The 72,089-nt window shown below is 36.0% G+C and overlaps 3 protein-coding genes across 4 annotated transcripts; 1 reads left to right on the top strand and 2 right to left on the bottom strand.

Moving 5' to 3' along the window:
- Window positions 1–11,526: 11,526 nt before the first annotated feature.
- Window positions 11,527–36,221, bottom strand: LOC144956928 (histone-arginine methyltransferase CARMER-like). Of its 2 annotated transcripts, XM_078887763.1 has the most exons (14): window positions 35,816–36,221; window positions 33,512–33,634; window positions 31,607–31,707; window positions 28,547–28,651; window positions 26,392–26,502; window positions 25,898–26,075; window positions 25,282–25,372; window positions 23,454–23,535; window positions 23,181–23,356; window positions 22,287–22,424; window positions 19,184–19,365; window positions 16,559–16,714; window positions 15,712–15,836; window positions 11,527–14,611 (listed from the first exon to the last, which is right to left on the bottom strand). In XM_078887763.1, the coding sequence occupies exons 1-14, from the start codon at window positions 35,946–35,948 to the stop codon at window positions 14,498–14,500; spliced, it is 1,815 nt and encodes a 604-aa protein (XP_078743889.1). In that variant the 5' UTR covers window positions 35,949–36,221; the 3' UTR covers window positions 11,527–14,497. The 2 variants fall into 2 exon arrangements, with proteins under 2 accessions (XP_078743889.1, XP_078743896.1); XM_078887770.1 differs by lacking the exon at window positions 15,712–15,836 and having other exon boundaries at window positions 35,816–36,204.
- A 197-nt stretch (window positions 36,222–36,418) lies between these two features.
- Window positions 36,419–55,277, top strand: LOC144956943 (exosome complex component RRP40-like). Its single transcript, XM_078887783.1, has 4 exons — window positions 36,419–36,638; window positions 46,093–46,242; window positions 49,366–49,517; window positions 54,325–55,277. Exons 1-4 carry the CDS (start codon window positions 36,441–36,443, stop codon window positions 54,539–54,541), a joined length of 717 nt encoding a protein of 238 aa, XP_078743909.1. The 5' UTR covers window positions 36,419–36,440; the 3' UTR covers window positions 54,542–55,277.
- Window positions 55,278–66,737: 11,460 nt separating this feature from the next.
- On the bottom strand, window positions 66,738–71,968 carry LOC144956921 (iron-sulfur cluster assembly 1 homolog, mitochondrial-like). Its single transcript, XM_078887754.1, has 4 exons — window positions 71,876–71,968; window positions 69,759–69,812; window positions 69,203–69,308; window positions 66,738–68,092 (listed from the first exon to the last, which is right to left on the bottom strand). The coding sequence occupies exons 1-4, from the start codon at window positions 71,954–71,956 to the stop codon at window positions 67,944–67,946; spliced, it is 390 nt and encodes a 129-aa protein (XP_078743880.1). The 5' UTR covers window positions 71,957–71,968; the 3' UTR covers window positions 66,738–67,943.
- Window positions 71,969–72,089: the final 121 nt, after the last annotated feature.

Here is a 72,089-nt window from a genome sequence, read left to right as displayed (position 1 = left end):
GTGTGTGAGTGTGTGCGTGTGCTATATTACTTATAATTTTAAAAAAATAATAATAATAATATTAATAATAATGGTAAGACGCTTGTTGAGCGCTTTCCATGAAACCAAACATCTCAAAGTACTTTACAGATAATGAATTACGTTATGAACATATGTATAGTCAAAATGAAATATTGAAACAAAATACAAATTGCTTGAATAATAGTATACAAACATTACAAACATTATAATATATTTATTATCTCACTTCTACAGATACAAGGGTTGATCAAACATAAATTGCCTTGATATTGAAGGAATATTTCTATTATCACGAAATATTACATACGGTACTTATATTTTTCTGCATAGTGACCGGCTAAAATAGTTCACTTCTCCCACCTCCCCTTGACCTTGAAAAGTAGATGTTAGGTTTGACCTTAAACCAACTCTTAAAACTTCAATTTCTTCATCAAAATGCCCTCCTTTGAAGCTTTTTCTTTGATGTAAGGAATATTTTAAAAGTCCAAATTGTAGGAAGGGTGAAATATGATTTCAAACCTACAATCATCTGATACGGCTGTAGACACTTTGGCATGACGAGAAGGTGCTTTGGCCTGTAACTGTAAAAGCAAATCTCCTTTTAGAGGTTTCCCCTGGATGTTTTGTAGCCGACTCATTTTTCAATCTATTCAAGTGTTGTTAGTTCCCAATGCATTGTTCTGTTCTGTGGAAGATAGTACTTTGCATATACCAAAATATTGTGCACTTGACCTTTACCACAGGGCCGTTCATCTTGCATTTTGGGGGAAGCGGGGGGGGGGGGGGGGGGGGGGGGGGGGGGGGGGTTGGTTCATCGTGGGATTTCCATTGCTTTGAGTGGCATTTCATCTCTGGTAAACTAATTCTGTTGAGGAAACCAAACAAAAAGGGACCATTAGAAAATCTAAGACCAATTGATCTTCTTTCAACACTTAGAAAACTGTTCAGCGCAATAACATTCAACAGAATAAGATCAAAGGTGGAGAAATAACTGTCACCGACACAGAGCGGATTCAGAAAAGATAGGAGTACCAGTGACATTGTATGAGCTCATAAGTGGTTGAAAGCCAGAACTGAAAAATACAAAAAAAAAGAGTTCACGTTTATATTGGGCCTTGACATAAGCTCTGCCTTTCATACAATCTGCAGAACAAAGCTTTTGAAGGTACTAAACTTATTTCTCGAAAAAGATCATATCCGACTAATAAGATCACTGCTGGAAAACACTACACTTACATTTACATCTGGTGTGGAAACAGTTTCACTATTAACATTGCTGGGAACTCCCTAAGGAGTCTGAGCCCAATCCTTTTAATCATATATTTGGAACCAGCACTTAAAGAATTAAGACAAAAACTCCAGATTCCTCAAATCTTTACCCGCGAACTGATCTGCGCAGTCAATGTTGATATCATGTTTGGTACAGCAGACCTGGCAAAACAGCACATACCAATAATATCAAATACTCTGCAATCTTGAAATCTAAAGGTCAACGAATCCAAAACAGAAATTATCAATGGTTAACACGAAACAGGCGGAATGGAAAAGTGTAAGAAAACACTGAAACTTGATTAATAAGAATGAAAACATCAAACAGAGAAAAATGCTAGCTCAAACTGCATTCAGAGAACTACACGACATTTGGAACAGGACGAACATCATTAATGAAAATAAAGAATATGCATTTACGAAGCGGTAGTGCTGACAATCCTTACGTGCAACTGTGGTTTGTGGGGTCTTATAAAAAAGAATTTGGACACCCTGAACTCCCTACATTGCAAACAATATCGAGGTACATTTGCTGAACAAAATCAGTAATGAGGATGTATATGACAGATGCAGAGTACTACCAGTCAGTACGCAAATAAAGAAATAAAGATGGAAACTGTTTGGATATGTGCTCCGACGAGATGAAAATATTCCAGCACAAACCTCAATGGATGATTACTTCAAACAAGGAACCAAATACAGAGGGCATACACCAACTTCGCTTCCAACAACATTGAATCAATATCTCAAAAAATATAAAATATATTTAGAAACAGCAACCGAAGAACTGATTTAAATAAAACAAGTAAACATCCAATTGCCTCAGCACTTTAACACACATGATGACATTCAAAAGCTAAGAACACTTGCACTGGACAGAGATTTATGGAAACAAATTACTAACTGGATACTAGAAATAGACTGACACACTCGAAGTAACACACACACAGCGCAGCCATATTCATTCATCATCTCTAGATCATACTGACAGAGCCATGTTTCATCTACTGTAATTAATGTTTAAAATCCTTTATTCACAAATGCTAGGATAATTTACCAACAGTGCTTTCCTTCCTCTTTTATTTTTATTTGCTCTTGCTTCCCTCCGAAAACGCTGCATTTCTGATTTGTGTGCTTTGGTGTACAGTAACGTAAAAAGTGGGCATCAGAAGTTTTAAATTTGTTTCATGTAATGAGAATTTTTTTATAACCCTTTCCCGAAAATGTCATGTGAATCAAACTGATCTTTCATAGCCAGGGCAATTCATAATTGTTCGAACCTCATATATTTAAAGATATACAAATTCTTTAATTATTTATTCTGTCATCTTTAGCTAAATATTGACAACACCATTTTACATTTCTCCAGTCATTAAACAAGAAGCCAAATGCATAATTTCAAATATTGATGATCCTCACACCACACAATATTTTCTCTTCTCTATGTGATCCACTGCCTCAAAACGATATTGTGTCGGTACTGAAAATTGAATCAATAGTTTAAAATATCAGATATGGGTTCAGTTTATATATTTTATTGAGGAGAATGAATACATTAATTTAAAGTGCTTAAAACCAAGAAATCGTATTCATTCATGGTCAGATTAAGTTTAATTTGACATTGTAACATCTGGATCATCCCGGCATAAAACTGTTTTGAAATGACAAAATTACAATTAGTTTCCAAAATCCAGTCAAATTGTAAATATGTTCCATCTTCTTTCCTTTATGCCACTCGAGGGAGAAATGCCCAATAGTTACTTTATTTGATTTATCTTTTGTTTGTTTCGCTGACAAAGGGTATTTGCTCGAAATGTTCTCATTCAATGGAAAATACTTTTATTATAAATATTTTATATTGACATAATTTTTGATGTGCTTAGAGTGTTGGATGGTAATTTAAAAAGTTCTAGGAAATATTACAATCACAATAAAGTTAGCCATTAATGACAACATTGCAATATCACTGTTTTCATGGTGCACATTAATTTACAGTGGAGTCCACTTAAGATAAACTCCTTGGGAGCAGAAAATAAAGTTTATCTTAAGCGAGATTTATCGTAAACATTTTCATAAGTTTGTATTATGATAAAAATAGAGAGTAGATTAAATTGTATATTTACCCAAAGCATGTTTAAATACTCAAGTGACAAATTAAGGTACTTATGTAAGATAAAGATTTGAAGTATGTATGAAACAGTGGCAGGCAAGTCAAGAAAGATGAATACAGGGGAAAAAATCAGCCGCCTTAACTGAGGATCGAATCTCAGACCTCTATGGCATAATGGTAGCACGTCTGACCGCTAATCAAGTCTCATGTTTGATCCCCAATCAAGGCAGGCTATTTTAGGGTGTTTTTTTTTTTTTATTAAAGTAGTTTCTTTCTTGTTTGTTTGACACTGTTTCCTACACACTTTTCAGATCTTTGTGTAAAAGCTGTAAAACAGTACACATGAGGTATTTATTTCACCAGCAGTGATGGAGCAGTGTGTATGACTGTGATGGCAACTGAGGGGATCGGGGTTGGGGCATAGAGGTGGGGAAAGAATGCAATTTTAACTTAAACAAAGCCAATTTGTGTTATTTTGACTAAGACTTTGATTAGTTGGTTTGTATAAGGAAAAAAACGGGATCAGATGAAAAGTTTATTTTAAACGAAATTTTATCTAAAGCGAGTTTATCTAATCTGACTCCACTGTAGTAATGTATCACAATAAATGGTTGAATTCTTTAGTCACAATTTTATTTTCATATCTTTACCTGAAGTTTCGAGATAAGCTAAAAATGTGATATTCGTAAATTTTGTTTGTTTTGAGGGTCCTTCTAATATACTCATAACTATGCATATTTATAACAAGCCTTTTAAAATTAATAGCTCAACGCAACTCACAATTATTTTTTTTATCCATTGTTTTAAGAACCAGAAATTTAATCCACACAAGACTGATTGCCTATTAAACGTCCTTTTTAGTACAGTTGTGGTGTTGTTTGTGTTTTTTTTTTCTTTTTAAAGTGTAGCCACGGGTGAGATAAAAATAAAGTGACAGGATTAGTTTCACAGCAGGATTATCCCAATTGGTATCTTGGGTAGAAATAGTCCATAATAATATAGTCTTTTACACAAGAAACTAGACAGTTTGACTCCATTAATAGTTCGATACTGGTTGGGACAAACACAATGATATATATCCACATTTGGAAACTAGACAAACTTCTTTTAGGTGTATAATTTATTTCATTTGAGATAACTTGAAAAGTTGCGGATGCTTAAAACCTATCATTACAAAATCAATTTTGCAAACCGCCTCCCCCCCCCCCCCCCCCCCCCCCCCCCCCCCCCCCCCCCCCCCCCCCCCCTTAGAATTGATCAATGCCACAATTATTTGCCTCACTGATGATGTCAGTTGATCGATTGTTTCTGCTAATATATAATTCCAAAATGTATTTAGTCTTTCGAACATTTCATCGGATTTTGCAGTGTTCTTGTTCATTTTCTTTTTCTTTTCATAAAATCCCACATATATGTATGTTAAAAATTCGTGTCGGGTGAAACAGCTGACCATGGGTTCATCGCCCCTACACTTGAATCATTTGGGAAAGCAGATATTTGTTGAGGTCTATGTGCCGAGCATTGTCGTGTTGATATCACCACTTGATTATTCTGGTTCAAGAATATCACTGATGTGTAGGTCTGAGTTGAGTCTTTGGTTGTTAATGTTAAGTGTTACCCAAGTTTTTCTACCACCATTTGTTCCCTACCTCCCATAGTGGGCAGGGAGATACTTGCTGTGTCTTCTATCATCTTGTATGTTTTCCAATTGCTTTCTGTCTTTGTCTTAGAATGAGATTACTAAGTTTTGTCCTGACACTGGCTGGAGTCCTTGGCTGGGAGGGAAACAATTGAATGTATAGCTATAGTTTAGGGAGATGATATTTTTTTTCCTGATATAATATTTTTTCCCTTGTAAATCATCTCTGTTATGTACAATTTTTTTTTTAAACATATGATTTGTAAACATTTGAGTGTATTCCTCTTAGTGGGAACTTGTGCTGGTGTCTGGGTGAGAATTTTTGGTGATCTCAAACTAAGTACACTGATAGTGTGCTCTAAGAATCTACATCTGTTCCCTATCTGAACCATTCCCCTTTGTCTTACTATTTCCTCGAGTCCTTTTAATTGTACATCTAGAATAGGACCTAAATGTGTTGCAAGCGCCGTAAAACCTTAAAAACAAAAACAATAACAATCTACCAACAATTATCACTTCCCACATTATTATCCATATCCTCGATTTGTTATGTCAATGATGGTTTCGTCATAAAACGTTCACCTTGGCGTCGGTAGCATGAAATACGTTTGTCTCTGGAGTCAGCTTTTTAAAAAAGCGATTCGTATGTAGATAAAACGTGGTCTCAAATATTCTGATCTCAGTCCTGGTGTTTACATGCTATCTCAGTAGAGCAACTTTGCGCAAAGGGATCAGCTTTGGTCGAATTACAGGTTTGTGCATTTTCAAACCAAGCGGCAACTGTTGGTGGCAATGCTTATGCAAAATAAATATCTGAAAAAATGTTGGTGCACATTTACAACATGTAGCTTTGATATTGACCTGTTTGGCAGTCCGCTTCTGCTCCTCATTTGTGTCAATAAAGCATGTGGTATATCAACAGAAAGAAAAAAATGGCTGCTTCTTTAAGATATACTATGTACCAATGTTTTCTCTCATGTGAAATAATAGCAAATACAAACTGTCTAGTTTCTTTTGTAAATTACTATATAGATGGTAGATGCTAGGGAGAGTTAGGCTCCTGGTCTGATGGCAGCAGGGATCTCGCCACTGTACAGACTGATATTATTTATTATTTGCCACATAACTCATTAAATTTAAATTTAATAATAACAAATTCAAATAAGTTTACAGCTCAATAACACTAAAAATAGATTTTCGTTCTCTCGTTGTCTCCAAATAGACACAAACTATCTAGTTGTTTTACTACATAAAACAATGCAATGTTGCTTTGGAGCAAAGTCCAAACGCAATTAGGTTTTCAGTGCGTGTAGCTTCTTATGGAGTGAGAAAGTGGATGGCCACCCTTTGGGTGTAAGGGGAATAGGTAACAAACACAAACAAGGGAAAAATGTAAAAATTATAATTTAAAATAAATGACTATTAAAATAAGTATAAAGGTACATAATATCTTATTACATTGCTGCCCAGTGGGAAAGAAAAGGAAAACTTCTCGAAATTTCGGTAAAAAGGAGGAAATTTAGAGAAATAAAAAATGTGACATATCTGCCTTGTGTATTTGTTTGTTTTTAAGGGTTATTCGGCGCTTACAACACATTAAGGTCATATCAGCGCTTAAAAAGGAAGAAAATGGGGTAGTAAAAAGTTCTAGAATTACAATTAAAGCACCCAAGAAAAGGTAAGACAAAGGGGAATTGGTTCAAATAAGAAACATATGTAGATTCCAAGAGGACACTAACAAAGTACTTAGTTTGATATCACCTAAAAGTCTCGTCCAGACACAAGCACAGGTCCCCACTAAGAGGAATAAATTCAAATGTTTACAAATCATATATAATACGTAAACAAAACATAATATAGTGCATAACAGAGAGATGATATACAAGGAAAAAAATATCATCTCTCAAAATTAACTATACATTTGACTGCTTCCCTCTCAGCCAGGGCCTGGACAAAACCAAGTAATCTCATTCCTCGACAAAGACAGAAAGCAAGTTGGAAAACATATAGGGGGATAGAAACTACATCAAGTACCTCCCTGTCCCGCTATGGGAGGTCAGGAACCCCATCCAGACATATCTGCCTTTATTCAAAATGGATCATATTTCTCATAACAAGTCTCTTAGGTCAGCAGTCAGTAATAATATAATATAAAATAATATAATACAACAGCCTTCCACTTCCAGCTATGCTATTGAAGGACGCAGTATAGAAAAAAATTTTTTTGAGACATTAAAGGTTGATGGTACAAGTCACCATCAATATCCAAAAGATGAGGAGCCAGTTTACCAGTATATCGGAATAGCAAGGAAAATCAAAATAGCAAAATCCACTTTACGAATTGGCGGACACATCTGGCAACTATGCTACTATTATCACTTCACTCCATATTTTATTGAATTTATTTAATTATTCATTTATTTACATGCTTTTAAGCATGTATGTGGGGGATGCTTGCTCTCACCATTCCTATTCATCCTTGCCATTGATTGGCTAATGAAGGAAACCTCCAAAGGGCGAAGAAATGGGATACAGTGGACCCCCTGGACAGGGATAATCTGGATTTTGCAGATGATCTGGCTCGTCTCACACCCAGGACCAGATGCAAGCAAAAAACACAATTATAAACAGCCTCTCAGAATCCACTGGTTTGAGAATTCACCCTGCAAAGTCAAAGGTCTTAAGGATAGGTATGCGTCAAAGGGAGCAGATGTGTCAGAGTAAAAGACCAGGAACTTGAAAATATACGTACTTTCTGTTATCTTGGGACAAAGATTGACAATGATGGAGGCACGGAAGCAGAGGTGAAAGCACGGATAGGAAAGACAGGGGCTGAATTCACATCTTTGAATTTGAACAGAGTTTGGAGAATTAAAGATAAGTCCCTTCAACTAAAGCTAAGACTTTTCAGCTCAAACCCTGGTCGTCTGTGTCACTTGTGACATCTGGTGCTGTTCTGTCTGGCCCGTCATAAAAACGGGACCGTCACCAAATTTAACGAGACTGAACACAGGTGTCAAAATATGACATAAGACATAATGGTGATTTTGTGGGTTTGAGGAAAATGTTTGACACGGCATATTTCTGAGAAATTCTCAAAATAACTGTTTATTTATCCAAACAAATTTGAAAAAGGAGGAAATGTGATGGGGATGGGCGGAGGCAAACTACCATTTAGGCGGAAATCCGCCTTTAGGCAGAAGATTCTCAGCCCTGGTATTAGGGGAATTCCGATTTTCATAAACAGGTGCTTGCGTAAGCTACTCAGAATAAAGTGGATGGACAGGATTAAGACCAGAGAAGTATGGAAAAGAACACAGCAGATACCAGTGGGAGAGGAAATAGGAAGAAGACAGAGGTGGATTGGACACACCCTTAGAAAGAATGACTCCACTATAATAAGGAAAGTTTGGACTGGAACCCCCAGGGCAGAAGATCAAGGGGAAAGCCACGGGGAACGTGGAGAAGAGTTAAAGAAGCTGATATACAGAGAAGTGATAAGACACGGAATGAGATTTTAAAACGTTAGCTCAAAATAGTGAGGGATGGAAACGGTTTGTCTGTGGCCTATAACCCTGACCCAGGGTGAAAATGATGATGACGTAGTGGGGTATCCAGTTGAGGTTGTCGATGATCGCAGTGATCTGGACTGACAATAGATGTTTTCCGGAAGATGTTCCAATAATTCGTCTTGAAGACACTTGTTTTTGTTTTTCAGGGTTTTATGGCACTCGAGACTCAGGTCTTAACACGCCAGTAAAAAGAAAGAAAATGGGATAGCAAAAAATTATAGAATAAAAGTAAAGGCACCCAAGAGGAAGTAAGATAAAGGGGACTGGTTCAAATAGCTAACAGTAGATTCCAAATGTTCTATTTCAGACACCAACACAGGATTCCACTAAGAGGAATACAGTCAAGTATTTAAATATATTCAAAACAGAAAATTTAACAGTACATAACAGAGAGATGATTTACAAGGGAAAAAAAATATGATCTCCCAAAACTAATAATTGTTTCCCCTCTCAGCCAAGGGCAAGAGAAAACCTGGCAATCCCATCCCAAGACAGAGTCAGAAAGCAACTCAGAAAACAGATATAAGGGGATAGTAGGTGACCTCCTGTCCACCATGGAAGGTCACTGAAAACACTTGAAAATTGTCATTTTGTTTGTTTTTAAGGGTTTTACAGTGGTTACGACACATTTAAGTCATTTCAGAGCCGGTAAAAAGGAAATGGGATAGTTAAAAGTTATAAATTAACAATTGAAAGCACACGACAGAAAGTAAGACAAAGGGGACTGGTTCATATATAGAACAGATGTAGGTTCCAAGAGCGCACTATCAATGTGTAGTTTGAGATCACCTTAAAGTCTCATTCAGATGTAAGCACAGGTCCCCACTAAGAGGAATACACTCAAATGGTTACAAACCATTATATATTTAAAACAAAAATATGCAACAGTACACAACAGAGATGATTGACAAGGAAAAAAAACAACAGAACAATTGACTGTTCCCTCCCAGTCAAGGACTAGGGTAGAGTCGGGGAAATTCGCCACTTCTCACACCCTCTCTTTAAATGCAAATAACCCATCTTACCTATTATTGGACGAGTCCAAGTGTCACATCATCACTTTGATGCTCTTTTCATCTATTGTTTTTAATCTACCAATCAGCATTTAGTACATTAATATCATGACACAATCGTGTCATTTAACGTCATAGCGTGTCTGTCGTTTTGTGCGCCTGATTCGTCCGAAATCCAACACCCGCCATTCCAAATTCCTACTTTCACTCGTTGTCATTTTAAGCGTTTTTTCAGCTTAGATCCTTACTCTACAACCTGTTATTTTGATATTGTATGATTTAAACATTAGTTTTGATGTTCCCATCATTTGCAATAGTTAAAAATATTCTTTTATTTTTTAATTGAGGGTCCCAATGATATCACTGCTTTCGGGGAAATTCGCCACTAGTATCGGGGAAATTCGCCGTTCTAATTGGGGACATTTGTCGCTCTGTTTTGTCGAAATATTATTAATTAAATGTTTAAAGGGGGCCTTGATGATATTTTGACCGATAATTATTTAATAGATTGGTGATGCAGTGTCTAGGTAGCGTTCATAGTGCATAAAATTTACATAATGAGGATAGTAATGATTATTAGTAATTTAACTGGACGTAATGAACTTTTTACTATAATGAAGCAGTTTTTTTTATATATTTGTAGAATAAATGGTGAGAACTTCAAAGAAAACCCAAAATGGAAGCAAAAGATTAAGAGAAAAATAGGATAGGATGGTTCAGCAAAACACAAGAAAAGATATTTTGTCATGTTTTCGCCTTCTATCATAGTATCATATCGTCATTTATAAAACTTGCCGTTGGTCATTGAATATTTTTAGTTTTTTGCCATTGTAAATAAATAAAATATAGTAATTACTACAAATTAAATCAAATATAAACATGAGAAAACAAAATAATATCTAAAAAGTACAAAAAATTCACGATAAAAATGTGTTAAAATCGAGCGGCGAAATTCCCCGACAGTGGTGGCGAATTTCCCCGAACTATGGCGAATTTCCCCGACGAGCATAACAACTTTTAAATGCGAAAATAAAGTATTACGAATTGAAATACTGGAACAAGTTTAATAAAATCTCATCACTGATTGGCTGATTGTCTTAATGACCAGTTTCTATTTTAAGAAAATTGACATCTTGAGACTGAAATAAGCGAAAGAAGTGGAGCGACCGCAGGGTGGCGAAGTTCCCGACTCTACCTAGGAGAAAACTAAGTAATCCAATTCCACAGAAATTAACTCGGAAAACAGATATAGGGAATAGAAGACACAGCGTGACCTCCTGCCCACCATGGGAGATCAAAGACCCCAACAGGAAAATTGTCATTACTGTTTTATAATGGATACATTCCACTACAGGGAGCCAATGGAGCTGAATAAGCAGCGGTTTTGCTTCTTCACATTTCTATTTCTTTAGGATGAAATGTGCTGCATTGTTCTGAATACATTGGAGAAATTTAATATATCCTGCTGATGTTCCGAAATGCAGAGAATTACAGTAGTACCAGTATAATTTCGAAAAGACAACACGTTAATAGTTTTTGGTATGCTTCCTTTGTTATCAAATGAAGAATATTGCTTATACTTTATACGTAGCTCCAACATCCAGTTCTTTTTAGGAATATGACCAAAAATAGTCAGAGCACCCCCCCCCCCCCTCAAGGAACTAAAGAAGATGGCCTATGCTTCATGAGGAGCCCATGCGCTTTAAGTCTTCAAGAAAGTGTGACAAAGGACTCCAAAAGCAGACCAAAAGCCATGTCTCCTGTTTTCTAAAGATATTTGTCCTGCCCAAAAGTCACAAAAAGCTGCTCCCTCCCTGCAAGACCCCATGCCAAATCACATGGTCTCATTAAAGACAAACACGAGGAAAAAATATCCAACAAAAAAAACAAGCAAACAAAATATCACAGGACATTTTAACAAAAGTTTATTCTCAACTAAGAATGACATTCACATGACGGAGGTGGATAATTAGGGTGGCAAGACTACTACAGGAGTTTAACAGGTAGAAGGCCATAGTTTGCCACAGTACTTCAAATACAACAGGCTGATACAGCCCATTAAAAAAAAAAAACATTGCAAATATTCATATAATCTTCTTACAGTGGCAAAATTCCAAGAAATTCCAAGAAATTCCAAGAATACCTGGACACTTTTCACCCCTGTCTGACAAATAAATTGTCACAAGTATATCAACAACAAAAACAACATGATCATATTTATATTTTCGTAAAATTCATAACATGCGATAAAATTAACACCAACAGTAAACAAAATGAGGCACATAAATGACACTTCACGCCTCTAACTTGTTATTCTCCTACTTAGAGCCATGTCTCAATCTTTATCAGTGTAAAAAAACAAAAAACAAAACAAAAACAAATGTTTTGTCAAATCAAATGACTAAAAATCATTGGCAGAATTGCAAAACAGCAAAACAAAAACAAAAATAAAATCGGTCACAGCAAAAATACAAATGATTTCCATCTCTTACAATAACACCAAAAGGTCGTTAAGTATTCCCTGAAAAGATTTTACAATAAAGACATTTTGTTTGTTTGTTTTTAAGGGTTTTACGGCACTACTCTTGGCACAAATCTATAGAGGGTCCATAGAGCACCAGTAAAAAGGAAGGAAAAGAGGTGATAGGTATATAAAATATTCATTGAAACTTACAAGGTTTAAGGACCAAAAAAAAGTAATTGTCCAAACAAGGAAACAAGGTGTAGATAAAACATAAAAGGGATAGTTAGAATCATAAATATCCTCCCGCACCATGGAGCAGGTACCCCCACAAAAAAAGGAGATACATCAAAGGAAAATCATAAGATGTAAAGAAAAAAAGACAGTGAAACAGAGAGATGAGAGGAAAAAAATAATCAAGAAACTAGATAGAATTGATATTATTCAGAAGGAGATCTGGCTAGGACAGAGACAAAGACAGAGTAGATCAGAGAGACAAAGACAGAAAGCAAGATGGAAAAAAGAAAGAGGGGAATAGAGAGAGAGAGTGAGAAAGACTCGACGAAGTATGGGGAGAGAGTCAGGAACCCCGGACACAGAGACACAGAGAGGAGAGAGAGAGAGAGAGGAGAGAGAGAGGAGGAGGAGAGAGAGAAGAGAGAGAGAGAGAGAGAGAGAGAGAGAGAGAGAGAGAGAGAGAGAGAGATTTGCAATCATTTCCAAAACAAAAGTAACAAAGCATTAAGAATCTCAAAATAATGTTTTGACCCCTTTCCAACCATGGTAGATAAGTCTATTATTCCAACCAGTTAATGAATGACAAAAACGTCAGTTCATAAACCATACTGTTAGTAAAAAACTACTTCATAACTAAAACTATAACGCCGCGGTTATCATACATGTTATAATTTGAATAAAAAATCGACAGGAAAAAAGAAAAGAAAATAAGAATCAATAAAACAAACAAAAAAACCCGATTCCACCATTTTCCCTGTAAGCATCAATATTTACATAAGACAAAAGCTTATGGCCTCACCTTGGAGGGTGTTTTTTTAATAAAAGAGAAAAGATTAAATTGCACATCCCATACCATCTTTCCTGCAGGAAGACACAAGATAAAGCAAGAGTGACCTCTGCAACCCACCATGGAAGTTCAAAAGACCTTGCCCCAATGTTCTATCTCATTCACTTGTTAAAAGTGAAACTGGCTTAGAAAAACATTTCTAAGATCTCAAACTTAATACATTGTGCAACAATTTATGATCACAAAAATGCTGTGACCAAGAGGATGTTATATTTTAAGGAGTAGATTTTAACAGTAAATACCTATGCGCCTAAATAATTTGGATATTGTGTCATAACTTATCTCTAGGTTTCCATGTCGACAAAAAACAAAATAAAAACAAACTAGAGTAAATACATAGTAGCATCATGCAAGCTCTCCAGTACCCATGACACAGAGCCATGTTCATAAATCATATGAATTTCATTGTCATGCATATTGGACAGAGCCCTGAACTATCCTTTCAGATCTGTACTACTGGACAATCATTGATTGACCCTCGTAACATTAAGTATAAAACTTACAAGATATACAAAATTTATAAAAGGAACAAATTATCATAGGTGGAATTTATTTCCATAGAGAAAATAATGACTAAGAAGGAGCCTCTGATTAAATGTTTCAAATATTACATCATTATATCAATAAAGATGAAACCCTTGACCATTTAGTGTACATAACCTCTACCCATGATACAAATTAATGAATTTTGGACACTAAAAATGGAGAGTGTGATTTTCATGAAAATCTAAATCTTCCTTATAAAAGAACAGAAATGAAATTCATGATTTTCCCTTGTCACATACCAGCTAATTTTGTCCTAATCACACTCTTGACAGCAGTTTACGTTATTTTTTATGCTATTAATCCCACTGTAATATGCAGATGGTTTTGAGACCAAAATGATAATATAATTCTGAATAACACCCAATAAGAATGAATCTCAAACCGAAAGCTTGGGTGATTTAGAACTTAGTCATTAAGTCTATTTGGAGAACCATGTAAATGATTCAGTTTTTATTAATATTCTTGATATTGCCAAATAATCAAAGAACTATGAGACTGGCACAAAAATCATGGTTATATGATGTAAATGATGTGATAATCAAGTAATTATTTAAATTCAATGCTTCAAAAAGTTTTCGAGAAATGAAGAAAAAGAAAAGCTCTTTGCTTGTCGGTCACACTTAAAAAGAAAGTAAAAGTAAACAAATTTCCACCTATGATAACAATACACAAGCATGATATAATAATGGAAAATAAATGCACAATGAAAGAGTAACAATCTCTGAAAATGTATATTGTAGGATGGGAACAAGCGATGAATGAATGATATGGTGAAATGGCAGCTACGCAGAATCCGATTTGGGTGACTGAACAACCAAATTTCCAGGTGTGACATAATCTCCAATCATGAACTGATTACTTACAGGATAATGAGTCGTCCCACCAGAGATCACACTCTGTAGATTAAAAAAAATATTTAAAAAAATAAGAATATTATAATACAAATATGTGACCCGCCATCACAAAACAGTATCATGTTGGATGAATCGAACCCCTAATAGTAAATTTATAATCAAAACAATAAGCATTGTAAGAAATTGCACTTATTCGCCATAAAGAACAGAATATAACCTCTAGTTTCACATTTGAGGTTATAGATTCATTTTATATCATCTAGTTCATCCTGTCATAATACTACTTTGATATGGCAAGTCACTTGTTTTGCAAAAAAGCAAACGTGATCGATGCATTTCATTTATCTCAGATAATGACATTAGGTATATGATGAGAAAAAGAAAATCTAAAAATAATTCAAACCAAACAACTAAAAAACCAATGGACACCCTTGAAATTCTAAAACACCTTAAAACTGTTGGCTGAATGTGAACCATGCCCATAATTTTTTAAATATCTTATTAACATGGACAACAACATATAAAATACTAAAAATCTTTAAAGGTAGTATTCTCTTTCAGATCAAGGACCTAAATATTCATCATAAATAATAGTGAAAAAGATTTATAATGCAGCAATAAACATTCACTTTTTCCTATTATTCTATGTGTGTACTTAATTGTGAGTATGACAATCCAAATTCCTATGGCCCCATTGTTATAATGGAAGTACTCTCAAACCAATGCAAAATATTAGGCAATATAACAATATTGAAAAACAAAAAACATAAAAGGCTCAGAATTGCCTTCAGTTATTAGACATGGAAATATGTGCATGTAGATTAGCGTCATAAAAAGCATGTGATAAAAATTAGAGTCATCTAAAAACAAAGTTGGATGAATATTGAAACCAGGCAAGCTGTCTCAGTCCTTAAGGATTTAAAAGGCTCATAAGGCATAGATCAATGTAAATGTATCTAAGATAAACCACTGAACTAGCTTTGAAATCACTGAAAATCACGAGGGAGGACTGCGGCAGAGCAAAACCACATGCTTGCACCATAAAAGCAAAGAAAAACCTGAGCAATAATCGCGTTCAAAAAAAAAAAAAAAAAAAGCAGTATCCTATTGAAGTACATAAACTTTTAAACAGATATTACTACCTGCTGGGATGTGAAACTGATGGGACTAATTCCAGCTCCAATAGACGTGCGATGTGCGTTGGCATTAGATATGAGGGATCCTACACTAGGGATACTGCCTGGATTTATTGGTGCTGCTGCTTGTGCTGCAACACAATAAAAATAAATTTAAGTTGAGTGGAAGGTTGATTGGTAGCAACAGTAAAATCCTTTGGTCTTAAAACAAAAATCTTCTGACCAAAAACGAATTTCTTGATTAACTGTTTCAAAGCCCAGACCTGCCTACTTCTATGAAAAATGCGTAGAATTACGAAATTTTGGTTCCAATTCAAGAATTTCATTAGCATCTCAAAGCCATTAAAACTGAAGTAAATTGTTGATCTATAAAGATAACTATACTGACTACAATTTTTATCTCTTAAAAACTACAAATTTTTTAATAGGCAGGTCTGCAAAGCCCGAGAATAAAAAGCAATACAAAAAGCACTTCGTATTGGAGTACAGAGAAATCCTCCAAAAAGACGAACTTTACAAGATACAAAAAAAAAACAAAAGCTGAGAAACAAGTTGTATTGATAGCAGTGGTCAAGAAGTATATGTTGGCATTAAAAAATCACGCTTTCAACATTTCAGTGAATTCAACAATGACCTGAACCTAGATAAAGATCTGCAATAGGGAAATAAAAACTCTTGTCTTCTCAAAAATAAACAATTTTCAAGATTGTGAACAAAAATCCACATGAGTAATGATTTTTTCCACAGCATTCGTTATGGAATTACAAACTGAATATAAAAAATATAATGCCTTAACCAAAAACCCCATAATTTTCAGGATTCAGGTTTGAGTAAGTAAACCCGTCAAACTTACACACAGTAATCAAGTTTCCTCCCTGAACAGCCTGTGGAGACTGGCCTTGAGCCTGACCTTGTTGTTGCTGCTGCTGCTGCTGCTGGACAATCATGGGTCCTACATCAACAATCCCATTCACAAATCCGTTCACATAGGCTTGTTGCTGTTGACTTGCTGCAAGAAATATACCATCCACAAAATGTTACTACTACACCATGCAGTTTCAATTCAGCTAGATGCTTTTGTCCCTAATTTTATTGTAAGAACAGGAAGAACAAACTGATACTTAAGCAAAGTAATGCAGAAAAACTTCATTTAACAAAATACTCTTAATTGGTAAGTTAAATGCAAATGCTGGAAAATCTTGAAAAAAGATAAAAACCAAAAACAAACAATGAAGACGTATTCAATAAAGATCCAATTCAATCAAGAAAGACAAATGATACTATCCTATATATTTTTAAAATCCAAATTTTAAGGTAAAAATTGGTATTGACCTAAATTTTTCCAATAAAAAAAATATATGAAGAAGTGTAGGGAATAAAAAGTGCTGTGAACTATTTTTTTGAAGCATGTTGACCGTAGCAAACTATATCACACAATATTTCTTAAACCCTATCCCAATTGAATCCCAATGACCAAAGTCATAATATCCCCATCCCAAGATCAAAGTCACACGTCGCTTTTGCACACATTACTGCATCTTTGCTAACACTCCCTAGCTTCCCTCACCATGTCTAAAAAGTACACAAATATTGCTACACCTGAGGAGTAATCATTCCAGCAATGGTGGTGGTAGCAGAAAAGATGATGTGGTAGTTATAGAAGTGGAGGTAGAGATGTTGTAGTAGTATGGTGGTAGGAATAATATTTGTTGGTTTTAAGGGTTTAACAGGGCTTGCAACACTAGGTTATATCAGCGCAGTTAAAAGGAAGAAAATGGGATAGACAAATTCTAGAATTACAATTAAAACAGCCAAGAAAAAGTAAGACAAAGGAGAACTCGGAACAAATAGGGATCAGATGAAGATTCCAAGAGCATACCATTAATGTACTAAGTTTGAGATCACTTAAAAGTCCCATTCGGACACCAGGACAGGACCCAACTAAGAATACACTCAAAAGTTTACAATACACATTCAAAATAACAAATATATCAATGCATAACAGAGAGGTGATTTACAACGACAAAAAATCATCTCCCAAAACAAAAACTATACATTTGACTGTTTCCCTCCCAGCCAAGGACAGGACAAAACCAAGAAATCTCATTCCAAGACAAAGACAGAAAGCAAATCGAAAAACAAATATAAGGGGATAGAAGACACAGTAAGTGCCACCCTGCCCACTATGGGAGGCCAGGAACCGACCCAGTAGGGATAATGAGGTGGTTGTCAAGATTTCAGAGCCAAAACGATGATTCCCACTAACCCTAACTAGAAATAAAAGTCTTCTGTCTATTGACATTAGTCTGGCAGGGTGTCTAGCAAAATTTCAGCCAAAATTTACAACCTTGAAACAAAATTTACGACCTAGGAAATTAAAATATTTTCGTCTGAAATCAATGGTTAGGATCAACTTTCTATAAAAACCCATTTCCAATAATTTTAATATCATTTTTTCATGAGTTATTATGTGAATGTGTGTATAAGTCAGTGATGATACTCACAAAAAGTCAAAAAGGAGGAAAAGTCTCGGAAAAACGGAAAACTCACCTAGAACATTCTTGCACCACAGGAAAGTAGGCAGGATGACTTCTTTTGAGTACAATTTTAAAACGCCCGCAGTCCAGTAAAAGGAGGAAATTTTATATATATATATTTTTTTTTAAAGGAGGTATTTTTAAAGATTTATTATATAAAAAAAAAGTAAAAGGAGGAAATGAAGGAAATATCCGCGGATCGAGGATCTGAGGAGGAAAACCGAGGAAAGGAAAGAAAACCGCGGATTTCCGCGGAAAAGTATCATCACTGATAAGTGATTATAAGACAGAGTGCATGGAAGGAGTAAATAAAATATTTAGAAATACTTTTTCTTTCTAAAATGTCACTTTGAATGATATGCCAGATTCAACATGTCATATAAAAAGTAGTAGTAATAGTAGTAATAATATTAGTAGCAGTAGTGGAAGTAGTAGTAGCAGCAGCAGCAGTAGTAGTAGTAGTAGTAGTAGTAGTAGTAGTAGTAGTAGTAGTAGTAGTAGTAGTAGTAGTAGTAGTAGTAGTAGTAGTAGTAGTAGTAGTAGTAGTAGTAGTAGTAGTAGTGGTAGTAATAGTAATAGTAAAACAGTAAGTAATTGTGTGCTGCCAGATTTAATTCTTCAACAAACTCTTAATTTAAATTAATTGACTCTTCAATTTACGACTTTTTTACGACCAAGAGGTCAAATTTATGACTTTACGACCCTGTTGGACACCCTGTCAGATCACACCATTACCATTATTATTGCTTTAATTATAAAGTCTGAAATTTATGATTGCCGCAACAAAGTCAATTTTTCTAATCAAATTTTATTTATTTGACCTAAACACCCATTATCCAATCTATGTACAACCCAACCAATAACAGACAATCTGACTTGCCTGGACACCTTGAGTATAGCTGGATCTAGATAAATGAAATTAAATCCAAAACCAGGCTTACCATCCCCTGATGCTAGCAGACTATTCCAATAAGTGTCAGTGGCAGAATTTTGGTTTGTTCCTGGAGGAGCTGCTGGCGCTGCACCTGTATAGCGGAAGAATGGATTCTTCAGGTCCAGTGTGTTGACAGACTTGTTTGTTGTGCCCGGAATGTTCAGTTCAATGTCCACATCATAGCTTTGTCTGAAAAAGAATAAAAGATATGAAATATTGACAGACAGCAAAATCCAGCACGAACACAAACATAATAGAATTTTCTTCCTGAGCTGAATCCTTACTCACAAAGCTGTTGTTTCTACAAGAAACTTGAGCTTCACATTACAAATCTAATATAAACTCATTAACTTTACTTAATACAGTATTTAGGTGGTTTTTTAATGTTGGATGGGAGGAGAGGGGAGGGGGAGAATTCTTGACGACAAGAAAAAAATGGTGGTAACGTTTTCAGAAAGGCATGCTTTTATTAGTAGGAAGATCTACCAAACCACAAAAAGGGCATGATTTCTGGGTCATGGTATCAATTATTTGTTGACTAGTAGCTGTTCACAATTAAGACAAAATGGACAAAAATGAATAGTAGTAATTATTAAACACAAGGAACAATCAGGACATGCCAGCAATCACATCATGAATAAATTAAAGTTTAAAACTTAACTGATAACCCAATCTCTTGACCGCTCACCTCTATCTCATCACTCCTCTTCACTGGATTTGCAACTTGATAGGATTCTCTCTTCCATCTCCCTTTAACATTAAAGCTGTTTTATCTCTATATAATTTACTTTTCTCAACACACATCAGTGATGATACTCACAAAAAGTCAAAAAGTCGGAAAAGTCGGAAAAACGGAAAACTCACCAAGAACATTCTTGCACCACAGGAAAGTAGGCAGGATGACTTCTTTTGAGTACAATTTTAAAACGCCCAGAGTCCAGTAAAGGAGGAAATTTTTATATATATATATATATTTTTTTTTTTTAAAAAGGAGGTATTTTTTAAAGATTTATTATATTAATAGACCTGCATGCGAGTCCTGACCAAATTGTCTGAACTTTTTCACACATATCGCATTACCGGATCTTTTATTTTGTAACTCAGTACTTAGTCATATACATTTTCTTTTGGATTGTCCTACCGAATATATTTATTTTAAAATGTTAAAAAGTACCAAACATTTATAGGGACAAGGGACAGCATGGAGGTAGAGTGGTAGTTTGATATTTTTTCAAAAATAAAAATTAATAATTATTTTTTACATAGACAGATAGGCCTTTAAAAAACATTTAATAAGATACCTTACTTTTGGATCTAGGATAAACGGTTCCAAAGTTATGATGATTTTACTACTCTAAATTTAGTCTTACAAAAAGCTCAAAATTGATTGAGAATTCCCCCACTGGGAAGCCTCTCGATAAGGTGACTACTGATTAAAACGGGATCTTAGCATAGAGAAAAGAGGGTTGGTCACTTGTGGTCAACATTAAAATACTGCACTGCCTTCAATCTTTATGAAATTTGATATAGACACAGACAAATGATTTATCTAGATGCCTTCTCTTTTATTTTTTTTGCTATCTCAATTTTGAAAAAGATTTCAAAAGTTTTAAAATGATGTTATTTTTATCAAATTATAATTTTTGATACAATATGTCAACATTGATTTCTATCACTATCACATCAAAAGAAATCTTGATCTAGCCCTTTAAAATGATACCAGAGCCGTTCATATACTGTGAAAAATAATGCAACAGTGATTATAATTATATGAAATTGTGTTATACAAATAAAGTTGCGCTTCACTTGTCCAATGGCTAATCGGCACCTGTCTACCTACAGACTGGGCTAGGGCGAGGATTGAGTGAGTTAAGAAATCTTGTGAAGCTTGGAGAGAGGACGAGTCTCTGTCTCAGCAGTGAAAACAGCCGTCAACGACTGAGGTGTTTTTCTTTTTTCTCTCTTGTGTTACTCACTTTGACTTTGACTGTCTGTGAGAATGCCTCTTTATGAATGATTTTCCTTTGCCACCGTAATCGGACCCCCACAGTAGTTTTTAACCTGGAATAATTGATCTTATCTCTAACTCTAAAGAGCAATAACCATCCCAATCATTAGACTTTAATCCACTGGCAAAAAAAAAAAATACAAAATGCAGCACCCGGCTGGGCTGGCTTTCTCACGTACGCCAAAAGAAAATCATCGCCAATTCCATTTGAATAGATTTCGAACACCATTCTCAACTGACTTCAGATCCGACGAACGGTCAAAGAATTGTTCGGGCATGATAACAAAAAATAATGTAAAAGAGTAATAGATCAAAATATACAATGACAAATCCCGAAAGTTTATTGATAGAGCGAATAAAATTGAAATGTAGCAACGTTCAATTGAACAAACAAAAGTTACTTGAATGGAATACCGAAAGTATGAAAACGAAAGTTAACGAACTGCGCATGCTCGATTATATCGACACACTACTCGTTTTTCAGATAATGAAGAGTTGCGGTCGAATCGAAGACTAGCGGAGTTTCCCGATAATTGCCGAACGAGCGTAACGAGGGCTTGAAAGTGCCGACAATATTGTCGGCAACCCGACGCCCATTCGTCGGCACTTGACTGCTCGCCGCCGGTCGAGTTGGGGCTCGCCGACACTCCGACAATTGACGTCACTCGCAATCAGATTACTTTAGCAATAAAATAAAAATAAGTGATCCGGGAGATCGCAACTACCGTGATTGTCGGAAAACCGACAATTGTCGGCACACATGCAGGTCTAAATATTTAAAAAAAAGTAAAAGGAGGAAATGAAGGAAATATCCGCGGATCGAGGATCTGAGGAGGAAAACCGAGGAAAGGAAAGAAAACCGCGGATTTCCGCGGATCCGCGGAAAAGTATAATCACTGACACATATCAAGGCTCTGTTTTTTATTTCACACTCAGTTGTCATGCTTAAGAAACATTTATGTGCAGAACTAACTAATTAAGGTGCTAATTTTTTTTTGGACGAAATTCTATAAAACTAAATATTACAAATGAAGAAACCAAACACTGAGAACAAAAAGGGTAAAAGTAAAAAGAATAAAGAATCAAATCCAAAAGCACCAACCGTGTGTTGCATGTGAGAACAACCTTTCCAGTCAAGGTCTGTCCTTGTTTCACGTGAACTGGGGTCTGGACCAGACATCTGACCTGATACCAATGGGTAAGAGGCTCTGTGGGTGAAGTGCTAAGCCATACTGAGTAGCTGAAATATTTTTTGGTAAAAAAAAGAAGAAGAAACCAGAATAATCTAAATATTCCTGAATTAGTCTTCACTGTTGCTAACATCAAAACACAATTTAAAACAACCAAACAAACAAACGAAGACTAATATGACCTTGTGCCAGAGCTAGACCCCAAAAACAATTTTCTTTCTCCCCTTGATAACAAACCAAAATTCTAGATTTACAATTAAAAGCAGCCAGAAAAAAAAGGAGAGTGGTTCAGATGGGCATTAGAGGTAGATTTCAAGAGTAAACTATTAATGAGCTAAGTTTGAGATCACATAAAAGCCACATCTAGACATAAGCATAGGATCTCACAAAGAGGATTACAATACACTCAAATATTTATGAAATATTACATTTAAAACTAAAAACTATAACAGTATAGTAGACAACAGAGAGCTGATTCACAAGGGAAAAAAATTCTCCAATAACTAATACTATACATTCGCTGGTTTCACCTCAGCCAAGGAATTAAGCCAGAGCCAGGATAAACTCAAGAAATCTTATTCCAAGATAAAGACAGAAAACAACCTAGAAAAGGAAAAAAATACAGCAAGATTGACTTCTCCATCCATCATAGCAGTTCAAAAGACCCCAACCTCAGATGCTCAATGGAAGAAAAATAACAAATAACTACGGTGAAACAAATTGAGGATGATGAAACTACGCTCAATAAGTTCTAACAATTCTCTTATTTACCAAATTATATATCAATGAGATAAAAGGCAACTTACTCTGATCCCAGGAATCCACAATCAAACCAGAACGCCAACCCATGGATTATTCCAGATTGCATGACAGTGAAGGACAGAGGGATATCAATTGCATGGAGATCTGATTCTTCTGCTGATTGAAAGTCTATGACGTGTTTGTTTGATCTTGCCAAACAGATTCTGATGTCAAATGTGTCCTGTGAAGTTTGGAAAAAACAAAGTAATAAAAAAATAAAATAAAAACAAACTGCTTTAGGAGACAATGGAAGAGATAAACAAAGTTTGACAACTTACAACAATTGGTTGTTTGAAGTATTCGAGGACAGCAGCATTTCGCAAGGATGTCAAACTCACTCCATGAAATGACTCTTGATACCTGAAGACAATAATTAATAATTGTTAAGGAAGCAATCAGATTTTAAAACCATTTTTCTCATATCTTGGCTTCAGGCAACGTTAACAGTACACCTCGTTTACAACAAAGCCTACAGGATTGGAAGTCAAAGTTGGTTATAACCAAGGTTTCATTGAATCACTGAGGTATCACTTGAAATTCGTATACAAGTACTTAAAGTTGGTATAAATAAATGGATAACCCCCTTGCAACATTGCCGTCGACACACCCCTGCCCCTCACTCTAGAACTGGGCTAATGATTTCAAGATTAATGAGCTACCCCACACATACATGACTGATTGTCAGAGTAATGTGCAAACAGCCTACAAGACAATGCAGGTCTGTTGTAAAGTTCACTGAGTTCAAAAAGCGAAGCAAAGATTTATTTTAAGCCAGTTGTGCCTTCACAATTTTGTTTACTTTGTTGTAGCTAAGGTGTGTGGCAATGAACTACATTGAATGAGAGTTGGCTTTATCAGTGATAATTAGGAAAAAAACAATGGGTATTTAAAAAGTTTTCACTTAATCCAAGATCGCAGTACCCAAGGTACACTGTATTTGTGGCTTGAACTCACTATTTGCTTGTTATAACACAAGATGACATATATCTTAACACTTGCTCCATCCATGATAATGTACTAAAATTTAAATCAAAACAAAATAAAAAGTGACTCAGCCTTATTTGCTCATTATCCTCCTCTAACAGATCACTGGCAACAGAATTTTAAAAAACTTGTTTATCATGGTCATCACCGTATCAAGACAGTTGATACTTCAATGTTACCAGTTTAAGTCATACCACTTGCATTATATTTCTGATCCTTGGTTATCGGCAATGCACAAAGCACTTTGTCAAAAAGAAGGAAAATGTCTCAGTCTCTCGATAAAACACAAGCAAAATGTAAAAATAACACAAATTATCGTAGTCATGTATCATGTAATAATACTACTACTTGTGTACATCCATTCTTAACATTGGACATAAATTTACTTTTTGTAAACACTTAATGAATTGTCGTTTCCACAAAACAAATTTAAAAGGTCTACAATAATATTCAAATTGCTCACTGCATCAAGAGATGACAATAGGATAAACTTTTGACCAAAAACAAAAGGCTAGATAGTGTTTTTTAAAAACTTTATAAAACAGGCTACAGTATCTTTGTTACTGGAACCTAGTGCAGACTTGCCAACCATGTCCGACTAAAAAAAATATTTTTCTGGCTATTTTCTATGAAATTTTATCCTGTTTTAGCTTATTTTGAGAAATCCCTAAAATCCCAAAATTCCGTGGAAGATTATCATCACTGGTTTATTTGCTCTTACAGCATCCAATAAACTCCAAGTCACATGTACAAGGCAGTCACCCAAATCCAAAATGTATCTATGACACTAACTAATACTTTTTTATGACCACGGATGTAAATTTACGAACAAGCGGACATCCTTTTATTTTATTTGTCACCTATTTGTAATACCAGCAATGAAAAAAGTCTTTAATGGTAAAATAGAGCTTTACAGCTGTTTTCCACCCCCTAAAACTTTAAATAGCAGAAAGTGATCTTTAAAACCCTGTGACAAGAATTTAGGGGATCATAAATTACAAGATTACACATTCCAACCCATTAGGATTTTTATAAGACCAAAGAAAACAACAAGAGGTGGTAACACCTTCAGTCACCTTATCTCAACCCATAATCTCCATAATCATTGTAAGACAAGCTCACCAAAAATTAGCTTTCTGATACTGTTCCATGTAAAGTGCTTCGTCAGAAAAAGGAGCAATATGCAAGTCTCCTTGTGTAGGATACATACGACCTGGAAAATGACAGAAAAAAAACAATTAGGATCACAGAGAAGTAATCTAATCACAACTTTAACAGACTAAGCAGCACTAGCCTATCCAAAATTCCAAACCTAACCTTGCTGAAATGGTAACCCTCTTTAAAATGTTCATCATTTTAAATTATCAAAAGATTCAGATTGACCTTCCTCTAACAATAAAATAGAATGGGAATATCATTATGTGCACTTATATTTTTACCAACCCTAATCATTAAAACAAAACATCTAGAATTGTAATCAACCCCAACAGAAATAAACTATAAATAAAAAGACTAATATTTCATAAATAAAAACTACCAGTGCTAAACTGTCAAGGAACTTACTCAGGAAAAAAAAAGGCAAAACACACACACACACACACACACACGCACAAACAACAAAATAATAAGCATTGAGGAATCTTTGAAAACCTTTAGTTTAAAACGCAAAGAAATCCCAGGAAAAAAAAATTAATAACTCTCTCCCTTCTTCAAATTCCAAAGTCAGCACTCCACTTACCTTCAGGTTTCAACCATTTCTTTGCATGTAAATAAGACTCCAACATTCTTTCATTTAACAACATGTATCCCATGGGTTCTGAGATGATGGTATCCACCTTCTCTGGCACACTGACCTCTTCCACCTTTCCTGGGATAACTATAATTCTATCTGCAAGGTTGTTCTGTTGCACCAAGGTCTAAGTTTAAATGAATAATAACAATAATAAATTCAATAATAATATTAGACAAAACTAGAAATCATTTCTAGGTTTATCTCGATTAAAATCTTTTAATCAAAATTTGAATTCCTTGAAAAACAAAAGATAGGAAAAGGAAGAAAAATGAAAATGAAAATAAATGTGAAAAAAAAGATAGGACAAAACTTTAAATAAACAAATAAATAATTTTAAATGAGGTTATGGTTAAATGTTAAAAAAAAAAAAACAACAGTTTTTAATTAAGGAAAATAACCTAGCATTTAATTATTTTTTTTTAAAAAGGGGCAAATTGTACCTCACAATGCTGGGCAATAGAACTTGCTTCTATTGCATATACTTTCTTCGCACCAGCTTGAATTGCGAAAAAAGAAAGGATACCCGAACCTGCACCAACATCTAGTACAATCTGAGGAGATAATTTTTGATCCATTTACGTTGTGTCAGAAGTTTATCTAAAATGAATGTCAGAAACTAAATAACAAGATTGCACAATGTCCACAAAGTTGTCCAAAGACAAAGACTAGTTTTTAGCAAGACATCTCAAGAACCATCCTCAAGGTAGAGTTACCATATTATTACAGATACTTCTAATAAATAATAACTCATCAAAAACAAAAAAAACCCCAAAAACCCCTTAATTTTGGTGTAAACAAATAACTCTTCTGCCACCTGTCTGGTTTTGAAAGTGATGTATTAACAATGTTTGACTGTTTTTGTTACTGGCTGAAGAAGGGCTGTGAGCCTGAAATGTTCTGTATTATATTCAATTTTGAAGCTGTAATATTAAATTCTGTGCATTACTTTTTACGATCCACGTAGTGCTGACTAACAGCAGTTTTCCTACGTACATCATGATTCTAAAATTTTGTCTCAATATAGTCACCCATTAACTCTTTAAGATTCAACCCGACAAAGGCATAATATTTATGGGAGGGGTAGTCAAGACTGGCCTCAGTAAGTAAAATCCAATCATTGTGAAGGAAATGACAGGCCCTCTCACTGCCGCAGGGTGTTTTCAGCTTTGATTTTTATAAATTTGCCGACAGAAAAGAAAATACGTTTCAGAAATTGCGATTTAAATCCTATTTTATTTGCGGGTGAAAATCATTGACATTGCACTTTGTTTGGTAAAAATCGGTAAAAAATTACGACTTTGGTGATGAAAAATGACTTTGAAGACAATTATTGTAAACTTTTAAAAATATTATGAATAATTTATAACTCCCTTATTTGTGGGTCGATTTTGTCATTCGAGGTATCAATTTTATTGTAATAAAGAGATAGGAACTTCAGAGTTATTTTTTCTGATACGAAATTATTACTTTGTAATTTTAGCACCAAGAAAAATAGTCTGTAAATAAATTTGTTACACCTCTTTGATAGACCGCCGGGGTCCGTTCGTGTAGAATTGTGAATCAAGCGTCTCAAAGTCTTCGACCAATCACAGGCTATCTATCCAGCTGGCCGAAACAAAGACGCTTCTACCCGTCGATGTATTACGCTATTGTTATGCAAGGAACATAACACCTTATTGAGTAGACCTAAAAGCTAAAATCTAAAAGTAAAAAAATATAATTCTGAGGAATTTGAAAGTCACATTGCTGAAATCAGCTTGAAAAAAGAAGTACATTGGTCTTTGTTTCATAAAAATCGGTTGAAAACCAACTGTTTTACGAATAAATTTGATTAAAAAAATTGCTTTTGTTTATTTTAACTTTTTTTAGCCGATTTTCTTGATTTTTATATCATTCTTTGCATGTCTCAAAGAGACGAGATCAGTGATATACTTTGCTTGTTTCAAATGTAACTAGAACATAATTTGGCTTTTTTACCTATCGACCATGCCTGGATAATTTATTCAACAACGTGGCGATGTGACGCAACTATTCCATGGCCGTCTTCCACTGCCTCAACGATGATTCAATTCATTGTTGACGGCTGTTGACACGTGAGCTGCCAGAACGACCAATCGTTGAAGGGTCAAGATGCTCAGTAGCCAATCGTTCTTCGGTCAAAAAACTTAAGAACTCACGAGAACAAAAGTTTGAAATTTGGTGATGGACGGACCTATGAAATCGTTTCTGGGCGGAGTTTAGCCATGAGTGACCGTAGAAAACGAAAAGGCGACTACAGATATCAAAGAGTAGGCTAATATCATCAAAGGATGTCTACATGATTGACATGGCCATATAGGGAACTCATTATCTACTCCCCCAAAAAGAATCTGAACACGAGAGGGTTAATGCACACACTCGCTTATCATACATTTTTGACAAAATAAAAATTCAATATTTTTCTTTTCTTTTTGGACAAGCTAAAAAAGTTTTCAAATCCCTAAAGCAAAATATAATTGGTGATCTGAGTAAGATTTTCAAACAAATTAAATACAACATGATCTGATCTGAACCATGGTTTTGGCAATAGCTTACATACACATCATACACACAAACCTTATCATGGAAATCTGTAATGTTTGCAAGCATTGCTCTTTGATATGTGGACGTGCGAATGTAGTCCTGCATCATATTCTGTTGCTGGGACAAGTATCCATAGAACTGTGGAAATGAACCATACTAGTAAGCATTTTATCACGAATCTTACAAAATTGCAAATGTTAATCATACAGAGGAAATGGGGGCTGTAGTCCAAATGGTTCAGTAATGCTGTTTATGTCACCGAGAGACAAAAATTGGTCAAGTTAAACCACATGTACTTTGCCCTTCTATCACAATACCCGCATATAAAATATTTATATCAAATCAAAGACTTTATTACAATTTTTTTTTAATTAACCTTTTTATAATTTGAGAGTTTTCTAGTCAGATTTATTTTTAACTATTACACCATACCAAAAAAGAACATCTTTTAATTCTTTGAATGAGTACTGAAATTTACAACACAACTCTTTCTATACAAGGCACACTTGATTTTTATAAATGCAATCCCCTCACCAATTTAAAACCCAGCCAAAGGTAGACATTGTCCACTTCACTATTTGATTTAATATGTTGAATTGATAATTCTAAAAATTGAAACACATCAGGTTTCTGGATGCTATCTCTTTTGTCTGGTCAATGAAGGCTTTGCACATGTATTCCAATAAAACACAAACTCAATAATAAAAAGGTGAATGTGGAAAGGCCTTGGATTAAAATAGAGGAAACAAATATTTACAAATACTTTTCACCTTAGCGTTTAACTAAACACCTCCTCCATTCTCTATAAAAATCAAAAACAAAAAGAAAATGAAAAAAATAAAAATAAATAAGAGTACAGAAAAGGGATAAGAAAAGAGTACAATTCTTGATATATATATAGTCGATTCTGCTTAATCTCACGCCCTCGGGAGTTCAGGTTAGTATGACGATTAAGTGGAGTAATTAAAAATAGCATCTAAGCACCAGCTTTCACGTGCAATTCATGTAAGGCCTTCACTTCTGAGTTTTCTACGGGCTTGGGATTGTCATGTTCTAGCAGACCTGCCAACCTTCCCAGGATGAAAAGTGTATTCCATGACCCTAAAAAGTGTATTTTTAGCAAAAAAGTGTATTTTGTCCGCACATGTGGAAAAAAAGTGCGCACTATACAAAAATTTATATAAAAGCTAACATCAATCCCAAATCAAAATAAACTCTGATCTTCATCATTCAAGCAGTCTCTAGTGATTACAAAATTATCGATTTATCGAGAAACTAAAACTTAATGGCCATTTAAAATTAACATAAGGCTCAGAAATTGCAATATCAAAGGAAATTGCTTTCGAAACACTCAAAGAAATTACCAAAAGACCCTTAACATGTTAGTGGTATTGATGCTAGTGTCAGTGGAAGAAGTGTTGTTTGTTGTAGCGATGGTGCTTTAGTGGTGGTGGTGGTTGTGGCCGTGACAATGCTGTGATGGCAGTTGTAGAAGTGGTGACGTCATGATGTTGATGTAAGAGATGCTGATGTACCAAATGAAGTTGTGATGGTGATATCTGCTAGCCCAGTACATCAGTTATGAGAAAGTTTTGAGATGAAATATCTGGGAGAATGGTCTTCAATTCAGTAGATGACAATTTGCAACAGTAGCAAGATATTTTCCATATATGTTATCAAATGAACCCTCTCTCTCTCTCTCTCTTTTTTTTTGAGCATTCACTACTACTACTCCTCCTCCTACTACTACTATTACTTCTATATACTACTAATACTATTACTTTGGTCAAATGATAGGAAATTCGCAAAGTATGTAATATGCAGAGACAAGTTAAATACTTCTAAAATGGTTCTAAAACATTCATTTTGAACCAAATACCGTTCCTAAAGCTGCCCACTTTATCATTCAAGACTCGTACAAAATAATAAAGAAAAAAAAAGATCATTATAAATTTATAAATTTTATAAATCAAAATAGAGTAATTTAGTTAAGGGAAATAACCCATTTATGTTTAAGTTAATTAGCAATACAGTTTTAAATTGAAGGCTTCAAAGTCAAAGATGTTGGTTCAATTAAATTTTCACTTAGAATTTTCTATTTAATAAGTGGCAAAAGTTTAAATGTGGTCTGAGACTATTTAAAGTATAAAACAAGCTTATATGCATAATTCTATGCAAATCCTCAAAAATGTATGAGAAAAATATTGGTGAAAACAGGCATCATATAAGCAACTGAAATGATATAGTATTAAATGTGATGCATCATTCATTCAGAAACACAGTCAACAGTTGGTGTACGACACGTGTGTATCAATGCATCAAATGTATCGTCAACATCATTCACATCACATATCTTTTAAAAAATCGTATTAAATCCACGAAAATCGTATCCGCGTATTCTGGGTCCAAAAATCGTACTAAAATACGTTGGCAGGTCTGTTCTAGGTATGACTTCATTATATATTCATTATATTATTTTCAATTACTTATATATTTATTTGGGTTGTCTAAAAATGTTTCTTCTTACATTAAAATCTTTTCTTTCTCATGTTTTATCGACAACAAACTGTGACAATATTGTTTGTTACAACAGTAATCACGAAGCTTTGATTGCTTTCTATTCCGTGGAAGCTGTTTATAAACCTTTGTCTCCAAACTCGCCAATGTAGATTATCTGTCAAGCGTTCTCTTTAGACAAAGTGGCGTGGTTTGTCTACATGTCAAGTTTGTCAGGGGTAGTGTGTCACATTGCCTTTTTTTGTGACTGAACGGAGTCCAGTGGTTCCTGAGATGTCAGTTTTCCGCTGATGGATATATTGTTGTCCATTGCTACGAATTGATTGAATGCTTTGGCCGAGATGTGTGGATTGGGAACAGCATCGCTGATTTCATATGGCCGTTGGCTGTCACTCCAATCTAGACGTAGCAATTATATAGAAATAATTCCGTTTTTCCGGAATGTATAGCATATAAGCGGGGGGAAATGTAATTGTTTTTGTTATGTTTTTAAGAGTTTTATGGCGCTCACTGTGGATGTAGGGAACCCCATCCAGGGGAAATGTAACTAACTTCTGTGTCAAATGTAAATAATACCTGGAAATACTGTACTGCCGAAGCTTCTTCTGTACGTTCAGTGAACACAGACTTCATTCCTTCTCGTAATTTCTTGATCTTGTCTCGAAATGCACGCATCACTGATAAGAAAATACAAAGGATCTACAGTAAGACAAATAACTATATAATAATAATAATAATAATAATAATAATAGCAAGACATTTCAAAACAGATTTATTCTTTTGTCATCTGCTTTTTTTCAACATAATACCCAATGGGACAATGTGAGTTTTTAAAAAGTTGCTATGACCTGCAAATTTTCCAATTGGTTAATGACCCCCATTAACATTAATCAACAAACAGCATAAACATATTTCTGGGATGAATTCAGAGATGCAGGATAAAACTAATTTTACTATTTTTTAAATTTTACTAAAAGTTAAATATATGCACTAACAGGAATTTTAATTTGGGCCATTCCATGTCAAGTGGACCAAATTTTCGGAAATTGGGAACCACACTCCTTTTGATTTTCCTCAAACTTGGCTCCATTGAATATACTTATGAGACATGAATTTTTTTTTTTTAAATTTCAGTTCAGAATATGGATATTTGAATTTTTTACAATTTTAAAATTTTTGTCTCAAAACGTGCCAAAATTAAATTTACCAGTGGGTCCATTTCGAGAGGCTATAACTTTTTTTAAAAAAATTAATCAAGCTAAATAAGCTAATTCTCTCAAATTTGGTAATCATGTCCAACTTTAAGCATAGATTACAAATATTTGAAGGAATATGAAAATATTTATCAACTTTTGGAGTTATCTGCCTTTGAACATTGCTCCCCTAAGTTTATTTGAAGGGTTTTTACGGCGCTTGCAACACTGGCTGCAGTAGTATTGGCAGTGGTAGGGGTGGCATTGTGGTGGTTGCAGGGATGGTGATGAGGTGGCTGTAGATAGTAGTGGCAGGGATGGTGATGTGATGGTTATAGTAGTGGTGGTGGGGATGGTGATGTGATGGTGGTTGCAGTAGTTGTAGTAGGGATGGTGATGAGACGTTTGTAGTTGTAGTGGTGGGAGTAGTGATGGTGATGATGATGTGGTGGTAGTAGTGATGATGATGATGCTGTGGCGGTAGGGGTAATAACGTGTTGCTGTGTTGATGGTAGTGATGATGATGAATTGGTGGTAGTTGTTTTAGAAGTGGTGGTAATGATGATGATGAATTGGTGGTTGTAATGAATGATGGTGGCTGTAGTAGTGGCGGTGTGATGATGAATTGGTGGTAATGATGATGACGAATTGGTGGTTGTAATGAATGATGGTGGCTGTAGTAGTGGTGGTGGTATTAATAATGATGAAGTGGTTGTTGTATTCATGTTGGTAGTGATGAAGATGGTGTTGTGGTTGTTGTCGTGGTGGTAGTGACGATGATGTGGTGGTTGCTGTGCTGGTGGTGGTACTGATGAAAATGACGACGATGTGGTGACCTCACATAATTCAAGGATTTTTCTCCTAAAATGAAATCAAAGGAGTTTTCCAGGAGATTTACTCAGTAATATCAGTCCTTGAATTTAAGGAGGCCACGGGAACCCTGATTAGCCCATTTATCCACTTACTGCTGGAGTGCCAACTGGACGTTTACCTTAGTGCCCACCACAACCTGTATCAGGTGTAAAATGAGTACCTGGTCGTAAACAGCATTGTCTATGGTGGAAAGAAATTGTATCACCTAACAGGTGTCATGTCTCGCTCTGTATGCTACATGTTGCTGTTGGTCAGGGATCCTTTGTAAAGCGCTTTGAGCAGGTTTAGAGGATATTGCGCTATATATAAAATCTCAAGTTATAAGTCTAGTCTAAAAAAAGGCTTTAGTTCTGTCAAGAAATGGTAATTGCTTTCTTATGATGACCATCCACATACTAAGAAACAGCTGGCTTACCATGAATGCTGGGGAATGTGAGCAGAACTGAATTTATGTCATTGGTAATAACAAGGGAACTTGAACCAATGCGAGCAAAGTCTGTGTCTTTACCAATATTCACAGTTTGAGTGCGAACATCACCTTAAAAAAAAAAGAAACAATAAAAGAAAGTTTATTGGTAATCTTTAATGAGTGAGGATAAGGAATGAGATAAATTAAGCGGGTTGATATTTTTAAAAAATTTAAAATTAGGCCTAACAATTATTTTTTACAACACAGACAGATAGGCCTTTTACCTTTAAAAAACCATTTAATATGAAACCTTAGCCTACTTTTAATCTAGGATAAATGGTTCCACAATTATGATATAATTACTCAAAATTTACTATTGCAACAAGCTCAAAATCTGTGACTGAGAATCCCTCGCTGGACAGCCTCTCGCTCTCAATAAGCTGACCACTGATTGAAACGGGACAGTAGCATGGAGAAGAGGGTTGATCACTGGTGGCCAAAATTAAATATACTGCGCTGCCTTCAATCTTAAATTTGATAAAGACATATATAAATGAATTATCAGATGTATTTTCTTTTCTTTCTTTTTTTTTTTGGTATCCCAATTTTGAATTTTTTTAAAAGGAAAAGTGTCGTTATCAATAACTAAAATATTTTTTGAAAAAACCATACTGCCACGTAAGACAATTCAGACTGATTGCAAAATTGCACATGCGCATTGGAATTTGAGTCCGAATAGCCATGGGAGACTTAAGACTCGAGTCCGAATAGCTTCAGCCATGTCCATGTGAATTTGTGTTAACTGTCTTTGACTTCAGTCAACTTATGGGGAGGCCTTCCATAAGCTCCTACATCCCCAGTATTCTTGTTTTTTATAATGTTCTAGTAGTAGGGGGTTTGGGAGGGAGGAACCTTTTTTATAAAAAAGAAAAAAGAAAGTCTCCCCCCTCCCAAACCCCCTACTAGAAGAATACTGGGCATGTAGGAGCTTTCGGAAGGCCTCCCAACTTATGACTATGTATGACAATGACATATCAATGAAAAGTTGCCAAAACGCTGTGATTATTCCCAGACAGGGTCTGCCAATAACGAAAATTGGTTATTCCCAGACACATTTTTGAATCTCCGCTCTTTTAAACAATTATCCACATTCCAGAATATGGAATGTTTCGAAATGCACATAGAAATAAGTAAAGTTATAAAAACAGAAAATTAACCAATACATCAGTCGTTACATTCACAATATGTGTCGACTTTCAAGCGGGTGTCATGGCCTAACGGTTAAGTCGTCTGCCCTGTAAGGCTTGTCGGAATCGACATTGTGGGTTTGAATCCTGGTTCCGCCACTTAAAAAAAATAATTTTCTTTTTATTCCGCCTTTAATTTACAGAGTGCTGCAAGGAATAAATGTCCCATCCCATCCTCCCCCCCCCCTCCCACCTCTTTAAAAAAAACAAAAACATTCTCTCTCTCTCTTGGTTCCTTTTTAACAAATTGTCATATTCGTCCCCACTCCGATCTCAAAGAGTATATAAAAAGAATAAATAATTAAAAAGTAAACAAACAGAAATATTCAGAGAGCGACCAAATGGTCAGATCAAGGGGAAAAAAAAACAATATATATTAAAAAAAAAAAAGTTTTAGAAATTCATGCTCAGAAACGGAAAAGGCCAAACAAGAAAGGAGAAAAGAATAGACTCGCTCATAAAAAAAATAAAAACAACAGAAAGAGAGGTATTTTTTCCCCTTTTTCTTTTTGGCCTAGGAATTCGTCCGCGAAATAAACAAATTCCAGGCCATCATCAATATCCCCCAAATTGTGGCCAGAATGAACAAATTATAGAAACAAATGATGATCAATTAACAGGTAGGTAGGTAGTGTAGGTAGTGAAAAATGTAATGGTTGGTGGACTATGAACAGATTTGATTTTGATGATTAACAACTTTGTTCCTGGTTGAAAATAAAAAAGCGAATTGCCAGTTTGACGTTTTCAGTTCAAAGTCAAAGTGACAAAAGAAATTTCATTGATCCATTTGCTTTATAAAAAAAAAAAAAAAAAAAAAATTGCTGGATTTGACATTTGATCACTATTTACTTTCATCTTGTGTTAAATATCACTTGATATTGACTTTTGGGACACTGGCATTTTTTTCAGAATATTTGGTATTTTTCACACCTAGTTTGGCATTTTGCATAAAATCTTTCTGCCAACTTGTTACATGTGTCTGGGAATAACGAAAATTGGTAATTCCCAGACTCAGACAGGTGTCTGGGAAAAATGACAGCCTTGCCAAAATCACTTCACTTACCATTGAACAAATTGACAACAAAACCTTCATTTTCTTCTACAATTTCAAGCTTATGTGGTACGTTCACAATGTCTTTTATTTGGCCATCATTGTCATAAAAACCAAATTGCACGTTTTCGAAGATAGTCGCCATTTTGGATGCGCGCCTTTTGGCAGTGGACAACAAGAATATCAGTCCCTCATGAACATTTATCCCAACACATTATTCACTTCGCACTTTATGATGGATTACTTTTTCCTCAATAGGCCTATAACGATCTTTTCTCAAAAGAAGTGTAGTGTAGTTCACTAAATCTAAATAAATATCTTAGCTTTTTTCATAAAATCAGTGAAGTTTGACTATTCTTTGTGACGGACAATCATATCCGGTTAAAAACTAGACTATCAACAGAACATGTTGGTGGTTACAGAACAAACTATGGCGAGCGACATATATTTTTTGTTCAAATTTGAAATTGATTATTAAAGCAATTTTTAAAAACAGCTTGAATTTATTATATTGGAACCTTTCACCCATTAGGTGATCGAATTTTGTTGATTTAATTCAATGTTGGATGTTTTGTTTTGAAAATGAATAAGTCAATAATCATGATTTTTATGTTGACAGTACCTCATTGTTTACAAAATGGCTGAACTCATAGGTTCAGTCGTAATGCCTGGAGATCGTGTAGCACAGACCCAACTTAAAAACGAAAACGAAAACAAAAAGATTTTGTTGGGACCCGGCGTTACAGAGGAAGACGATTGTTTGATCATTACCAAACCTGGCATCTTGAGATTTAGAGATCCGAAAGTTTATTGGGTTGATGCCCACCAGAAAAGGGTAGGAGGAGTAGAGAGGTGGGCCTTTGGCCGACCAACCTCCGCTGCACGTCCAACTCGCCTTGAGCATGCATTCACGTAAAATATAAAGATTTTTTTTAAAAACCTACCTCTGTTTCAAAAACTAGCATCTTTCAACTTTCTAAGAAACATTTTGATTTTTCAGAACTTTAGTTCGTTAAAAAAATACCGGCCAATCTGACCCGTTGAGTCGAATGAAAACGAAATTTTGTTGTTTACACGGTTCAAAGGAAATGTCGTAAATAAGCTTTCATGGACTTCCTGTGTTGTTTTTACAGTGTCACGTGACTTTTTTGAGAAATTTGTCGTCTGCTACAAATAATTAGACCGGTAGGGGTAGATATTTTCGTTGGCGAAGAGAAAAAGTGAGTATTATTTCTTGGACTTGTAGAGAGGCCTAGGGTCCACCAGCAGTCAAGTTGATTGAATAAAAGGAAAAAAGGCCTTTTTTTATCCGCCGCCACCACCACCGTGAGAGTGGAGGGGGGGGGGGGGTGCATGCCGACGAGAGGGAGACGTGTCGATTGGTGACCTTGGTGACGTAGACATCTCAAGGATGCTGGCAGTTGCAGTTGCAGGTGTTCTTAACCCCTTAACAGTGAAGCTAATTTTTTGCTTTTAGATAGTAGTTTGCTTTTATCTTTATTATTGTTAACGGGGAATACAGCGTTTCCACCAAGAGAGTAGTCAGACTATCGCAACTCGGACTTCAATTGTCTATAATAGTTTTGCCGTTACTTGTCTTTTGATGATAGAAGATTTGGTGTTAGGTCAAAGATCGAATTTCGCCGCTAAAAGGTTGCATTGCTACTGGGTTTGCTCTTCCCCCCTACCCACCTTTTTTTTTCTTCTTTTTTTTTTCACCTTAGTATTGTTGATTGCTGCTATTTCCTTTTTTATGATTAGCAAGTGCCGTAGGAGTCTCACTGGATGCAGGAGTACTGCAATTAACCCTTTGCCAGTGACACTGATTTTTTTGTTTTTCAAATAATAGTCTTCATTTATATTATTTTTTAACGCAGAAAAAACAAACGTTTCCACCATAAGAGCAGTAAGAATATTGATAAAAAGCGCTTTGAGCACGTTGGGTGGATATTGCTCTATATAAAAGCTCAAGTTTTTAAATTGTAATTTGTTTTTTGTCTTTTGATGAAAACGGTAAGATTTTATTTTTGGTCCAAGTAAGATTGATATTCGCCTTTAAAAGGTTAAGTTGTTTTGTTTTTTCAGGTTTTTTTTTGTTTTGTTTTTCAAATGCGGATACGCTGCTTCTTCCTTTTTTTTTTCCTCAACTGGCAAGCTATCGCCGTACTTACCCGCATGGCTTGCACACACAAAAGGATACATCTAAGTCACAAAACCTTATATCCAGGTCACAAAATCAGACAACTAGGCCACACATCAAGACATCTCTGTTTCGTTTGTTCCAAGATAGCAAAACAAACCAGACGTCTTGGAGTTCGAAAAAGCTTTCCATAAAATATTTGGTATTTGCAAGACCCCCAGAAACCAATTCCCTATACAGCTCTTGTGCACGGTTACTTATGACCTTGATTTCTTTCGTACCCACCCCCCAAAATCCCACTTATTGTGTGGTATAGGCAGAACATAGTAAATAGCTGGACTGCCACATGTGTGACTAAATTGGCCAAAGAGAGAATCTATACTTTGGCATTAGACACCCATTACCTGATGTCTTGGTTTTTAATCCTAGCCTAGTGAGAGAGAGAAAACAAAACAATCATACATGTATCTGCAAACAACAGAACGTTTTCATTTTACATTGAGATGGGAAGGGGAAGGGATAACATTATGACAAGAGAGAGAGAGAGAGAGAGAGAGAGGGTGAGAGAGAGAGAGAGAGAGAGAGAGAGAGAGAGAGAGATGGGCGGGGGATGGGGGGATAGTAAGGGGGAATGGGTAAAGATGAAAGAAACAATGGGTTGCCTGATGACGTAGATCAAAGGATTGTTACAGCGGTGTTCACGGAGCGTACTTCGTGAAATTTTAACCTTTTACAGTGACACTGATTTTTTTCTCCAGATTGCTTATGCAGAATAAATCGTTTCCACCAAGAGAGCAGTAGTAAGAGTATATTTCGACTCGGGCTTCAATTAAACTATAAATCGCAAAGCTTGTCTTTTAATGATAACATTAAGACTAAGATCTGGAGTTTGGGGAGTGTAAGATGGAATCTCGCCATTAATGGTTAAAATTGTTTTGATTTAAAAAAAACAACTCACACACACACACACACACACACACACACGAGCGCGCGCGGTCACGACAGCGAGGACCATCACTGACAGAATGTTGCAACGGTAAACCGGTTTACATGTACATAGATCCTGAGGCTAGATGCCCCGTTACCGTGTACGTAGGCACTCCCAAAAAAAAAGGAAGAAAGAAAGAGACACACACACACACATACTCACACACACACACACACACACACACACACACACACACACACACACCACACACGCACACAGTCTCGCATCCTCTACGGACTAATTTTGCGCACCAATTTTTACTGCACTTATGCACCAAATTGCATACCTATCTAGGGACACTTTTTTCCGTATCTTTTTCTCAATAAACTTTTTAAAAAACCTTTGTTTTGCGCGGCAGGCGGCTGGCACTAGGGGGCACCAACCTATGGGTCAGACGAGAAAAACACACGATTTAGCGAGGAATGAATCATGAAAATATTTAGGATATAATTTCAAACACAACTTTTGAAATTCATCAAGGATTGTCTAGTACCGAATGTTTTTTGATAGAAAACAAATGTATCTTCAAATCTAAACTGCTTTTGACGGTAAGCGGTAAGTTTTTATTTATTTTTCTGTCCAAACGAATTATTTGTCCTGGTTATAGAAGCTAAGTATTGGTAACACCGGCTCAGCTCTCTAGTTAGTGTTAGAGAGCTGAGCCGGTGTTACCAATACTTAGCTTCTATAACCAGGACAAATCATTCGTTTGGACAGAAAAATAAATAAAAACTTACCGCTTACCGTCAAAAGCAGTTTAGATTTGAAGATGCATTTGTTTTCTATCAAAAAACATTCGGTAATGGACAATCCTTGATGAATTTCAAAAGTTGTGTTGAAATTATATCCTAATTGTTTTCATGATTAATTCCTCGGGAAATCGTGTGGGTCCCGTTTCTGTTATCAAGGTTCCGCCTAGCCAGGCAGGGTTGCCAGATCATTTTTGAGTAAGAGACCAAACTAGCTATAGCAAGAGGCCAGATTCCTCGGCAGGAGCCCAAATACCACCAAACCCACCTTAGCCTCGCGAAAACTCTTTAGATTTGTTAAACAATTTAGATAGGATAAGGAAAATTCGTATATATAGAAGCATTAGCAAATGCAATCTGTGGCGTTAGCACGTGTTGCATTTAGATATTTAGATTGCCAAATAAAATAAGTTTTACCGGTACCAGAGTAAAACGATATAACGGGGAAAGTCAGAGGAAGCCAAAAAGTTGGTTACAGGAGGCCAAGTGGCAAAACCAAATGCAATTTGGTGCATTCTCATGTAGTTCCATATCTGAAGCAGACGTCGGAGGTCATCTTCCGCCAAGCTGATCTATCTCTTGCCAATTCTATTAAAGCAGCGCCACCTTTCTCAGCTTCATCTGTCCAAGTTCTTATCCCTTTCAAATACGTTATTCTTTGTCTTCCTCTTATTCTTTTTCCATTCATCTTTCCAGTCAAGGCGAGTATTTCCAAACCAGGGTGGCGGATAATGTGTCCTAAAAATTCCATTTGGCGTTTGATGATTTTTGTTATCAGTGATCTTTTTCTGTTTACCATTTCTAAAATTTCTTCATTTCTTTTCCTTTCCATCCATGACACCCTCATCATTCTTCTGTAAAACCACATTTCCACTGCCTCCAGTCTTTTAACCATGGTCTTGTTTATGGTCCAGCTCTCACAACCATATAGCAGCACAGACAGTACATAGCAATCCAGGACTTTGATTTTTGTTTTCATGCTAATATTCCTGTTTTTCATAATTGTATGCAGCTGGTTGAATGCATTAGTGCAGTAAAAATTGGTGCGCAAAATTAGTTCGTAGCGGATGCGAGACTGCGTGCGTGTGTGTGTGTGTGTGTGTGTGTGTGTGTGTGTATGTGCGTGTGTGTGTCTCTTTCTTTTTTGTTTTTTTTTGGGGGGGGGGGTGCGTACACGGTAACGGGGCATCTCGCCTCAGGATCTACGTACACGTAAACTGATTTACCGTTGCAACACATACAATAGATGGTCCTCGCTGTCGTGACCGCGCGCGCTCGTGTGTGTGTGTGTGTGTTATATTTTTAAAAATCAAAACAATTTTAACCATTATTGGCGAGATTCCATCTTACACTCCCCAAACTCCAGATCTTAGTCTTAATGTTATCATTAAAAGACGAGCTTTGCGATTTATAGTTTAATTGAAGCCCGAGTCGAAATATACTCTTACTACTGCTCTCTTGGTGGAAACGATTTATTCTGCATAAGCAATCTGCAGAAAAAAAACTGTCACTGTAAAAGGTTAAAGTTTCACGAAGTACGCTCCGTGAACACCGCTGTAACATTCCTTTGATCTACATCATCAGGCAACCCATTGTTTCTTTCATCTTTTCCCATTCCCCCTTACTATCCCCCCCCCCCCCATTCCCCCACCCATCTCTCTCTCTCTCTCTCTCTCTCTCTCTCTCTCTCTCTCTCTCTCTCTCTCTCTCTCTCTTGTCATAATGTTATCCCTTCCCCTTCCCATCTCATTGTAAAATGAAAACGTTCTGCTGTTTGCAGATACATGTATGATTGTTTTGTTTTTTCTCTCTCACTAGGCATTTGAAAAAAAAACAAAAACAAAACAACTTAACCTTTTAAAGGCGAATATCAATCTTACTTGGACCAAAAATAAAATCTTACCGTTTTCATCAAAAGACAAAAAACAAAATACAATTTAAAAACATGAACTTTTATATAGGGCAATATCCACCCAACGTGCTCAAAGCGCTTTTTATCAATATTCTTACTGCTCTTATGGTGGAAACGTTTTTGTTTTTCTGCGTTAAAAAATAATATAAATGAAGACTATTATTTGAAAACAAAAAAAATCAGTGTCACTGGCAAAGGGTTAATTGCAGTACTCCTGCATCCTGTGAGACTCCTACGGCACTTGCTAATCATAAAAAAGGAAATAGCAATCAACAATACTAAGGTGAAAAAAAAAAGAAGAAAAAAAAAAGGTGGGGGGGGGGAGCAAATCCAGTAGCAATGCAACCTTTTAGCGGCGAAATTCGATCTTTGACCTAACACCAAATCTTCTGTCATCAAAAGACAAGTAACGGCAAAACGATTATAGACAATTGAAGTCCGAGTTGCGATAGTCTGACTGCTCTCTTGGTGGAAACGCTGTATTCCCCGTTAACAATAATAAAGATAAAAGCAAACTATTATCTAAAAGCAAAAAATTAGCTTCGCCGTTAAGGGGTTAAGAACACCTGCAACTGCTGCCAGCACCCTTGAGATGCTCTACGTCACCCAAGGTCACCACGTCTCCCTTTCGTCTTCATGCAACACCCCCCCCCCCCCCCCCTCACCCTCCACTCTCATGGTGGTGGTGGCGGCGGATAAAAAAGGCCTTTTTTTCTTTTATTCAATCAACTTGACTGCTGGTGGACCCTAGGCCTCTCTACAAGTCCAAGAAATAATACTCACTTTTTCTCTGCTCCAACGAAAAGATCTACCCCCTACCGGTCTAATTATTTGTAGCAGACGTCAAATTTCTCAAAACGGTCACGTGACACTGTAAAAACAACACAGGAAGTCCATGAAAGCTTATTTATGGCATTTCCTTTGAACCGTGTAAACAACAAAATTTCGTTTTCATTCGACTCAACGGGTCAGATTGGCCGGTATTTTTTTAACGAACTAAAGTTCTGAAAAATCAAAATGTTTCTTAGAAAGGTGAAAGATGCTAGTTTTTGAAACAGAGGTAGGTTTTTTAAAAAAATCTTTATATTTTACGTGAATGCATGCTCAAGGCGAGTTGGACGTGCAGCGGGTCCACCAGCAGACCAGTTGATTGAATGAAAGAGAAAAAGGCCTTTTTTATCCGCCGCCACCACCACCTTGAAAGAGTGGAGGGGGGGGGGGGGGATGCATGCCGACGAGAGGGAGACGTGTCGATTGGTGACCTTGGTGACGTAAGAGCATCTCAAGGATGCTGACAGTTGCAGTGGCAGGTGTTCTTAACCCCTTAACAGCGAAGCTAATTTTTTGCTTTTAGATAGTAGTTTGCTTTTATCTTTATTATTGTTAATGGGGAATACAGCGTTTCCACCAAGAGAGTAGTCAGACTATCGCAACTCAGACTTCAATTGTCTATAATAGTTTTGCCGTTACTTGTTTTTTGATGATAGAAGATTTGGGGTTAGGTCAAAAATCCAATTTTCCCGCTAAAAGGTTGCATTGCTACTGGGTTTGCTCTCCCCCCCCCCCCCCCCCACCCACTTTTTTTTTCTTCTTTTTTTTTCACCTTAATATTGTTGATTGCTGCTATTTCCTTTTTTATGATTAGCAAGTGCCGTAGGAGTCTCACAGGATGCAGGAGTACTGCAATTAACCCTTTGCCAGTGACACTGATTTTTTTGTTTTTCAAATAATAGTCTTCATTTATATTATTTTTTAACGCAGAAAAAAAAACGTTTCCACCATAAGAGCAGTAAGAATATTGATAAAAAGCGCTTTGAGCACGTTGGGTGGATATTGCTCTATATAAAAGCTCAAGTTTTTAAATTGTAATTTGTTTTTTGTCTTTTGATGAAAACGGTAAGATTTTATTTTTGGTCCAAGTAAGATTGATATTCGCCTTTAAAAGGTTAAGTTGTTTTGTTTTATCAGTTTTTTTGTTTTGTTTTTCAAAAGCGGATACGTTGCTTCTTCCTTTTTTTCCTCAACTGGCAAGCTATCGCTGTACTTACCCGCATGGCTTGCACACACAAAAGGATACATCTAGGTCACAATACCTTACATCGAGGTCACAAAATCAGACAACTAGGTCACACATCAAGACATCTCTGTTTCGTTTGTTCCAAGATAGCAAAACAAACCAGACGTCTTGGAGTTCGAAAGAGCTTTCCATAAAATATTTGGTATTTGCAAGACCCCCAGAAACCAATTCCCTATACAGCTCTTGTGCACGGTTACTTATGACCTTGATTTCTTTCGTACCCACCCCCAGAATCCCACTTATTGTGTGTTATAGGCAGAACATAATAAATAGCTGGGCTGCCACATACGTGACTAAATTGGCCAAAGAGAGAATCTATACTTTGGCATTAGACACCCATTACCTGATGTCTTGGTTTTTAATCCTAGCCTAGTGAGAGAGGAAAAAAAACAATCATACATGTATCTGCAAACAGCAGAACGTTTTCATTTTACATTGAGATGGGAAGGGGGAGGGATAACACTATGACAAGAGAGAGAGAGAGAGGTGGGCGGGGGGATGGGGGAATGGGAAAAGATGAAAGAAACAATGGGTTGCCTGATGACGTAGATCAAAGGATTGTTACAGCGGTGTTCACGGTGCGTACTTCGTGATATTTTAACCTTTTACAGTGACACTGATTTTTTTTCTCCAGATTGCTTATGCAGAATAAATCGTTTCCACCAAGAGAACAGTAGTAAGAGTATATTTCGACTCGGGCTTCAATTAAACTATAAATCGCAAAGCTTGTCTTTTAATGATAACATTAAGACTAAGATCTGGAGTTTGGGGAGTGTAAGATGGAATCTCGCCATTAATGGTTAAAATTGTTTTGATTAAAAAAAAAAATTCACACACACACACACGAGCAGAATGTTGCAACGGTAAACCGGTTTACGTGTACATAGATCCTGAGGCTAGATGCCCCGTTACCGTGTACGTAGGCACTCCCAAAAAAAAAAGGAAGAAAGAAAGAGACACACACACACATACTCACACACACACACACACACCACACACACACACAGTCTCGCATCCTCTACGAACTAATTTTGCGCACCAATTTTTACTGCACTTATGCACCAAATTGCATACCTATCTAGGGACACTTTTTTCCGTATCTTTTCTCAATAAACTTTTTAAAAAACCTTTGTTTTGCGCGGCAGGCGGCTGGCACTAGGGGGCACCAACCACTGAATCAGACGAAAAACACACACGATTTAGCGAGGAATGAATCATGAAATTATTTAGGATATAATTTCAAACACAACTTTTGATATTCATCAAGGATTATCTAGTACCGAATGTTTTTTGATAGAAAACAAATGTATCTTCAAATCTAAACTGCTTTTGACGGTAAGCGGTAAGTTTTTTATTTATTTTTCTGTCCAAACGCATGATTTGTCCTGGTATAGAAGCTAAGTATTGGTAACACCGGCGCAGCTCTATAGTTAGTAAAATTCTCTCGATATCCTCGAACTGTTTCACGGTTTCGACGAACTAAAATGAGAGCTTCAAATTAACCCCCCCCCCATTCCCACCAACACACTGCCAATGGAGAGAAAGAGGGAGATGGGAACAAAGCTGTTGCTTTTGCGAACTTAAAACCTGGTACCACCAATTGAAGAGACCTTTCTTTCTCTCATGCTATAACTAATTCTTTCTCTTTCATGACGTCAGTCATTCATAAAGAGTTGACTTAAAGTGGAAAAAATTATATATGGGGGAGTGGGATAGGGATCGGGACTATAATGTGATGCTGATACTGATACATGTGAGTTAATAACATCATTTTATTCCCCTGCTCTATTTCTTACGATTTTTATTACGTACCACCCAGTAAATAATGTGCTTGTACAATGGGCTGAGTTACAATAGTCACAGTTCAGTTAGTTTCATCAATTGTAAGAATTAAAGGGAGAAATCGACAAATTTATCCTATATTTCTTTGAACCTTTAATTAAATGTAGTCCTTCAGAGCCATTAGGCCCATAGAGCCAGAGTTTGTCCCAGTTTCTACAGTGTGAAATGGACAATAATTAGGCCACTAAGTACTTTCCAACAGACCCAGCTACCCCATCACTGCTGGTGTACAGATGGGGCAGAAAAACATCTCGACTTCACCTGGATCAATCTTGGTCCCTTTGTGTCAGTGTGTTAAGTGAGTAATCTACCAACTAAGCTATCTGAACCCCCTTAATTTCATGGATGTAACTCATTTTGTAATTTTCTATTTTTCCCCCCCAGAAAATTTGGAAACTTTTTTTTCTTCTGATTAATGTGCTATTTTTTTTTCTTAAAACAAAGTTATTCTTCCAGTCTGGGTTACAGGATACTTGTTAAAATATGAGAAGAATGGACTGCACCAATTTAGAAAAATAAAATGAATCAGAATCAGATGTTATGTATTTAAATTTGGTTTTCAAATTTCATTTTTCTTTCAGTACATTCCTTGCAAAGGTGATTCTGTGTTGGGTATTGTGACTCAAAAAGTTGGAGACATATTTCGTGTTGATATTGGTGGTAGTGAATTAGCAAGTTTATCTTATTTATCATTTGAGGCAGCAACAAAGAAGTATCGGCCAAATGTAAAGGTAGGCTTGGGATAGTTTTACTTATATATTGCTTTAATGTACTCAAGCTGGAGACAATATTTGCAGTTACAATTTTTTTTTTTTTTTTTTTTAAAGATCTTTGTTGCTTTGTTTTCAGTCATGATATAATGTTATTGTAATTTCCAACATTTTCAAATTGTAAGCTCATTTTTTATTAAGCATTTGTATTGCTTAACAGTATTATTTTCCTGTAATTACCATTGTAGTAAGAAGCTACTCCAAAAATGATATATTCGAATATGGTTTTACTTTATTTTTTTATGTTGCCATGCTAAAATCATTTTTTAAATATTCTAAGTGGCTTGCAAGATTGTTCTGAAAATGTCATGTAATCTAAAATAAGAAAAATAAACCTTTCTCTTTCACTTCATGTCACATTCAATTTATAAAGTGGTGATTGCCTAAATGCTAACCGGCTTAGTGCCTGTCTCACCTAAATGACCAATAAATTGGTAGAACGAAATGATTTCTCTTACAGGTTCAAATCTAAATGTCGACCTTTCAAAATAGAATTTGTCTAAATGCCGGCTCTGAAAAAAAGTTTGGCAAAAACAAAGAAAGAAAGAATTTCGCTTTACCACATATGGCCAAAAGAATTGATTCATCCTCTGTTTGCAAGTCTTATGTGACATCTACACAACCCCAAATTACTGTCAATTCATTTTACATTTGCTTGTTCCACCCTCACTCTCTCATGCAGTCTCATCCTATGCCCCTCAAACTACTCTTTTTCCATCTGTAGTTCAATAAGCTTTTTACAATGGTCCCCTTCCAGTTTTAATTGTCCAGCAGTCGGTTATCTGCAAAATAAGGCAAGTAGGCTCCTCCCACTTGAATCACGCATATCCATGATAGCATGATATAGCAATGACTATCCCGCACAAATCTTTGGGCCTCTTTTTCGCTCACTAAGTGCCCAAATTCGCGACAAAATATGGGACGATGCCGTTCCGTACATGCTATTTAAAAAAACTAATTACGACGCTGTTTATCGATGAATATGACTGAAAGTTGGCACACGGTTAGAAAAGAGGTCATTTTAGATTATGTCAAGCGACAAAACTCGTACGATTACCAGAAGACCGTTAAAAATAGATTTTTACTCTTTGAAGTACAATATTTCTAAAACTACAAAGAGGAGAGATTTTGTCGCTCATAAGGTTATATATGCACATTTCTTCTATTTATATTTCAAATTTCATTGGACTATGATAAGTACTTTTCCCGTATTCTCACAAAACATCAACCCAATTTGCATTTCAATGAGTGAAAATATGGAGAAGGCCATTTTGCTTCCCTCATCGCACGACACGAAAATGACGTGAGCGAGGCAAGGCTGCCAGATGGCCAGACTTTAACCTGACCAAATTCGACTTCAAAAGTGGCTAAATAGAAAATCATATGGCTTTCACTATTAAGACTGGCCCACTTAAAATGAACTAAATTTTAACAAACAAAAAATTGAATAGACTAGGATAAATGTCACTGAGACAAAAATAGATGAATAAAATTTAATAAAAGAAACAAAATTATATATTTGGCCATACACGCGGCCATCTGGCAATCTTGTTCGCGAAGACTGACGACACAAATCCTCGCGCGCTTTTTTTGAATTAAGGTATTGTTTCATTGTTATAGTTCTGTCATAGGGATAGTAGATTAACACTCTCTTTCTCTCTCTCTCTCTCTCTCTCTCTCTCTCTCTCTCTCTCTCTCTCTCAAATAAATACTAGAAATAGCATAAGCCATGGTCTCACAGGACTGATTGATAATAATTTAGCAGGCTTTTTTCGTGTCATTTGTATGGGTTGTAGACACAAAATTACACTTCGGGAAAGTTCCAAATGATCAATATTATGTATATTTTAAAACAAAATTATAGTTGACCCTAGCCATACAGCTCTAAAACTATACAAGTTAGAACTCTTCTGATGTCTTCATCATATTTTCTGATAATTTTTCCATAAAATTGCCAAGTTTTGATATCTAATTCCATGTATTAAGAGAGATACAGCCACAAACCAGAATAAAACGCAGAAAAAGTGTCCCATATTTTCCGTATTTTTTTCTCTTTGTGAGTCATCCAAATAAATGACAGCTTTGAAACGGCATAACTTTGTTATTTTCAAAATTTAAAAAGATTTTTACTCAGTGGAGATAGGGATTTGATTTAAGAATAGTATTTCCTACAAAAATAGAAAACAAAAATTTTCATAGTCATTGCTACATAATATGCTAGGCCTTGTAGCCCAGTCCACGGGGCTTTTAGTGTTACACATGCATCTTCCACCTTTGGTCACAAAGCTCTTTGATGTCACTCAACATCAATCTGACATTACAGAAGAATCTCTCATGGAAGTATGAATGGTGATGACAGAGTTCTCATGTTATGGCATATTGGTGTTGAAGTTATTGGTTGAGTAAATGAGTTGTATGAATACACTTACACAGCGTGAGAAAGAAAGAGGCCTGCTTTCTCTGGGTTGTGTGTGTGTGTGAGTGAAGTAAAGGAGTTCCTCAGAGCCATAGGGCCTATGGAGCCAGAGTTGATTCCGGTTTCAATAGGGCTATATAAACAATAGCAATTGCTTTCTATCTTTGTATGGGATGCTGCTAATCTATAGCAAAGTACTATTCAGATTTAACAGACCTAGCAACCCAATCACTGCTGTGTGGACAGGCACCTGGGATCATTTCCACCCCCATAGCTGCCAACCGTTCCGTTAAAAACGGATTTGTTCCGTATTTGACTTCCTGAGTCCGTAAGTCCTTATTTTTAGTTCAAAATCTGTATTTTGTAATTTTTGACTAATTTGTGGTAAACAAGGCATGTGAGCCTAATGAATTATTATTATTGATCCATTATTATTACTATTACTACTACTATTATTGTTATTATTATTATTATTATTATTATTATTATTATTATTATTATTATTATTATTATTATTATTGGTGTCCAGTGAAAGTTGAAATTTCTGGGAAAAGCAGCTTTTTTTTTACTGGCTCATCATGGACTGTCATTTCATCCAGACTAAATTTTATTTTGTTTTTAATAGATTTTTTTTTTTAATGGTATTTTTTGTTTTGCTATTTCCATAGGTTGGAGACTTGTTATATGCAAAATTATTAGTTGCGAACAAAGACATGGAGCCAGAGCTGGTGTGCATTGACAGCAGTGGACGTAGTAGTGGCATGGGTGTCATTCATGGTGATGGTTTTGTGTTTACAACCTCTCTCAATCTCATTAGGAAGTAAGTTGAATGTACAGTGCAACCTCATTATAACCACATCTTTATGGCTAAAAGCAAGTAGAGTTATTGTCATAAAATAAATTTTTAAAAATAAATTTCGCTTTATTCATCCCATAGGGGAAATTTGTCTCTAGGATCGAACTCAGTACCTTTTGGGTATAAAACAGAGACCATTGCGCTGAGCCACGCTGTCCCTAGCTGAGCAACCAATAATAATAAGGGGGCGGGGGGTATGTAAAGTATTTTACTAAGGCTGTCTTTTTACAGTCATCTACAGTGGTTACCTTGAAAATAATGCCATATTGCTTCTTGAAAAGACAAAGCCAGCCATTGCAAATCTTTTTTTTTTTACACTTCAAACTCATGCTGTTTGATTTTTTCCCCGTTCTCGATGATCATGGTCAAGCTGTTAAGGGAAATTCACCTCTGAATGACACAAGACACACTACACGCTACAGCGCCATTCTCAAAAGGTGGTCTCACTAATGTTGGACAAGAGCAAAGACAAATGAAAATGAAAATATCTCTTTGAGCATGATTCTACTTTCTAATGATAGCATACCCAGTGATGCCAAAACTCCGGTCTGGAACAAAAAATTCCAGGCTCCGGGCAACTTCCGTAAAATTCCGGTGAGGTCCATTTGTTCTAAGGAACCCCCCTTCCCCCTTTCCAGCTACCACATCATCATCAGTGCCACTAGTATTACAACCATCATCACTACCACTACCACTACTACTGCAACCATCACCACATAATTACTACCACTACTACTACAACCACCACCACCACATCATCACGACCACTACTACTATAACCACCATCACCACCACATCATCATTACCACTACTACTACAACCATCACAACCACTACCACTACTACTACTACTACAACCACCACCACCACCACATCATCATCATTACCACTACTTATACAACCACCACCCCCACATCATCACTACCACTACTACAACCACCACCACCACATCGTTATCACTACCGCTAATACTACTACAACCACCACCACATCATCATCACTACCACTATTACTACAACCACCACTACCACTACTACTATAACCAACACCACCACCACATCATCATTACCACTACTACTACAACCACCACCACCACCACATCATCACTACCACTACTACTACAACCACCACTACCACATCATCACTACCACTACCACTACTACTACAGCCACCACCACCACCACGACATCATCATTACCACTACTACTACAACCACCACCATCACATCATCACTACCACTACCACTGCAACCACCACCACCACCACATTATTACTGCAACTACTACTACTACTACTACAACAACACTACCACATCATCATCACTACCACTATAACCACCACCACCACCACCACCACATCATCATCATTACCACTACTACTACAACCACCCCCACCACATCATCACTACCACTACTACTACAATCACCACCACCACATCATCACTACCACTACTACTACAACCACCACCACCACATCATCATTACCACTACTACTACAACCACCACCACCACATCATTATCACTACCATTTGTACTACAGCCACCATCACCACCACATCATCATCACTACCACTATTACTGCAACCACCACTACCACATCACGACCATTTTTACTACAACCACTATCACCACCACATCATCATCACTACCACCACTACTACAACCACCACAACCACATCATCATCACTACCATTTGTACTACAGCCACCATCACCACCACATCATCATCACTACCCCCACCACTACAACCACCACCACATCATCATCACTATCATTTGTACTACAACCACCATCACCACCACATCATCATCACTACCACCACTACTAAAACCACCACCACATCATCATCACTACCACTATTACTACACGCACCACCTCATCATCACTACCACCACTACTACTATAACCATCACCACCACCACCACCACATCATCAGAACTACCACTGTTACTACAACCACCACAACCACATCGTCATCACTACCACTACTACTGCAACCACCACAACCACATCATCATCACTACCATTTGTACTACAGCCACCATCACCACCACATCATCATCACTACCCCCACCACTACAACCACCACCACATCATCATCACTATCATTTGTACTACAACCACCATCACCACCACATCATCATCACTACCACCACTACTAAAACCACCACCACATCATCATCACTACCACTATTACTACACGCACCACCTCATCATCACTACCACCACTACTACTATAACCATCACCACCACCACCACCACATCATCAGAACTACCACTGCTACTACAACCACCACAACCACATCGTCATCACTACCACTACTACTGCAACCGTTGGGATTGTATTTCGCAATATGTTTATGTATCATAATATAATTCTAATCAGTTATCTATTTAGAACTATACAATATGTAAACACAATGCCAAATACCATCCCAATTCCCTTTTCTTGTGTGCGGAAATTCCTCTTTCAGCATTGAAATTCCTACGAGTGGTGTCTGAAACTCCTGTGAGCCAAATTTAAAGTTGGCGTCTCTGTAATTCTTAGATTTTAGTTTGTAAAGAAAAAGATTACTCTACTCATTGTTTCCAGGAAAAAGAATAATAAGTTTACTTCATGGGAGAATCTTCGACATCATTGATGACACAGAATGAATCCTATAGTGGTTTTTCTCCTCGTTTACTAAGATTCAAATGTTTATTTTTGGCCATTGACCAATAGTCGTAACATCTCTCTGAACAAATTATTCTAACAATTATAATAATAAGGGGATAACATGCTTTTAGTAATCGTTTATAGTTTAAAAAACAAGCATTAATAATGATTATTATTAAAATATAATAACATAATAATTATTTTTAAGAGTGAGGTTTCCTACGGTGGCTATTGATAGGTGTGGACTGGTGATGAGATCCGGTCGTGACACATGTTTCAACAAGGGAGTTGAAGCATATGACCAGTGTAATTCTTGATTGACTGTTACATGCTATTTTGTACGATGTTTATTGCTGACTTACTTGGATTTGTGATATGGTGCCTTCCAGCAAAAGGTGGAAATACACAAACTGGAATAATCACACAGAAATTTCCTACAATATCACTCAAAAACAAAAAAACAATCGTGAGCTTAAAAACACCTCGACCTCCACCTGAGCCGAATAGGACATCACAGTGACATAAGAAGTTGCCACATTAATAAAAATGTGATAAGCCACCAAAAATGATGGCACTTACTATTATTTTGAGATGACTGCTGTCAAAGCAGTCAAAGCTTTCATCTGACATGAGATCTATAGCTAAAGTCCCACAGTCAGTTTGCAGTGGTCAATCATTTGCAATAATTTGAAGGCCTAACATTTAAAGGTCTTAGTCTTAGTTACTTGCGTAGTATATTAACACATTAAAGTCATGATGAGGAACTTTACTGATCTTACATACCAAATTAGGGGAATGAGATAATATAATAAGAACAAAGTCCCGTTTCCAGTTAACACTGATGTTGAAGATGATAGTTTAATTTGTTTGAGAGCAATTTCTTAGAAACGTATAAAATCATATCTCACTAAAAAATTACACAATCAAAAATAAATTCTAAAATCATAAAACCCATTTATTAATTTAACTGGAAATAAAACTAGAACCAAGAGGAGAGGAGTTCTGCAGTTCCCTACATCATGATCATTGTGAAAAAAATGTCATTCTGATGTCAGAGACCATCACATTGCATAAAGCATGGTCTTGAATGTAAATCCCATTAAATAGTAAAACATACACATAAAGTTAAACATACAATTATATAATATCAGGTATAAAAAATGAAAACAAACCAGAAGCCAATAAAACAAGATTATGAGGACATTGGAATTTTTGTCACTGTCATGTCAGAGACCAGCTGTTCATTACTTTTATTATTGCAATTAATTTGATGCTATCAAACAGCTAAATGAAATTCACAATATTAAAGAGAAGAAGATCTGTTTAAAAAAAATAGATTTAGTCATGTTTTATTTTTCACAGACAAAGAAACAATTACAAATATACACATAAATGCTTATGTTTTTATTCACTGATGGCTAAATTTAAGTTAGATTTTAGAGAATTTTGAAACAAGCATCTTTCGACATCATGCAAGACAACCAAACATTGAAAAATATTTTTTTTATGACGATTTTTGAAGGTATATGAAATAGGTGGTACCCACATCACGACTTCGTGTTAGGACTATGGTAGCCAATGGGTTATTGAAATTTTAGGCTACAAAAAACTATGGGCACGCATATATTTAAACAGATTTTTAAAATCCCTGAATAGCTTTTGACCCATCACCAGACTGAAGATAATTGGTTTCTTCACCATATTGTTCCTGAGGATGAGCCATGTGTACATCCTTATGACCCAGATAAAGAAAAAGAACATTCATGAAAGTTTGACACAAGGACTCACCATGTTCCAAAACGTTCAACGTTGCTTGTATGCTGGTAAATGTTGCTATCTATTTTCTGTGACTGTCGAGGAGTAATTCATTGGTTTGAGAATGCCATTGAAATGGCTCTTGTAGCTACCCACATTTTTCACTTTTTCTGTTCATCCCCTTTTTATCTTTTATTTTTAGACTATCATCACCCCACTGTGCTCTGATAAAATTCATTGGTAAAAAAAACAAAAACAATTTTGGTTCAACATAGCCATTGAAATGGCTCTTGTAGTCTTGTAGCTATTTGTATTATTCACTCTTACCGGTTTTTCCTCTTTTAAATTTTTTTTGTTTTCAGATTATTATCACCCCACTGTGTTTTGTTGAAATCATTGGGCAAACACTTTCACTTTGAGACAGCCATTGGAATGAATGGAAGAGTATGGGTCAAGTCTGAAAATGACGTGGAAACAATCGCTATCAGTAATGCCATGCAAGCTGCTGAATTGATGACAAATGAGCAGATAAAATCCATGTGCTCAAAACTCAGCAAAGTAGTGTCTGGATTAGGATGATAGTCATAACATTTTAGAGTGAAAGAGATGTGTGTTTGTGATAACTGATGAATGAGTTTCAGTAAAGATGCAAACTGATGTTTTTTTTGTTCCATTTTGAAAATTATGGTTTACAGACACTCATGATTTGAGAAATTGGAAATGTGTTATCTTAATAGAGCTGCATTTTAAAACTAGTATACTGTCCTGTATTTAGAACTGCCCCTCAGGATGGAGAAGAGAATTTGTACTTGTTTGGGGAGACTAATGATCACTATAAGAATATAATATATAAATTCAAGTTGCCTTCAGCAGGATGAAATAGTTCTCCAAGGCCCCGAACATTTTGTGTATGTCACCATCTTTTCCCTTTCTTCAAGTTTTATTTAATTAAATATGAACTTATGTATATTATGTATTTGAAGGTTTTTTTAAATGCTTAAAAATATTTTTTTTTAGAAGCGGTGAGCAGGTTTTACGCTCTATTTGAGTTGTTGCATAAAGTGAAAGTGAAAGTCTTCATATGTACTAAATTTATAAAATATTGCCAGGTATAAAGAAAATTATTGATTTTGAAAAATTATATTTTAGAAACTGAATGTTTTTAAAAAGTAAATCAGGGGATTGCTTGTAATATATATAACATCCACCATCTATGTGTTCATAAAGAAGGTAACATTTAGTATTTCGGTAAGCTGACTGTAACAGCTTAAAATATATTTATTGTTGAATTGAATAAAATTGATGCCTACTTTAACATCTTTTGTCATTTACGGTTATGAAATGTGTCAATTTTATGTAAAAATTTCCTTTCAATAACCAGCTTACCTTTTTTTGTTTTATACCAATGAATGCACCATGTGCTTAAAGGGATAGAAGTCACAGTCACGTCCCGGATGGGGTTCCCGACCTCCCATAGGGAGCAGGGAGGTACTTGCTGTGTCTTCTATCCCCCTTTATCTGTTTTCCAATTGCTTTCTGCTGGCATGGCCTTGAAGTTGTTCTCTTCGATCTTAGGGGAAAGGCAATTCCACGTTGCGCTGGGAAACGCCACAAGCAAAGTAAGGAAATTGAAGAATGGGGTCCCTCAGGGGTTGGTACTTGTGCCAATGTTGTTTAACGTTTACATTAGTGATATACCGAACACTTTCTCCCTGAGGCTGGGTATACGCGGATGACTGGGCACTCGTTACTAGAGTAAAGTGTGGACCCGTCTCGAGAGCGTTGTCAGCGAGGACGTCACCAGACTCAAATCCTACTTCGACAAGTGGTACCTGAAGATGAACACTTCAAAAACCGTGGCCACTGCATTCCACCTATGCAGTGCTTGGCACACCCGCAAACTGAATGTCCTAGTCAGGGACCAGCCACTCCCATATGAGCGGTATCCAAAATATTTAGGGGTGACTTTGGATCGCAGCCTTACCTATCGGGTGCATCTCGAAGGGGTTGCCCGGAAGATAGAGAAGCGGAACAGTCTTCTGAGGAAGCTGGCAGGATTGACTTGGGGCGCTAGCCAAGCGCTCCTGAGAACGTCCGCCCTGGCACTATGCTATTCCACTGCCGCGTATTGCGCTCCAGTGTGGGGTAGAAGCAGAAACGTTGAGGAGGTGGATGTAAAACTTCACAAGTCGATACACATAGTGTCAGGAACGATGGCAACAACTAGAGAATGGGGCCCGATAATGGCAGTGATCCAGCCCCCCGATGTCCGGAGGGAGACTATTACGGGAAACTGGCTGAGTAAGATCAAAGAGAGAGGGAATGGGGATACCCCTCTGAAGCGCATAATGGACGGCACCCCCGTTTCGAGCCGAAATAAGTCCCGGCAACCCTTGTACGCAGAATGCCTGACTACGGACAGAGCTGCACATACGAGATGGAAGTCGGTTTAGACGAATTCAATCCCTCGTGGGGGCGGGGACGTACACTCCTCTAAGCTTGGTGAGAAGTTGCCAGGCGTTGATACCAGTAAGAGGAGACACTGGGTGGCTGTGAATCGGCTTCAGTCGAGGAGCTGCCTGACGGCAAGTGCGCTTCATCGGTGGGGTCTTTCTACCTGTCCAACATGTACCCGCTGTGGGCAACAACCTGAGACGGCAGAGCATCTAGTCGAACGGTGTGTTGTGACGATGCTACCCGGCGGGTTCGCGACGGTGCACGAATGCGGACCGGACTTTGCTGATTGGGTCGATCGTCATAACATAGTAGTGTGAAAACCATAAGAGGCTGCTGCTGGCATGGCAGTTTTTTGCATCGCTTGTTTGCAAAATTTGGGATTTTTTTTTTTTTCAAAAAACCACCATGCCAGTTTCTGTCTTTGTCTTGGAATGAGATTAGATACTTAGTTTTGTCCTGACCTTGGCTGGGAGGGAAACAGTTTTGGGAGGTGAATTTTTTTCCCTTGTAAATCATCTCTCTGTTATGTACTGTTATTTTTTCATTTTTAACATTTGAGTGTATTCCTCTTAGTGGGATCATGTGCTGGTGTATGGGTAAGACTTTTAGGTGATCTCAAACGAATTACACTGATAGTGTGCTCTTGGAATCTACATCTGTTTCCTATTTGAACCAATTCTCCTTTGTCTAACCTCTGTGTGTGGGTGGGGTTCCTGACCTCCCATAGTGGGCAGGGAGGTACTTACTGTGTCTTCTATCCCCCTATATCTGTTTTCCAACTAGCTTTCTATCTTTGTCTTGGAATGAGATTACTTGGTTTTGTCCTGGCACTGGCCAGGTACCCCGGCTGGGAGGGAAACAGTCAAATGTATAGTTTTGGGAGATGATATTTTTTTCCTTGTAAATCATCTCTCTGTTATGCACTGTATTATGTTTTCTTTGTATTAGTATTATATATGATTTGTAAAACATTTGAGTGTATTCCTCTTAGTGGGGACCTCTGCTTGTGTCTGGATGGACTTTTAGGTGATCTCAAACCAGGTACTTTGATGGTATGCTCTTGGAATTTACATCTATTTCCTATTTGAACCAATTCCCCTTTGTCTTGCCTTTTCTTGGGTGCTCTAATTGTAATTCTGGAACTTTTTACTAACCCATTTTCTTCCTTTTTACTGGCGCTGATATGACCTTAATGTGTTGCAAGCGCCGTAAAACCCTTAAAAACAAACAAACATAACCTCTGGGTGGGGTTCCTGACCTCCCATAGTGGGCAGGGAGGTACTTACTGGGTCTTCTATCCCCCTATATTTGTTTTACAACTTGATTTCTGTCTTTGTCTTGGAATGAGATTACAGTGTACTTGGTTTTGTTCTGGCTGGGAGGGAAACAGTCAGATGTATAGTTAGTTTTGGGAGATGATATTTTTTTCCCTTGTAAATCATCTCTCCGTTATGCACTGTATTATGTTTTGTTTATGTATTATATATGATTTGTAAACATTTGAGTGTATTCCTTTTAGTAGGCTCCCATAGTGGGCAGGGTGGCACTTACTGTGTCTTCTATCCCCCTATATCTGTTTTCCAATTTGCTTTGTCTTTGAAGGAGATTACTTGGTTTTGCCCTGGCCGTAGTGTTTGGCTGGGAGGGAAACAGTCAAATGCATAGTTATTGTTTTGGGAGATATTTTTTTCCCTTGTAAATCATCTCTCGATGTATTGTTATTTTGAATGTATAATGTACGCATTTGAGTGTATTCCTCTTAGTGGGACCTTGTGCTGGTATATGGGTGAAACATGTAGGTGATATCAAAGTACATTGATGGTGTGCTCTTGGAATCTACATCTGTTCCCTATTTGAACCACTCACATTTGTCTTACTTTTTTGCTCAAGTCCTTTTTATTGTACATCTAGAATCTTTTCACTATCCAATTTTCTTCCATTTTACTGGCGTTGATATGACCTAAATGTGTTGCAAGCGCCGTAAAACAAACAAAACAAACCTTTTAGTAGGGACCTGTGCTTGTGGATGAGACTTATACTTATAGGTGATCTCAAACTAAGTACACTGATAGTGTGCTCTTGGAATCTACATCTGTTCCCTAGTTGATTTGAAACAATTCCCCTTTTGTCTGCCTTATTCTTGGATGCTTTAATTGTAATTCTAGAACTTTTCACTATCCAATTTTCTTCCTTTTTACTGGCGCTGATATGATCTTAATGTGTTGCAAGCGCCGTACAACCCTTAAAATCAAACAAAGCAGTCACGTCGTTTGATTTATTTACTTAGGGAGATATCTCGAAACAGTTTTCTTCCATTTTTTATTTCCTTTAGTATTGCTCCCCTTCAAATACCGTATGCATGAATATAATGGGACCAGGCTACGACAAGGATCACTATCACTTACCACTACAACAGCAACCACCACCACCATCACATCATCATCAATATCACTGCTACAACCACCACCATTACATCATCAATATCACTGCTATAACCACCATCATCACTGTCACTACTACTACAACCACCACATCATCACTTCCACTACTACAACAACCGCCACTTCAACACCACTACCATCACTACTACAAACACCACCACCACATCATTATCACTACCACTACTACCATAATCTCCACCACTACCAATACAACTGCCGTGATGTTTTGAATGCTGGCTTACTGGGTGGGGTCCTGACCTCCCATAGTGGGCAGGGAGGCACTTACTGTGTCTTCTATCCCCCTTTATCTTCTTTCTAACATGTTTTCTGTTTTTGTCTTTGGATGAAATTACTTGGTTTTGTCCTGGCACTGGCCGGATACCCTAGCTGGGAGGGAAATGGTCATATGTATAGTTATTTTTGGGAGATATTTTTTTTCTTGTATTGTAAATCATCTCTCTCTGTTATGCACTGTATTATGTTTTATTTACATATTATTTATGATGTGCGGCTATGTGGTCTAGTGGTATGACACTCGCTTTCGGATCGGAAGGTCCTGGGTTCGAGCCTCGCACTCGGTGCATAGTTGAGTCCTTGGAAAAGGCTCTTTACTCACAGTCTCTCACCGTACTCAGGTGTAAAATGAGTACCTGGCCGTTAACAGCGTTGTCTTTGTCCAAAAAATTGTAATATCACCTAACAGGCGTCGTGTCCCGTCCTACATGTTAAATGTTGCTGTTGACCAGGGACCCACTGTAAAGCAATTTGAGCACATTTAGTGGATATTGCGCTATATAAAGCTCAATTATTATAATTATTTGTAAACATTTGAGTGTATTCCTCTTCGTGGGGACCTGTGCTTGTGTCTGAATGAGACTTTTGGGTGATCTCAAACTAAGTACTTGGATAATGTGTTCTTGGAATCTACATTGTTTCCTATTTGAACCAATTCCCCTTTGTCTTACCTTTTCTTGGGTGCTTTAATTGTAATTCTAGACCTTTTTTAATTAACCCATTTTCTTCCTTTTTACTGGTGCTGATATGACCTTAATGCGTTGCAAGTGCTGTAAAACCCTTAAAAATAAACAAAACAAGAATGCAGCCTTATATTAAGCGGCGTTACAAATTTTGAATACCGATAGCGATAGACCAAACAGTTTTCTCAGTGCTGATTTCCTTTGATCTGATCATCGTTTGCAATAAAATATGACTTATATATAGAAAAGTGCCAGAAGACTGTGCGAACGAATCGGCGGTCTCAAGAAGTGGGTGAGAGAGGGATCTAGAAATGACTTGGGTTTGAAACGAATATTTTTGTGTTCGTGGATAGCTCACACGGTAGAGCCACGCTCTCACCTGCCAGGCGGAGTTGTCGTACCAATAAGGTCGCAGGTTCAAACCCCACCACCGCCGCGAAAATTTTTTTTTTTATTCTCTATTGTCTTCTGGCACTTTTCTACTCACTTCATATCTTGTTGTTACCAACATAAGTGCCTGCTCCACTCACTTTTCTGAATTACATATTAACTGTAACAATTGTTTATGTCAAGTGTGTACAAAATGTACAATTCGCTGTGTCATTTTGAACCCAGGCTGGCAATGTTAATGTTAGTGAGTAGTGCATGTGAATCTGGTGAAAAGTAAACCCCTGGTCAAGTCTATGGGGAATGTAGTGATCGTAATCAAAACATAATTCACTGTGTATAATATTGTTACTGTAAACCATCCAAATGTTCACCCATCCCTCATTATTCCACCCTCTAAAAATTTTATTCAACGATTGCAGAATATTTTCGCAATTTTTATAGGTGTGAAATTAGGTGTAGAAGACAGCTGATCGGTAATTAAAAATAATCTTTTGGTGAGCATGAATACAATCCATCGTTTTTAGTTTTGGGTCCAATTGTCATCTAAGCAGGAGAAAGATACACATTATGGTGTATAAAAGTACTAATACTAATACCATACCATATGGTTACAAAATATCCAATAGTCTTATTTGGAGAAGTAGAATAAACGAATTCTTTCATTTCTTTGTATTTATTAAACCCATTATATTTTTATCGTGCAATAACACATACTCGCAAGCTCGTTGTGTTATTGAGCACAATAAAAATAACTCGTTTAATAAATACAAAGAGATGAAAGGATCATGTATTATATACGGTAAAGAAAAAAATATCAGTCTTTAACGTCACTAACAATTCTAGTGTTCGAGCCAATTATCATAAGAATCCATCAGAAGATTGTGGAGATATCCACGCCAAAAGCAAATTATCAATACACACTGTATATGTTTAATTTGAGATCACCTGTAAGTCACATCCACAGACTAGCACAGGATTCGACTAAGAGGAATACACTCTCATGCTCACAAGATATATATTCAAAACAAATACAACTAACAATAATGCATGACAGAGGGATGATTAACAAGGGGGAAAAATATTATCTCCCTAAATAATATGCATTACACTTCACTCTTTTCCTCTCAGCTAAAGACACCAGCCAGGACAAGGACAAAATCACTTAATCTCATTCTACGACAAGGCAGCAAGCAACCTGGAAAACAGACAAGAAAAATCTCTCCACCCATCTAGTGAGGCAATTTATGAAGAAAACGAATATCCCAATCCCATATGATTTAAAATTTAAAAACAAAAAACAAAACGATAACAACAGCTGACTGTCTCAATTCCAGCCAACGATCTCTAAAATAAAAGACCTTGCTTAAAACATTTATAAGTCTTCTAAAACCAGAAAGCTACAAATGGTATAATTACTGAGGACAGCAGATAATGGGATAAATTTAATTTCAGCAGATCCATATCCGTGCCAGTCAATTGTGCTGATTACCACAAAAGGTAACTAATAAAATTAGATTGTCATTTAAAAACATAAATAAATAATGTCAAATTTATTACATATATTAATAATGAAGAAAAGAAGACACGGTTCAGCAAAACAGTTTAAGTTTAAGTTAATTTTAAGATGGCAAATTTTAATTGTATCTCCTTTAACTTTAAGATTCAACCGGACAAAAACCGACAACGGCCAAATATTCATGGGTGGGGTAGTCAAGACTGGCCTCAGTAAGTAAAATCCAATCGTTGTGAACCAAATGACAGGCACTGTCACTGTCGCAGGATGTTTTCAGCTTTGATTTTTATAAATTTGCCGACGGAAAAGAAAATATGTTTCAGAAATTGCGATTTGGATCCTAGTTTATTTGCGGGTGAAAATCATTGACATTGCACTTTGTTTGGTAAAAATCGGAAAAAATTACGACTTTGGTGATGAAAAATTACTTTGATGACAATTTTTGTAAACTTTAAAAAATATTATGAATAATTTATAACTCCCTTATTTGTGGGTCGATTTTGTCATTCGTGGTATCAATTTTATTGTAAAAAAGAGATAAGAACTTCAGAGTTATTTTTTCTGATGCGAAATTATTACTTCGTAATTTTAGCACCAAGAAAAATAGTCGGTAAATAAATTTGTTACACCTCTTTGATCTACCGCCACCATCCATTTATGTAGGATTGTGAATCAAGCGTCTAAAAGTCTTAGACCAATCACAGGCTATCTAGCCGGCTGGCCGAAATGAAGACGCTTCTCCCCGTCAATGTATTACGCTATTGTTAAGATAGGAATATAACACCTTTTTGAGTAGGCCTAAAAGCTAAAATCCTGGTGGCTGGGTGGGTTTCCTGTCCTCCCATAGTGGGCAGGGAGGTACATACTGTGTCTTCTAACCCCTTATGTCTGTTTTCCAACATGCTTTCTGTCTTTGTCTTGGAATGAGATTACTTGGTTTTGTCCCGGCCCTGGACGGATACCCTGGCTGGGAGGGAAACAGTCATATGTTAGTTAGTTTTGGGAGATGATATTTTTTCCTTGTAAATCATCTCTTTGTTATGCACTGTATTATGTTTTGTTTATGTATTATGTATGTTTTGTAAACATTTGAGTGTATCCCTCTTAGTTGTACCTGTGCTTGTTTCTGGATGAGACTTTTAGGTTATCTCAAACTAAGTACCTACTTTGATAGTGTGCTCTTGGAATCTACATCTGTTTCCTATTTGAACCAATTCCCCTTTGTCTTACCTTTTCTTTGGTTCTTTCATTGTAATTCTAGAACTTTTTATTATCCCATTTTCTTCCTTTTTACTGGCGCTGATATGACCTTAGGGAGCGTTCACATATTACGTCATCAAAAATTTGCCCTTTTTAGACCCCCCCCCCCTCCCCCAAGTCATCACTTGTCATCATTGACCTGACCCCCCCCCCCCCCAACAGATGATGACGTCATCTAATTTAATAAAAACTAAAAGATAACTTTAATTTCACAATATTTATTATTCATTTTTCAAACCATAAACATTAATTATCAACGTTTGATAAAACACATTCAGACATTTTATTAATTTCAGAAACTGTTGATAATTTATGTTTTACGATACAATGGGGACATAAAATTTAAATTTGCAAAGATAAAATCTAACAAACATTATTTAAATTAGGCTACTTGGTGCAGGTGCTATTAAAAAAATTTCAGAAAGTGTAATTTAAAATATAGGAGGCAAGTTATTTTATAGCATATTAGTCTTTTAGTGGAATGAATTTGTTTCAATTTCCAAACATAAAATTAATTGATTCAAAAATGTTTCTGCCTTGGACCTCTGGCAATGTACTATAAATAGTATCATCAATTTCATCTTCATCGTCATCACTTTCTCCCATTTGCTGTTCTTCTTTTTGCTAATTTTTTTGGAATGCCATTTTTGAAGCTCTTGCATTTAATAAAATAGGCCTAATTTGCCTATGTTTTGATGACATCATCTTGGGTCTGACCCCCCCCCCCCCTCCCCCATGTCAACACATGTCAACATTTGGTAGACCCCCCCTCCCCCCCTAGCTGATGACGTAATATGTGAACGCTCCCTTAATGTGTTGCAAGCGCCGTAAAACCCTTAAAAACAAACAAAAACAAAGCTAAAATCTAAAAGTAAAAAATATAATTCTGAGGAATTTGAAAGTCAGATTGCTGAAATCAACTTGAAAAAAGAAGAACATTGGTCCTTGTTTCAGAAAAATCGGTTGAAAACCAACCGTTTTGTGAATAAATTTGATTTTTAAAATTGCTTTTGTTTGTTTTAGCTTTTTTTAGCAACTTTTTTATTTATCGGCCAATTTTCTTGATTTTTGTATCATTCTTTATATCTCAATGAGACGAGATCAGTGATATACTTTGTTTCTTTCAAATGTAACTACATGTAGAACATAATTTGGCTTTTTTACCTATCAACCCTGCCTGGATAATATATTCAACAACCCGGTGATAGTGACGCAACTATGCGATGAGCGTCTTCCACTGCCTTAGCGATGACTCAATGTATTGTTGACGGCTGTTAACACGTGAGCTGTCAGAACGACCAATCGTTGAAGGGTCCAGATGCTCAATAGCCAATCGTTCTTCGGTCAAAAAACTTAAGAACTCACGAGAACAAAAGTTTGAAATGTGGTGATGGACGGACCTATGAAATCGTTTCTGGGCGGAGTTTAGTCATGAGTGACCGTAGAAAACGAAAAGGCGACTGCAGACATCAAAAGGTAGACATATCATCAAAGGATGTCTACATGATTGACATGGCCATATAGGGAACTCATTATCTACTCCCCCAAAAAGAATCTGAACACGAGAGGGGAGTAATTTTCATTCTTTTGTTTGAAATGTGATTTTTAAAAATAGGAAAATATCAATGGAAAGCATATTTAGTTAGGCATTTTCAGTCAGTGACAAGTGTCACCAATCTTATTTGCCTCATTTCCATTATAAGGAATCCAATATTGTAATGCATAGAAGACAAGCTATAATGGAACTGATGGTTTAAAAAAAACTCATCAACGTTTTTCCATCCTTTGTTTACGACTGATTTATTGAACCAGCCTGCTCTGGACTCCGTCCAATTGAGTAAACACAGCCCAGCAACTTGCAAAATACATACATAGATTTGGTAAAGGCATGCCCAAGACATAGCAATTGCGTGTTGTAACAGTACAATAGTAATAGACACATTCACACACAGGAATGTCAAGCATTGGGAATTAAGAAAATGCGAAAGAAAAAAAACGAAGCTGGGAAAGCAGAAAAAATGTGTAAGAAGGAGGTGTCAGAAAGAAAGAAAAAGTCATAGTTTGACAGTTTGTTATTAGAGTACAACAGCACTTGTAACCACCACTCATTTAAGGAACAGGGAAAGCAAGAAAATTGATTTTGATAAAACAGGCATTGACAATAGAGAAAAAGAAGTCAGGGCGCATCTTAAGAAATAAATTTAATGTGATTTCTCATTTGTCTTGAAATTTAGGGAACATTGCATTGTTAGAAGAAAAACTTTTCCCAGACTTAATCCCAATTGGTCATTTGTTTTTAAACAAGGCGGGGCAACTTCCCACACTGGGAACACTACACTGCTAAAAAGAAGACTGTTTTTTTGTGATTTTTGAATGACTTTGATAAAACCAGCATATTGCCTTTACCAACAGATGGATGATTTTTAATTCACAATTATTTGCATTTATTAATTAGACAAAAACAAGACGCATCCAGCCTTCTTGACAGTCCAACGTGAACTGACAGTCAATTTGTAACCCAATTCCAAATTGGGGTACGAGGTAAGAGTTACACATGGCAAGCAAGCAATAACTTATGTCTAGTTCCTGTTGCCTGTAAATTTTTGAATGATTCTGATTTCTACTTGGTATTAAAACAGCGTCATACTTTTTTCCGAGTTATTTTTCTCTCTCAAACCCTACAGAACAGAAATGTTGCTCTGTCCACCCTAATAATAAAGTACATTATATGTATGTATAATTTGTACCATGACAACATTTGTTCTGTTTAAAAACAAAGCTAACTGTATTGACAATGTAAATATGTACATCTCTCCATTAAATTGGTAGGTTTACAAATCTTACAAAAGAATTTCTCAAGACCCCATTCACAACAGTGCAACCAAAGCTGTCCACGACAATCATCTTTGTTTAAACTTTAAATCAAAAGACAACAGCAGTTATAAAATAACAAAATAAATGAAAAGTGAACAGCTGCTTGAACAACAAGATGAGTGTCTCAGTAGACAGTTGCTGTGACAAGTTTGGCTGTATTGAACATGTTAGTTTACAATCAAAATCACTCCATTTATGCCATAAACAATGTCTACAACTACAATCAATGTAATGTGATTGTATAAATATCTTACATTATTCATAAAAAAAAAAGAAAAAGATATCTATAAAAATCACAGATTTTGAATTATTTTACATCATGAATCTATGACATCATTCTAGCAAACAACAAAATTAAAATCAGTAAATATTACTTGAATGACAAATTCAGATCATTCATTCTAAATTCATTCTCAAGCCCAGTGAAACTTTGCCAATAGCGGTGAAAATTTCCCAAATTTGAACTCAAAATCTTCAAAGTCAAAGGAACCAACAACACATTTTAATAAAACTGTCATACAAAATTTTGTTTTAGTCTTTATTTTGAATGTGATTCTATGTATTTTGTTTGATGAGAGGTTGAGTGAAGAAGGGGGTAGGAATTGTATACATATGTTGACAACAATTGTTATTTTTATTGTTATTGTTATTCAGGAGTGTCTTCTTCAAACTCTGATTACTTGAAGACTGTAATGAGCTATACATATTCTTATTTTAAAGTGCTTAATATGGTTGAATATACAACAAATTTGAAACCACCTGAAAACGAATATATATATATATATATATAATATATATATATATATATATATATATATATAATATATATATATAATATATATATATATAAATATATAATATATATAATTCTTTATTTTTTAGAAATAATGGCTGAAGTAACTTAAATAAAGGCAAAATATAACAATGTCCTCTAGCTTTGTGCTCTTGAAAGAAAACATGTTTTCTAAAATTGCAATTTCTTCCGTTTCCTCTCAACTATTGTGTGAACTGAACGTGTCTAGCTGCAGTCACAATTTTATGGTTTTTAAAGATTTGCTCTCAGCAATTTTTGCTTTGATATAACTCAAAAATTTATCTCAATTTGAGTATAAAATCTTTTACTTTTACTTTCTGAAGCTATCTATCAATTTTCACCTCTCTGCCTTTGTAACTTATTGCTGTAGTCAGCTTCAGAAATGGCTATTTTCACAATTATTGCATAACCACATTTCGACCCATTGTTATCAAACTTTGAGAAATCATATCTGTTTTATTTATTATCCGAGTTTGCTGATCTTTGTGTCATTTTAATAAAAATATAAAAATTTATGCAGATTTAATTGCTTGCAGATTGCTTTATATTCTAATACTAAAATTGGATTTGGAGTGCCCAATTCTAAGGAGGGAAAAAATGAATAACATAAAATACAGAGCAGAGCACATTCCTCAACCTCTTATTCCTCATTTTCACACATTCCACATACTAATCTTAGTATCTAAAATTTATAAATTTCCTTATTTTCATTGAACAAATTTCATACATTCCTCATCTTAAACATTTGGTCTGCACAAGGAAGAAGAAAACGTATTGAACTGTATATACACGAAAAACCATAATTCGATCAAAACCATATTAAAACTTCTCATTAACGTCAGTATTTTTGCATACTGACATATCTATACATTTGAAACACATATAACAATTCAGCTATGGTTAATACTAATTCCCACACCTTCCTGCCAACCCCATTCAGATATTGATATTGATATTACAATGGGATGAACAAGGTGTTGCATTGAATTAAATTTTAAGTTTACAAGGTGAGATTTATGCATCTGAAGTGTTCTTCTTTTATCTACAGATTGATTACCACCACTCACACTAATCTATGGAAGCCTATCAATTCAGTCCAAATTCATAACTTACAATCTTATCAAATATTCAGCCCCTGGTTCATCATGCCATTATATTACATTGTAGGTAAAGGGTGACAAATGATGTTAATTTACAATTCGATGATGATGATGATGATGATGGTGTGATGCTTTAATAAATAAAAACCTTTATCCTATACATTAAAACTCTCTCCACAACCACACGTTCCTTTTATATTTGGGTTATTAAAAATAAATTCTGATGTTAGCATATCTTCCTGGTAATCCATCTCAGTTCCAAGCAAAGTTAACTGTGCCTTGGCATCAATAAAAACTTTTACACCTGTGGGGAAAAAAAATCGAAAAAAAAAAAGAATTCATTACTTAGTAAATGAATTAATTTTTAGACTTTCGTCAGTTTGAATATTATGGATCATGGAAAAGGCTTTACTGAAATAGCTCATGATGCTTGTTATAAGGACTTTATTTGATTTGGGTAAAAAAAAAATTAATATTTTTTTTCTTTTTGGCATATTACATCAAATTATCTTTGAGTAATGAGCAACACCATGTTCTCTATGAGAAGAGAATTATTTTGGTGAGCTAGGAGAGGTTACTTGCTAAGGCCATAGTTATACTTTATTAATCAACAAAGTGCGGCTATGTGGTTTATTGGTATGAACTTTCCTTAGGATAGGAAGGTTCAGAGTTTGAGTCCGACTCTAAGTGGCCCATGGTTGAGTCCTTGAAAAAGGCTCACCATAATCAGGTGTAAAATGAGTACCTAGCCATTAACAGCATTGTCAGAAAAAAATTGTAATTGGCCTAACAGGTGTCATGTCTCATCCTATATGTTAAGTGTTGCTGTTGGCTAGAGACCTCTTGTAAAGCACTATGAGCATATTCATGGGATATTGCGCTATAGATAGTATGCGCTTGGCTAAGAAGCTCATAACATTGCCATCCGGAAGTATAACGGACCAACACACAAAACTGTGTGTATCCATGAACGTTTATAGTCAGGTTAATACAGTTCAGTGAGCATTACTCATAAACGCGGATGGCAAAAAACAATAACAAAGACCTGAATGATGTCATCTTCGAACTATCTATAGAAATACTTAAGTTTTTTAAAAAGGTTAAATTTAGGACTATTTTTATCATGAATAAAGTTTATCATTACAATTTACATGGTTGGTGAAAATATAATACGTATGAAGGCTGGATTAGTTTTTTGTGTTGCCGTCAGTGAGTCTACTTAGTTTTTAAGCAAGCAGAAACAAAAAGGAAGGGAGGGGAAGTATTTGATTAAGTGGAACAAAACTTGACTGTTGTGCTTTTTCTTTTTGATAAACAAACATTGAGGTGACCATTGTTTTATCAATATCATTATCATTGCTATTTTTCCCATTTATCAAAGACGACAACAGTAACAGATGAATTTAATGCTTACCGTCTTGTACGACTTCCTCATCAAATTTCCCTTTCTTTTCAGCATAATCTAAAGTGTATGTCAGTCCATTACAACCTCTTGTCTTCACACCAATGGAGACACCAGCCTAAAAAATAAAATATAAAACATCATGGTCATATGTCATTACAATTAGCCATATTAGACACGGGAAACCAAATGATGTTATTTTATATATCGCGCAAAATCCAGACAATGTGAAGTGCATTGAACATAGTGGGACTTTGAAAATGATCTTTACATGACCATATATTAACTTATTTATATGTTTCTATAAAAAAAAGCACTACGTATGAACGTTAACAGTGTGAAGTCTGGAATGGCGATGGCCAGATATAAAAGGTTTCTCATCTTTCCAATGAATGAATATCTTAACTTATAGCCAAAATCTTTTTCCACAACTTGTTTCAATGACTTATCTTCATAACCCCATTCACCATGTTTACCCACATAAGCAATTGCCTTAAGATAAATGGAAAAGAAGATCATACTGACTTTACACTGATTAAGCATTATCTAGTGTATCCAACAATCTTACCATTTCTGGTCTTGCCTTCATCAATGCTTTTAATTTCTGTACTGCATTGTTGGTCTGTAAAAAAAATGTAATACAAAAATATCCATGGTAAATATTCGAATTACTAGGGGAAGAGGGTGTCTGTATAATATATGATTTACATTTCTCCCATTGACGCAATTGACTGATAAAAGAATTCAATTCAACTGAGACAAGGTTCGGTAAAATCAAAACAATTATTTTGAAAACAAGCTGACCAGTGGAATCTGCATAAAATTAACAATTTCAAAGTCAACTTCTGCTTTGAGTCAACGCCTCCTGTTGGTCCCAAAATTTTTGTTCTTAATCTATGTGTGTTTGTGTATAATAGATAAAGTCAACATTGCTTAAAGTCTACCAATCTTTCTGGTCCCGTGGTGATGGCTTTACCAGGATTCTACTATACATATTTGGTCAATTACTAGTACTAGTGGACAATATTACGGTAATTCACATGCTATCTCTCCTAATAATATTGCCACATATCCAACAAGAGACAATTTATCATCTCACATGCAAAGTTATCTGCCATTTAAATTTCAGTAGACTGAGAAATGAAAAATCATCAATTAATATTTAACTCTTCCATTTCATATTATGAAACTGGTAGAATAAATGGTATAGTTTAGTGAGAAGTTTGGTGAACTGAGTTAATGATGTGAGTGAATGTGAGAAAAGGAATTCAAAATTGAGGAAATAAGTAAATACCACATCCTATCAATAACAATAAAAGTAATAAAGAATTTTTAAAAACCATGTCATTTGAGTGAGATACCTGATGTAATAATGCTAGATAGATAAATAGATATCTTTCAACGCTACAGTTGGATTATATCACAAACATTTCAGTTTCAATCAGATATTTGTTGGGCCTGTGGGTATTTCAACTTGGTGGCATTTTTATGCACCTCCGTTAGAGGTGTACAAAAGCGCACGGTTTTTATGCACCTCTGTTGGCGGTGTAAAAAAAATGCAGCGTTTTTATGCACCTCTGTTTGTGGTGCTGGTTAATTAACGAAAATGTTGTTGCTTGAAGCTCGAGGGAAAAAATAACGATAAGCGTTGAATTGTAAGCTTCAATTTATTAGACGAAGACAGATACTGTGGACATTTCGGATTTCCCCTTTATCAACAAAATACAATGAATAATTTATAGTAAGGACGAATGAGAGATGTGTGAGTGTGAATAGCGTAGTAAGGTGAATAAACATAAACAATGATGGGACAGAAAATAGAAAATACCCCTTTGTAAGGAATAAGAATTAAATCATTATGACAATAAATATTTTTAATAAAATTAATAAACACACCGCTTTTATGTACTGTCGTTGAGGTATAAAATTAGTGTAAATGCACAGTGTAGAAAGACATACAGAAAAAAAAAGAAAAAAGAAGCAGATGTCACGATATAACTTTTGCCATGTCCAAATACAGACGTACAACATCGCTGATGAAATTGGGTGGAATGCGTGTATGCGTAATGGAGGTGTATAAAAAGGATCCGTTAAGATACACCGACAACGGATAGAAAAACTAACTTAGACGTCTATCTAGATACGTTTCAATTCATCAACTTCTAACCAATGCCAATGAGTGTATCAGTGTAATGAGAGGAGAGTGGTTTTGGTCAGTTCAGTTTATTGGTCATTGCCCATTGCCACGACCTGCAAAAATGGTTGGGAGACCTTTCATAAGCTACTACATTCCAAGTATACTTGTTCTAGTAGAGGGTTTGGGAGGGGGGGAACTTTTTTTTTTTTTTAAGTCTCCCCCCCCTCCCAAACCCTACACTAGAACTTCTAGAAGGGGGGAGACTTTAATAAAAAAGTTTCCCCCCTCCCAAACCCCCTCTTTAACATCGGAAGAAGACTTGGGATGTAGTAGCTTATGGAAGGTCTCCCCATATTCATCGTGTTCTAACATTCTAACTCTAACTCTCTATCTCTTCTAACCTTAGCCTTAATAATAATAACCTGATGATTTTGAAAATGAATGAATGACGACATCCTTGAGTTTAAAATAATAAAAAAGATACGATCGATTAGAAAGCGTCATTCTCATTATAAACGTTTAGTAAAAACATAAGACTAATAACTCACAATGACTAGGGGAGCTTTTTGAGGTGTAAGTCTCGATTTAACTGCTCGAACAGATGCCCTTCCAATCGCCCTGCTTGCCATTGTTGTTGTTATAATTTCATAACATTGAATTTTCCTTTAGAGTTGCTTCCCTCGTTATGTGTAACGTGTGTAAAGATATTGAAAAGATATAATATGCTTAGTTTATTCGGCAAAATGTAACGTTATCATTTTG

Source organism: Berghia stephanieae, chromosome 1, assembly GCF_034508935.2.
Source record: "Berghia stephanieae isolate SIO BIC M18660-M18661 chromosome 1, UCSD_Bste_1.3, whole genome shotgun sequence".
Classification (NCBI taxonomy): Eukaryota; Metazoa; Mollusca; class Gastropoda; order Nudibranchia; family Aeolidiidae; genus Berghia; species Berghia stephanieae.
The sequence above is the reverse complement of the archived record's forward strand: the minus strand, read 5'-3'. Positions and strand labels throughout refer to the sequence as shown.

Bases quoted from the DNA above. Each gene is read 5' to 3' on its own strand.
- LOC144956928 (XM_078887763.1), bottom strand. From the start codon at position 35,948: ATGGCGACTATCTTCGAAAACGTGCAATTTGGTTTTTATGACAATGAT. The intron at 22,425-23,180 runs GTAAGTTGCCTT...AAAATATTTCAG, and splicing joins TGTGGATTCCTGGGATCAGA to CTACTCAGTATGGCTTAGCA. The intron at 14,612-15,711 runs GTAGTAATATCT...TTTAATCTACAG, and splicing joins TCAGTTTCACATCCCAGCAG to AGTGTGATCTCTGGTGGGAC.
- LOC144956943 (XM_078887783.1), top strand. From the start codon at position 36,441: ATGGCTGAACTCATAGGTTCAGTCGTAATGCCTGGAGATCGTGTAGCA. The intron at 36,639-46,092 runs GTAGGAGGAGTA...TTTTTCTTTCAG, and splicing joins TTGATGCCCACCAGAAAAGG to TACATTCCTTGCAAAGGTGA. The intron at 46,243-49,365 runs GTAGGCTTGGGA...CTATTTCCATAG, and splicing joins AGTATCGGCCAAATGTAAAG to GTTGGAGACTTGTTATATGC.
- LOC144956921 (XM_078887754.1), bottom strand. From the start codon at position 71,956: ATGGCAAGCAGGGCGATTGGAAGGGCATCTGTTCGAGCAGTTAAATCG. The intron at 69,813-71,875 runs GTGAGTTATTAG...TTTTTTTTACAG, and splicing joins AAAAAGCTCCCCTAGTCATT to ACCAACAATGCAGTACAGAA. The intron at 69,309-69,758 runs GTAAGATTGTTG...TTTATTTTTTAG, and splicing joins TGAAGGCAAGACCAGAAATG to GCTGGTGTCTCCATTGGTGT.